Genomic DNA, 72,089 nt, shown 5'->3' with positions numbered 1-72,089 from the left:
TCAGGACTCACAAGTCTTGCACTAACATGAAGAGATTGATTTGAAAACCATGGGACTAAAGTCCTTTTTTCAGTTTTTCATTTTCCATTTCCATACCTTAACCATTTTACAGAAAAGCTGAGATTGCCAGCTTTGCTCTCACATGCAAATGAGCACTTCCCGATGCTACGCAGCCCTAGAATAATGCACTCGGATGTGGCAGTGACCGTCTCTGCCAGTATTTTCTGATCGGTTATATCTGAAAGGTCAAGAATTATTGTGGTGTCAGAAAATATACCAGAATAAAGCAGCCTCTGCAGCCTATTTAAAGCGAGATAAAAATAGGTATAAAAATGACCTCGGGCAAAGATGCAGAAGAATTTTTGACCTTTTCTAAACTGGGTCTCATTCAAACAAAGTATATTTTAATAAAATCAATAGAAGACTTACACCTAAGAATAAGGAACGTAGGCTGTCCTGTACAGTGGAGAAGGGACTGATAAGTCTGCTGATGAGATTGCTGTAGCAAAAAGGGTTCACACAAACCTTGACTTACAGGCAGAGTGTGGATGTTAATGGTGACAATTTTTTATCCATATATGCAAATTGCCGACGGTGATTAAGGCATGGCATGCCCACTTCTGATGCTCACATCGCAAGATGGATACTGAAAAAATGAAGTGAGTATAGAGAGGAGCTACAGAATGATCTGAAGTCAGAGAAAATGCCATGTAATTGAAGAACTAAAAATCTTGACCTATCCCCTGGACCAAAAAGATTGAAAGGCGAGTTGATAAGAGTGTATACATTTATGCACAGGAAAAAATATTGACTATAAAGGCCACTTGAACCTACCAAAGAGTGAAATAAGGAATAATGCACAGTAGCTGTAATCAAGTGAATTAAAATAGTGTAGAACCACTGACAGTAAATAATCCTGGGAACAAACAGTGAAGGGCAGTGGTTGATTCCTCGGCTCTTGATGCCTTCAGATTGAGACTCGATGCCTCCCTGGAAAATGCAGGCCAGCCAAACACAGGCTACGTTGTGTTTGAGTACAGCAGGATCGGTTCAGGGTTAAATACAGTTGCCTGTAATTTACAGGAGATCAGACTGTATCCTCCCATAGTCCCTCTTTTCTAGACTTCATAAATAAATTTCTATGCTTTACAAACTATCCAAAACCTCTATAAAGAATTCTTTTCCTCCTGCCACCCAAGGTTTAGCTTTCCTTTCTATGTATGCCTTTTCCCTGTTTGACTGTCCCGTCCCATTTGCACAGAACTGTGTGTGAGAAAAACCTCACTGACAGGGAATGGGGAGATGATGGCACCCACTTCTTCTCCCAGCTGAGAACTGCAGCAGCTGAGACTGCTCAGCATCACAGAGGAGCTTCTTAAGTAGTGTGCCTGCTCGTGCTGCTACTTGCCCCTTAGGAGAATGCACTTCACCCAGCTCAGTGCTCTCTACCCAAATCCACACCTTCCATGCTCTCCTGCTGCAGCGGAGAAGGGCTCATCTTCTCAGACGTGGCTCAGCAAATGGACACAAAGCAGGACAGCCTGCCTGAGGCTGTGCTTCAGAGACTTCTTCAGCCTTTGGACAAAATTAAAATAAACAACCCCAAAGCAACCTTTCCTCAGCAGCAACAATGTGTTTAAAGTCATTCAAAGGTTCTTATATTTTTGGATTGCTTAGAGCCCAACGGGAATACTGGGCCTGGCCAAGCTGGGACCCATGTAATGAAGGGGACAACTGGCACCTTACGGGTATTAGCTGAGTGCTTTCCCTGTGCCCGTGCCGGATATTGTCCTTACCTGCAGCGTCTCTTTGAATGTAGAGTTACATTTGCCTTTGTTGTTCTCTCTATTTTACCACCATACAAGGTTTTTCTCGTGGTTAAATAAGAGATTCTGTTCTCCTAATAGATATGTAGATAACGCTGTGCTTTTGCTCCACTACCTGACATAAGGCTGCATCTGGTAACCTCACTTACTGAATAATTGTGTTGTCTTTGGGAATACTCACACATGTAAAATGAGCAGGACTTGGCCCTTTGGTCATATTTTTGTAATAAAAGACAAAATGAGATTTTTAGGAAACTGCAACTTATGACCATAATATTTATGAGGCTGTCAGGACTGCACTGTAAAAATTCATATTATTTAATTCTTCACTCTGACACTAAAGCATCATTTCATTTATATGCAAATAAGCATATACTCTACTGCTGTTTCTTCACTGAAGAAGCTGTTTGAATTATTCACATTTTATTAATAAAGCTTCATAAATAAGTATTTTTTCTACCCAATTGGTAGTGGCCAGGGGAGAGAATCTATTTATCAGACTTTGTTATTATAAGCTTCATAACAAAATATGAAGATTTATGGAGTACATAATTAGACGTTATGTGATTGTAATGGAAACACTGGGTTATCCAGATGAAATACTCTTTTCTTTATGCATTTCTCCTTGGTAGAGGCACTTTCTGGAAAATGGGCTAAACCTGTCCCCATTGCTAAGTTCCAAGAACTGCCTGTGAGACGAACAGAGCAATTTAATACCCTTTTTTGATCATACACACCGAAATAATTTTGAATAATGAAAAGATGCCCAAGGAAGGCTATAAGGAATGCCAGGGAGATGCACACAAGGAAAATGCTGTGCCTCCTCTGGGCAGAGGAGCTGGTCTGCAGACCTGGGGTTGACTGTGCACATGGCAGTGCAACCACAGCCTGAAACAGCCGGGGCTGCAGCCTGCCGGTGGGTTTAGGTGGAGCAGGGATGCCCTGAAGCTCTGCCTAGCCAAAACATCAGCTTCTTCATGTGTGCAGCTGGGGGGCTTTAGGGACCCAGGTATTTTCTTCAGCAAAATCAGAACAAGCCATAGAGACTAAAGTGGCTAAAAGAAGTTTCCGTAAATTGCTTTGCCTGAGTTAGGTCCATACATTGCAGTTAAAATAGGCACTTTTTAAAATACTGGCTCTGAATTCTCCCCGTGGAGTTGAAGTATGAGACATATAGAGCAACAGGCATTAGAGGTCCAGTGCTACTGCACAATTGCACCTGAGTGCCTACAGATAACTTGAAAATATTAGAATGTTAATAAATGTTAAAAAAAAAAGAAAATGGAAGGGGAAAAGGCTGGATGTGAAATACCCGCTGAGTACTAGAGATCAGCCCCCAGGGTTTTACTACTGTATGCTGTAATCCAAGCAGAGTTTTAATCTCGCCCTCAGTACCTCTGAAATTCCCCATGGCAAAACTACTGTAAATAAGAAGTAGTTGAGTACATCTAGGCTGCCTGGGCTTGCTTAGGATGTTCTGTGGAAGAGTTTTCTGTGGGAAAAGTTGCTGGCTTGTATTTGACATTGCCAATTGGATGTGGACTGATTTTAGTGTTTCTCTGGAAGCACGACCATGGAGCACGCCTTGTGGAAGTTCTCAACATCTCAAAATAATCAAGGCTAAGAAATTAGCCTGTAATTTTATACATGTCTGTTCTTGAACCAATTTTTTGCACATGAAATGAGGAGCTGCGAGCCGCTACAGTGGACTCTTAAGTGTGTACATAACTTCAAACACATGTGCGTGTAACTCTCTTGAAGGCCCTGAGCTGGGCTGTGTGCTGCTGACAGCAGCGTGTGCTCAACAGACAGGCCAGGCCCACGGGTGTTCAGAAGAGCAGCAGGGAGCAGCCCTCAGTAACAGCTGGAGGCTGTTTTCCCCCCACCTTTTTTTTTGGAAGCAGTTAGGTACATTCAGACTTGCCAGGGCCCTGGGGGCACTCATGGTCCTGATCAGCCCTGATTGGCCCCACCTGGGACCTCTCCCCACCCTGCCCAGGGCCCTATTTCAGCCCAGACTGGGGCCATCCCTCTGTGCTGTGGTGATGTTCTAGTGGTGCTGGTCTTCATCTCGCCTACAGCCCTGCCTGGTCATGGGCTCAACCCATGGGCTGATGTCCTGGCCCAGCCTGTGGCTTTCCCTGTGCTCAAGGAGGTGCCAGGGGTTGCCCCTGGCTCCCCTCTACCCTGCCCAGCTCCCTGGCTGGGGTGGTGGGATAAGCCCTGCCTGGTGAGGTCCTGCTCACCTTGGGATCCCTCCCAGCACTAAGAGAGCTGCCAGCCTTTGTGTCCTGATGAGAACATTAATATAGATGGATTTTTATTGAGGAAGAAATCCAGCACTCATCATCTGGGCTCTCTGTTACTTCTCTCTTCCATTACAGAGATGTTCTCCATGAACACCTGCTAGATAGGTAAGTCTTGACCTGTGTGTTCTAAGCCTGGCAGCTCTTTTTGTGTGTAATTGCAAGTGCTCCTGGCTCAAACTCCTGGGTTCTTTAGCCAAAGGCAGCAAATACAGAAATTTAAATCAGGAACTGCAATGTCCTAGTCTAGGCAACTAAGTAACCCGATTTTTAGGCTCTCCCAGCCCAGCAGTAAATCAGAACAATTACTCAGTCTGGGTTGTGATATACTTGTAGCTTGCTTCTGTTGCCACTTCAGTTTTCCTTGGGGCAACAATACTAAATCTGAGAAAAGCAATTAATTTCTTGCAATCTGCTCATGCTGTAAGTAGTTATATCTCTGTCGGCTGTCTCTACTACTACTGCAGTGCCTACCAGCTACTGTAGGAATAATAGTTATTGAACTTGGATACATAACCTTTTATTTCTTTTCTCCTTTTTTTTTTTTCCCCTTTTTTTTTTTTCCCCTTTTTTTTTTTTCCCCTTTTTTTTTTTTCCCCTTTTTTTTTTTTCCCCTTTTTTTTTTTTCCCCTTTTTTTTTTTTCCCCTTTTTTTTTTTTCCCCTTTTTTTTTTTTCCCCTTTTTTTTTTTTCCCCTTTTTTTTTTTTCCCCTTTTTTTTTTTTCCCCTTTTTTTTTTTTCCCCTTTTTTTTTTTTCCCCTTTTTTTTTTTTCCCCTTTTTTTTTTTTCCCCTTTTTTTTTTTTCCCCTTTTTTTTTTTTCCCCTTTTTTTTTTTTCCCCTTTTTTTTTTTTCCCCTTTTTTTTTTTTCCCCTTTTTTTTTTTTCCCCTTTTTTTTTTTTCCCCTTTTTTTTTTTTCACTAAGAGGAGAGGATAACATGCCTTGAAAAGGCATTATTTAGAGTGTGTACTGGTGGACTGCAAAGCTTGTTCTGTATTAAATTCCAAGGATGAATTCTCTTGTGAGTTGTTTGCTGTGACTTGACTGATTCATTTATTTCTAAAGAAAATTGTCTGACTTCTTTTTCTTCTTCCTTTATTCTCAGCTACAGGTAATGAAATGAAAACTAGCTTCATTGTTATGATAGGAAAAAACACAATGAGCTGACTTTCCTAATTACATGAACAGGTGGTAACTTTTGTGAGCTGGTAGAGGAAAATGTTGATGTTTACTGTATCTTGTGAGAGATGTAGCTCAATGTTGGGATATGGCAGAAGGCCCTTCTTGGGCTCCCTTCTTGGGAGGACAGTGATGTGATGGTGTGGGAGGGCTGTTCACTCCTCCTGGTGTGGAAAAGCGTGCTGTGTTTCTACTCTGACCTCTGGCAAGTAAGTGGGAGTTGTGTTCTCCTTGTCAGTGAGTTACATGTTTGGGTGCATGAGGCAAGCCCTCTCCAGAGAGACAAGGAGCAGTACCGAGTAGCATGTGTCACTGTATCTAGAATAGGAAGGACAGTCATTTAAAATGAAAAATGAATTTTTTTTGAAACCTCAAATGCTATAATCCTCTAATGTTCCTCTAAGCATAGAAACTCATCTAGAAAACTTTATTATGTCACATTGCCTTGCCTCTATCCAATTACCTGCTTTCTGCTGTAGTATGTTTCTGCAGAATGGCATGTGGTACATTAGTTTTTCCAAAAGTCCTCCCGCACACCACCATTTTTAGAGTTTGTGGATGTCTTTCATATCCTCTGTGAGGAAATATTTTAATGTTGTAGTTTGGTGTGGGCATGCTCCAAGCAGAGAGTTTGGCTGTGCTTGAGCCTTCCAGGGCAGAATTTTGATCTGATTCTGATTTTTATTTTTGCTCTTCACTCAGCGGAATGCAAACCACAGGACCATATGGCACAGCTAGAGAAATGTGCGAGCTGATTATGCAACTGCTTCCTATTATAGCTACAAAAATATGGAAATGATGAGTTAAATGGATGAAAAATAAGGTCACTGTCCAAGAAAGTAGCAAGCCCCAAACACTTATCTGTGTAAACTGAAATATTGTTGTCCAACAGGCATTTCTAAAATATCTAATATTAAGAAGACACCTGAAAATTAATTTAATTCACAAGTAACACAGGGAGGTACTCCAGTTCTTTTTGCTGCCTGGAAATGGACTTGTTAGGAGCATCCCTGAAAGGGGAATGAGGGAGGCAATGGTGACTGTTCACACTTTGTCCATAGGAGGTGTCAGCTCCCCGCTGGCTAGCACGATTGCCACAAACATGAGGTGCTACTGGTTTTGGTACAAAAGTGGTAGCAAACTTGCATTTGGCAAGCCCACGGCACTCTTCAGATGTTGCTCACTGTCACAGCAATCTTTTATTTTCTCTCTTGTCATTCTGTTAACTGGAATTTGTAGCAAAATAAAAGGAGTCACTCAAATGGGTATTATCATAAGAAGTTTGAAAACAAATGGGAAAGCAGTAGGACTGCATGGAGGTGAGGTTTCTTTCAGATAGCAGAAGCAGCTTAGGAGCAATTTTTATAAACAATGTTGGCAAAACTGTAACAAAGGACAGAGTGAGGAATGGTGCTAATCAGTGGGGAAAAAAAACTCAGAGGAATGTTCTGGCTTTAATTTGGAGTTGCTGGGGAAAGCTGAGAAGTCTTCATGTTTTCCTAGTTACAAGGATCTTTAAGCTGTTGTGGAAGCATACAACTTAGCAGGGTGTCTTCCTTTGGAGATTTGAGTAAGGGAAAAGAAAGAAGGCAACTGTAATGCCCCCCTCCCCTACAAACAATGCCTTTCATGCCAGAAGAAAGGCTGAGAGGCTGCTCCATCACAATCCCCACTATATTCAATATTCTTGTAGCCCCAGGCTTTGTGTCCTAACCATTCCCTCTCAACTCTGAAAACCCAATTTTCTCGTTTTTATCCAAAATACACACTTTGGACACAGTTAGGGGTATTCTGTGCCGTAGATGGCCTGTTTATCCCAGGGCACTCCTGCATAGCATTGACCAATGGGACCTTATTCTCCACTGCCTTTATCTGCATTTGCATATTTATAATGCAAACAAAGCTGTGTGTAACACAGTCTTATTTGATAGCATTTGGTACCCACACAGCTCTGATGAAAGTTACTTCCTAGGGAGAGGTGGAATGGAAAGTCAAGCCTTTAGATGAAAAGGTAGACTGGAGAAAATCCACAGAGGAAAACAACGAAAGACATTTTGAACAGATCCTGAAATCAATGAAGAGCTGGTTGGGATAGCTGAAGATGAAAATAGTCATAGCTTTATATTAAAATTTGCCCTAAGTGGATTCATTTTAATGTTTCTGCTGGGTGCTTATATTGAGAATCATTAAGGTCAAAATATAAGCATTTCAAATTAGGAAAGCAAATAGCTTCAATGATAGCTTTAAATAATCAGATCCTTTCTAACAAGGTATTTCAGTGAAGATGAAATTATGGTAGAAAAATAGATGGCTAAAGCGATGAGAAGGGTAGCATGCAGCCACAGGAGGTACAGGGAGAGGAAGAAAGCCAGGGTCAAGGATGAAGTCAGCATCGTGGACCACAGAGACAATCATTAGGTCAGAACAGAGCAAAACAAAAGAAGAGCATGAGCAGTGCATGTATAATGTATGTGATAGGCAGGGCCAAACTCTGCCCCAGCTTACATCAGTACAACTTCATTGGCTGAATCCTCTTAACACAATGTCACTTTCAATATTATCTAACAACATACATGCAGGCTTTTATTTAAATCATTGCACAGGGCTAAATTTTCCTCTCTTATGCTGTTTCTAGGCAATTCTAACTTCACTGTTCCATTGTTTGCTACTATTATGGTCCTTTGGATACTGCTGAATTTCTTCTCTTGTGTATCTTCTATGAGCAAATACTTACCTGTTTCACATCTGCATTCTGCTTTAGCAAGATTAAATTCTTCAAATTAAAATATCCTTTTAAGAAAGGATGGTACTGTACACTATCACTTGGACAGTATACTATTCCATGTGCACTTTGAAACTATGACTTCTGTGTACATTCTATGCATTGATGCTCACTTTAAAATTTTACAGTTTTTTTATAGTGTTAGTATTCACATCTTGCATATTTTGGCACCAGTGGTGTAAAAAGGAGTGATGAAGAAAATGAGCTCCCAGAATCAATAAGCAGGAAAACTGACTTTGCTTGAAACAGTTTACTTATCATATTTTTTTTATACCTGTAGCATTTATATCTTCGAAGTTGTCACTGCTGTGAGAACAGGTTGGGGTTTTTTAATCTAACACCTCATTTTGCATACAAGTAAAACTGTGCCCACTTAACAGCTATTACAATTTATGCATGTGTATGTGCACACAAGGCTTTACTACTCTCAAACCGGAAGAAACTATAGACACTTGGTTTTAAACTCCAGCTCTTTTATTCTTGTTGTTTGGCAGAAAACCTCTACAGTGGATTTTACAAACAGCCAAACAAAGCCAGCAAGCCTTTCTGACCACCCCTCCCGCAGTGAAGTGACCAGTGTGGTTTCAGTCTATGCCCCCACCCATGACCCGCAGGAAACTTTGCCTCTAAAATAAAACATTTAAAAAATTGTAGATCTCCAAACACTGCCAGCTTCCTACCCCAAAACTCCAGGCTTTAGCTACTCCTATGTATATTTTACCTTAGTTTACCAATATAGACCAGACTGTATTTACTCCTTGTTTACATTGGTGTAACAGGGAGAATTAACCCCTCGGTTCACCAGTTAACGAAGAGCAGTGGTGGTACCGTCTGGTGTTTTCCATGTGCCTACCACACTGGCAGCTCTGAAGAGCCACCAACACAGGAAGCAAGATCTGCAGTTCACAAGAAAACTGTTCCATGCCCCCACACAGAAGAAGAAAGCAATGCACACAGAGCTGTGCCGCAGCATCCCTGGTGGAGGTGAGCCAGGCTCCCGGGGGGACGAGGGAAGGGGTTGGGAGCCCCCAGCAGACAGCAGCACTGGGGCCCCTGGACCAAAGCAGTCAAAGAGAGAAATATTTTACTGAAAGGAAAGTAATACATATATCACTTAAGGCATCTAGCTTGAAATATTAAAAAGGAGGACAGAACTACGGAAAGGCGGGGGTTTCTTTTAGAAAATTGCCTATGGACTGTATTTTAATGTTCTGAAGCTGTTCCCTCCAGCTATTTTATACAATACCCAGTTTTCTCGAGTTTCAGAAGTACTAATGATTCAATGGATGCAGAATCACAGAATGCTCCTGAACTCAGCTTATGCTCCCCTCTGCTGCCTTGAAGTCCTATTTCCAGCCAGTGTTTTTGAACTGTAGAGCATTGCAAAGGGGCAAAAATCCCTCTGCAGCGTTAACTGTTGCCTTCTTTGAAAGGAATTCATTTTAAAGCAGAGAAATTGGATGTATAGGATTAAAATATTTTGTCCTTTTTCCAAAAGAAATGGTAGATTATTAACCTGGTTTAATGCAACAATTACAGTAATAAAATACAGCATCTTTTGTGTTTAGTATCAGGGGTTTTTTGTCTCTTTTCCAATATACCTGTAGAAATTTCTTGTTGTTTTTGATGTTAAAATAGAGATTATCTGAAACTCATGAATATCCAATGGAAATTTGGTAAGTAGCAAAGTAGCAAGCCCCTCTCCCCAATTTAACATCAGGATAGTGCTTTTTTTAATCCTTTCCAAACATCTGGCAAGCAGTTCTTGATATAATGTTAAAATATAATTTAAAAAAAATCATGCAAATTTCAACTATATATGATTTCAGATATATGTTGCATACTGTCTAGCTACATAAATCATCATGATAAAAATGGCTTGTTTTTATGACAGCAGCAAATAACATTGCCAAGATTTTCACTATTAAAATAAAACTAGGAAAAATGTAGATAATGCAAAAATATAGCTAAAATTAAAAAAATTCTGCACCTGCAAAACCTAATTTTAATGCCTGTTTCTACAAGACTGTTCTGAATCAAGTAGTAATTATTGAAACAGTGTTGAAGCAAAGCCATGTTCTACTGAAATTTCATCATAATCGGAGTATTCCACTTGGGGATACTACCTTTGCCCAAGGTTTTGATGGAAAGTCTCAAACAACTCAATATTTTAAGAGAGAAGCAGTCTGAGGTATTAGAATTTTACCAGGATGAAAACTGTTTTTTAACTAGCTCTAGGTGGAAGTGCACCTCCTATTCCTTCACTCCACTATTTTAATTCCTGTATCACGTTGATGGGGATCATGGTATTTTGCTAGCTTTTACTTATCTGTCATCTGTCAGCAATGACAGCTGTCCTCTTGGTCTGGAGAATAGACCTGCTTCTGTCCTGTCCACCAGATCATCTAAAATGGTCTTCAACAGAAAGATGGCAGTTTTAACAAATTAAAGCACAGTGTTCTTGTGGTAAATTTCTCAAGCATCACCTTGAATCAGTACCAAACTGTGCAAGTGTAAAGGCAAAGCCAATCAAAGGCAATCCTGCTTCAGCAGGGGAGTTGGACTAGATGATCTCTATGGTCCCTTCCAACTCTAGAAATTCAGTGAAATTCAGTGAAACTGCCTAGTGATAGTATCTCATATCTTAGACTTCTCCTGTGATGGTAATGCCTGTGGGCTCTTTTCTAGAAATCAACAAAGTAATGGCTAGTTATAATAGCTCAAAATAAAGCTATGTGTTACTACCAGAGATGTGAGGGGGCAGTTACTGGGAAATTAGTCTGAGTCCTTGAAATTCCTTGTATTTCAGTGGTACATTGTAGAGCTGTTTAATTGGCAGGAAAGGAATAAACTTTAAGATGTTAAGTTTGGGTCAGACATGCAGCAGTGGTGGTCTCAAAGGGGGAGTTTTGCTGCTCTCTTGTTCCCCAAGATAATTGCTGTAGATCAGTTTTTGCTCTTGGAGCTATACACGCTAGTACAGGTGTGTGCTTATATTTCTAGGTTTCCAGTGTATGTTGGTGTGTGGAGGAATGTAGTTCCAGCATATGTAGTGCTGGAGGAATGTTTAATGCTCTTGGTGTCAGATAGAAAGGACCAGGTGACACCCAAGCTCTATTTTCAGCCCTTGAAATGTGCACAGCACACACCCCATGGGCTAATGACAAAGCAGAAAGTCTCTGTGAAAGACCATTGTGAATTCCCTCAGTCTTAGTGGAACAGGTGACAAGAAGCAGTACTAATGACCGGATCTTAAAAACTTGGAATGTATTTGGGGATATAAGGATTTAGTTTTGAAACACAAAACACTTGTGAGTAAATGGGACCAGATTTTTCTTTGGGAATTGACCAGTCTGGGTGCCATCAAACCCAGGGAGACAGGATCCAGATGCCCCTTCCAGGAGTCTCAGTGACTCTTGGGGCCCTTCCCTGCACTTCTCCCTTTTGCTGAGTAGATCTCCTCCACTGAGCTGATGTCCACTGTCGTTCTGCAATGGTTGTTGCTGTGGTGATACATCTCAGCTCCATCATGGTAACTGCCTTGTGTCTCTCTGCTCTCCTTTGGCATCTGGACAGCAGTGGTTAGACTGGCGAGGCCGAGCTCCCTGCTGCAGCCTCCTGACTGGCAACACAATAAATATGTGCTCTAGGATTGCATCAACACTGGGCTTGTGTCTTAACAGTTTTGTGCATTTCTCTTGCTCGCACCCCATATTTTTTTTTAATTACTATTATTTCTACTGAATACTGTGAGTTTATCTAAGTTGATTCTGAAGTTCTGTAGATCTATATTCTCTACCTCGTGTGCTGGTGATTAAGATTCTTCCCCATACGTATGTAGTAGCTGGGAGGAATAGCCTGGCACTGTGATTTTTTTTTTATTTTTTTTTTTTTTAGAGGAGATTTATCCTAATGCTTTGTTTTCCCTGGTACTCCTGCTGTTGCCACTTCTATTGCCCAAGGAAATGTTTCTGCCTTAAATCCCTCTGCTTCCAAAGTCTATGCACAGACCATGAATGTAGGCCAAAGGTCAGACTTTGGAGCCAACAAAAAAAAACAGTGGAGAGAAAAGGAAAAGTTTCAAGTCTTAAAAAGGGGGTGACTTGATGAAATTTAATGGCTTTTCACATGCAGGAGCTCACGTTGGAGATTCTTACAGACTCCTGGTCTTACAACTGTGGTTCAGCAGAGGCTGAAGCCAAGAGAAAAACAAGAGCTAAAACAAGGTGACAGGAGACAGATAACATTCTCTGATATTCCAGCAGTATTTTAATTAGCTAAAAATATATGCAAAAAGAAATCTACCAGCAATTTCTCAAGAAACAAAACAATGCTTCCTTGTCATAAAGAAATGATTTATTTTTTTCACACTGGGTATTTGATAGTCAGCTTATGAAGACCAAATGTTAAAGTCATTTGCATAGATGTTGCAATTCTAGCTTGCTTTATGGAAAACATTGTGCTTAAATGAGTAAGGAGCAACAAATGCCACTAAACACTTGAAACCCACACTTTCTAATATTTAGCAATGCTGTAGCAAAAGCTTAGGTTAAGGTGCAAATTTTTTGTAAGTTACTATGATTTGCAAAAGCATTCTGTTAAGGCACAAATTTTTAATCTTTAGTTTCTTTCATGCTAAATTAAACAGCTTTAAAAGTTACATAAACCCACTCCTGCAATTCAGTTTTATTAGAATGTGAATGACTTACATTTTCCACTTCTAAATATTGGTTGGACCTTTTGGGTCTCCTTGCAAATGTGATCCACACATCACTGATGTCACTAGAGTATTTCCTTGCTTATAGTGGGTATTTGGTTGGGTTCCTTTGCATGAATTAAATATTTGGACAAGAGCATACATGACTGTATTCTCTTGTAGCCTAGGGGAATGTAGGGATCTGGTTGGGGGGGGGAGGTGTCCCAGCTCTCATGTGATTTTTCCCGAGCCATACAATTGTGTTGGCACACGTGCATTCTTTCTACATAAGGTTTAACTAAGCCATATAATTTGAAATGGTTTTACCATGAAAGAATTGAGACAGGCCTGGCCCACAAAACCCAATTATTGACTACCTGGAGTTTTCACTCAGAAGGTGGGAGATGTGGATTGAAATCACTTCATAAAAAGGGAAGGGATTTTGAGTGAGTGCTGTAATTATAATGCTGTTTGGAAAAATAAGAAAGGAGAACCCTACCATACTTTGTACCGACTTGCTAGATTCTGTAAATTCCCAAGTCTTTCTCAGAATTACATAGGAAGCCAAGGCTTTCAATTTTCCACAGGACATTCCAGTAGAAAACACATGCACCACATTACAGAAGAACATACACAAAACTCTCCTGAGCATTATGGCACCCTGAGTTCTTCTGCAGATACAGCCCCAGTACGCTGACCATTCCATCTTTTTCTTTTATGTATGTAAATATACATGTCCTCTTCTGAATATCTTACAAAAAATTAACTAATAAGTTTATATGATCTGACTTTACACATGAAAGGGCTGATCAGTGAATAGCTGGACTAAATATGCAAATTACAAAGTTTTCTTCATGGCTTTATATGAGAAGATGTTTTGAAAACTTTATCAACGTCAAGGTGTCAGCCTGCATTTTTCTGTGAAATCTTGAAACTGCTCTTTCATCTATGTTGTAAACACATCAACAAGTATGTAGAATGTCTTGACTTTGAAATGCTGTCACCTACTTTCTGTATCGTTGTCAGTAGTCAGCTTGTTATAAAAGTGTTTCATATCTAACTCTGTTTCTTTTGGTAGTGTGTCAACTTACTGCATTTTTCAGCTGTGTTCCTTGCTGCCTCTTCCATTTTTATCAAAAATTCTGTGTGACAGAAGTTTTTCTCTTTCTTTGCAACATGTTGGTAACTCAGGTTCTCCACAGTCACCAAAGCAGTTGTAATACTTTGAGGATAAGCTGAGTCCGTGTAAACCATCTTCAGCATTTTGTGCCAAAGTGCAGTGGGATTTTGAACTCAAATATTTTTGTGATCATGAGAAGTCCCCAAGCTTCAGTCATTGCCTTTACTTCTGAGTTTGGAAGTTTCCCAGTACATGTTCAATCTGATACAATGCCTGCTCCTGACACAGTCTGTAATGTGGCGTCTACAGTTGGCTTGGAACAAACCTATCTGGTGATAGACAATTTCTTAAATATGAGGCTTTCTATTCAGCTGCTTCTCATGTAACTTTCTGTTTTGTTTTGGGTTTTGTTTTCACAAGGTAACATGTCAGGAACTGGTACAATTGCCTCAGGTGCCCTAACTGAAAGCTAAACACCTGTACAAGTTACTGTACTGCAGAATTTAAGACACTATATCAAGTTTTGAATTATACTTGTTTCACAAGGATTTTTAGTCCAAAAATGCAACACCACTGAAGTGGTGTCATACTTCCAGGAATGATGACTCCACCACTTCCCTGGGCAGCCTGTTCCAAAGCTCGACAACCATTCTTGCAAAGAAATTTTTCCTAATATCCAATCTAAACTTCCCCTGGCACAACTTGATGCCATTTCATTTTGTCCTGTTATTAGATACTTGTATCGCTTTTGTGTGTTCTAAAATGTCAAGATCTTGTTGCATCTACAGCAGTAGAGTTTTCCTCACACCTTTCAAAGGCCCAGGTCATGTTAAATTCCTAAATCAATACAGTCCAAGTGCTGTAAAACACAAACACTTTCCTGCTGTCTGATATGGAGTCAGGAGGGTCTGCTTGTGTTCCTTCCATCATCTGGAAGGATATGCAATACCTTTCCACTTGTTCTCCCTGTTGTGCAATAATATCCTAAAGCTCTCCTCAGGACTAGGCCAAACTTTGTTAGGTGTGTACGAGACACACAGTTTCCCATTTAACCTTTTTATTATGCAAATAGGAAGTACTATTATATTATTAAGCATAAAAGTATTAAATTTAAAAATATAGGGCTCAAGGCAATGTTCTTTATAATCATAAAAGTTAAAATAGACATCTATGAGAGAAAATACAGACTTTGAGGAACATATGCTTTCTACCTTAATGCAAGGAGAATAAACTTTGTTTCTGAAGAAAGGTCACTGCGTGAACCTTTTTCCCCATTCTATCAGTATAGATCACATTCCTGATAACTAACATATCATAAAGCAATACTTTCTAGTTATGCTATGTTTCAAAAACAGGTTGACATGAACCAGAGATCAAACAAAATCTGTATACACGGACCTACTTTGAAAAAGCTAAGGATCTGTAGGGTGTTCAGATCATATAGTCTGCAGAAATTTAATTGGCATATTGTTGCTGTTTAACTTAAAATGCACAGCATAGCTACAGTACAGAAGATTATTAGAAATAACTGAGTAAGCAGGCTGTCATCCTAGGAAAGACAGTTTAAAATTACCAGAATTATCTCTAGAATACATATGTGTCTTAGCCCTGACTACATCAAGCCATTGATCATATTGGCTGGACCCCATTCACTTTACATGTGCATCACACTGTTGCTTTAAACATGGCTTATGTGGCTGTGTCACTTCATTCTACCTTAATCAATGTAAGTTTATAGTAAGTACGATGGGACTAGGGAAGGAAGAAAGGAATTGGGGAAGATGAGCTTTTCTAGTAACCTTCATATGAGCATTTCAAAGAGGACAGTAGCTAGAATAATTGTTTCTTTTTTTTTTTCCTAAAGAAAATGGAATGGACACAGACCCAAGAAAACAAATTTCCTTGAGGAAAAATCATACATATAAATGTTAAATGGCCATAGCATCATGCAAAGAATCAAGGTCTGTCACCTCTCATCTGCTCCTTAAACCATTGTCTGCCAAAATGAAAGCATTTCAACAGATATAACCTCTCCTGATGAATAAAAATGCTACGTGTAAAACAAAATATATTCTAAAAATTCTTCAGATGCATATTTTCAAAATTTATACATTTTCTTCTGTCTCTTCAATGTGGACAAATACCTCAGTCATACTAAGACTTCTGTATAAGCAGCTTTTCCAAGGTGAGAACCACCTCTTTTCCTGAGAATTGAATTTCCTGACTTGTTCTATGGACCTTTTCTTTCCATAGCTGTATTTTCTTGTCGGTTTAATAAGCAGCAGCAAGTTAACAAGCACATGCAATTCTAACTCAGTGAAATGGTCTGCAAGTATTACTGAGGAATATTTGTAGAACTGAGGATTCAGAGGATTAGCACTTTGGACATGTATTTACTCAGTGGTTCAGAGTGATACATGAAGGCTACTATGAGTAAATTTTTTTTTTTAAATGCCAGAACTGCACACAAAATGGAGTTCATAAACTGTGCGTATTACTTCAAAACACGGACAGAAAAAGACTTTATTTTCTCCTGGGAACTAGTTTGATAAAATGATCAATAGGCTCACATTGCAACAGGAAAACATTATCACTGAAGTCTCCTGTTCCTGCACAAAGCTCACTGCAGAACTGGGACTATTCATTATACTCATTTTTTGTCAGAACTGTTTATATTTTTTCAAATGAGAAAATTATTCTGGGAAAAATCTATAGATTTTATAATACACATCTTATAAAAAGAAAAAAAACTACAAGTTATTACTTCTCAGAGGTTTCTGAATCATTTTTTGTAATTACAACATTATAGTTTCCAATCCAAAGCAAGAAATTATGCTGACAGGAAATCTTGTGAAAGTGCATGAACCAACACAGGATCTGGAATCCAGATGTTTGCCATTGTATAGTAGTAAATATAATTGAGTCAGAATTTAGAGCAAAAGGCTAATAAAATAAGTGCATTTTGTTGTAGCTTATAGTTCCGTTGAGATCTGACTTCAATAGAATATCTTTAGCTTAAAAAGCATCCATTTTCTTCCTGCCTTTAAAAAAGTACATTGTTAGAACTGACAAGATGAAGATAACCAAGTTATTTTCCAAAGCAGTAGTTAGAAATATAACTTTCAGGTTTATTTTTCATTTATACAAAAGCAGACTCCATGGATATTGTGTCAATGAGACATTCTTTATGTTTTGCTTTTAAGGGAAGGAGCAATGACTTGCCTCCTTGGAGGTACACTCCAAGGGAGCAAATATCACCACAGCATTAATCTCATTTTCTTTTCTTCTGTATGTGTCTCATTTTATCAACTGAGTCTACAATTTAAATGTATAAAACCTAAAAAGTATCAGCTATGTGAAGTGTAAAATCTATCTAAGCATATTATATTCTCTCCTTTGTCTATGTGCAAAATTGCTAATGTCTCTAAATAGTATAGGACATAAAATAATGTGTTTGCACATGATGAGATTTGTTCAGGGTGGAGTTGTGAATGTGGAATCTGCTCATTTTGTGAGTTTGAAGTAAGGTGCTATTACTATACGTAATGAAAATAGTCCTTGGTGGTTAGTCTATGCTTGAGAGGTTCAGCAGGAGGAGTTAATCTCTTAAAAGAAAAAAATGTATGGGTAAGAAATTGAAAAAGGAAACAAAAGTTAAAAAGTACAGAAAATAACACTTTCCCCACCTCACCATGGGGGGGAAGTGTTAAAAATATTTTACTTTAGCCACATAAAAATCAAAGTTGGAGAGCTAAACTTCCTGGGGAAGCACGTGTTGGGGGCACAGGGAGAGCAGGCTGCAGCCCCGGGGAGCAGAGCCCTGTCTCGGGTCTGGGAGGTCCCCTCCGGCGGACACGCAGAGCCAGGGCCCAGCGGGAGCCGCGTTTAGCTCTCCCAAGACCCAACCTTGCAAACGCTCATGCACATGAGTAACTTCAGCTGCCGCGAATCGAGTTGTTCTCCTGGTTTATGCTGTTGCAAGGGTGGTGCAGCATCGGGCCCACATTTGTAAATGCCAGCCAACAGGATAAAATGGAGGGAACTCCCCTTTTCTTTTCCTCATCTAAGCAACTTGGGGTTCACTGTATTTTTATTTCCCAATATTGACTGGAAAAGCTATAGCTGCAAATATATAGATATATTTTAAATTCTTGAATCTTACAGTTCCTTTAATAAATGAATTATTGCAACCATCTCAAGCATATGGTAGAAATCATGCAGTTCAGGGGTCGCCTGTGATTTTAAGACCTTCTAACACTTCACAGTGATTCCTGTTATGAAGCAGGGAACTTTTTAGAGTCCAATGGTTTTGCCATGTCTCTGAAATTGTGGATTAAGCCAAACAATAGAGAGAAGACACAGGCGACTGTCAGCCTGCTTGTGTCTTGATACTTTTCTGCATTTAATTTGTTTGTAGCTGATTTGTTCCATTTGTGAGTTCTGGAGAAAACTGAGTCTTCTAACAGCTTTGTATTTAGTGAGTATTATTCTGTTATCATATGGATCACTGACCAATGTCTGGTGTTTGTGATTTTCTAGTTGCGTTGCTCCAGAACATGCAGGTTTATGACTTAGTATGTGATCTCCACGAGCTGGAAAGACTCAAAACATATGGCAGATCAGATGTTAGGCTTGGGGAAAATCAAAAATTAAACTGTCTCAGAGCAGTTGAGAGACTGCTTTGCTATATATTTTATGTGATTTGTGTGTGTGTTGAGGGAGATGTCACCTAGGGAAGGGAATCGAAGGAAAAATAGCTTTAAAAAATGAACTGTTTGTATTATGGCTTTAAACTTTAAAGTCTGGTCAGCTAAAAGCAGATGTTGTGAAGTAAGATGGAAACTTGCCTGAGGCCAGAATCGAAGAAGACATTCTCTAATAGTAAGAAGTAAAAATGCTTTCTGGTTTCAGAATTTATTAAAAGCACAAAACGAATGCTTATTGTATACTTAAAAGCACAAACATTTCTCCACTTTTATTCAAATTACTGAATAATACTGGTGGCTTCAGAATTTAATTTCAGACAATGGGTTCATTAGCAATCCTGCTTGTATTCTAAGCTCTTTATCATAAAATCTTTTGTTATTCTGTGCCGGCCAAGATCCTGTCATGTTGGAAGCAGGAAGGGAGTGCTTCTTACCCTTGGCTGTCTGCCCAGTCATTAGATGGGGAGGTGGATTAAAGCATCTAAACATGTGGTATAAATTTTGGAATATTGTAATATGACACAGTTCTGATGTGACTGTTTTTAAGGTAAGAATAATAAAGGAAAGACCTCACATATACAGAACTGTAAAAATGAGCGTAACCTTTACTGCACGCTTTTAATTGACCTGGGCTTGCACAGCCTGAAAAAATGCACATTATGTAAACATACAATGTCTGAGAATTTGAAATGGAAAGTTAAAAATTCATCAATATTTTCAAGAAAGAAAAACAAAAAAGTTGATTAAATAAAAATTATTTATGTTAAAATCAATCAATATTTGAGAAAATCTTCTGTCTCCTTTTCATCTATTTATGTATGAGGAAATACATATTTACAGTAGCTGCCTCTATAGTATTTGTTGAATGGCATGAAGCTTAAAATCTAGTCTTTCTGAGACAGTTCTGCAATTTATTTTAAATTTACTAGTTCAAAAGCTATGCTCTAATGGCAAGTCCAGAATTATAAATTGCAGTATTTCCTGTAGAAAAAAGTCGCAAACTACTGCTGCGCTTTAGGAATACTTTACTTGATACTGTTTCAATTAATTATTAGATATTAGAGCTTTGTTCCTCTAGCTCCACAGCAAGGAAAAAACCCCGATTTTCAGAAATCCAGTGGAAAATATTTTAAGGATCAGTATTTTCAGTATGTTTATTTCTTCTTGTAGGAACCTTTTGATAACAGTGTCATATGGCACAGGAATTAAGACACCTTTTCTAATTTATAGCAGGGTAAAAGCGAGTAAGGTCTTTTCAACTGAGAGGGTAATTCCTGATAAATCCATGTTTGGACATGCTTTAAGTCTGGCACCAATGGGGTCCCTCCACATTCATTTTTTACTGTTTTAAAGATAATTTAGCCCATTCCTTTTCCGTTGTTCTCGGGATTCCTGAGTGCAGGCGGTTTGCCGGATGTTACGGCCGGGCCGGGCCAGGCCAGGCCGCCCCTCGCCTCAGAGGACAAGCGGCCGTCGCAGAGCGGGCCCGCCGCCCTCCATTTCGTGCCAGCGGGAGCCCGCGGACCCCGCCGCGGTGAAAGCCAGCCGGAGCCGTCCGGCTCCCGCAAACTCTGGAGGGCGGGCCTGCCCTGGGGTGGTGCTCGGAAAGGACTGGGTGGCAGTCGCCGGTCGGCCGAGCGGGCTGAAGGAAACTGACGGCGGGGCCGCCTCGGCCGCTCCGCGGCCGCCATTTTGGGCGGTGGTGGCAGGCGGCGCTGTCGGTGAGGTGGGAGCGACTCTTGTCAGGCTTCTCCTCCGCAGTCGAGGGAAAAGGGCGGGAGAGGGAGACAGACTGTGAAGGGGGGATGTGCCCTGTCACTTCACACAACCCGAACCGAGCGGTTGTAGTTTGTTTGGTTCGGCAGCCCTGAAGGTTGCGGCATTCACTTTGGTCCCCTGGAAAGAGCACTGAGGTGAAATACAGAGGTCTGAGGAAAGGGTTGGGTTTTAGGAGGGAGGTGAAGAGCGAAGGGGCTGTAAACCAGAGCAAAACCTCTTCAGGCATGCAACGTTTGTAGTAAGTCTGCAGTAAGCTGTTTTTCTTAAAAGATACAAGAGGTCTTTATTTACAGGGGTTAGCACACCCCTTTTTGTAAGCATGAATCGATCCACGCTGCTCCTGCGAACACCTTCTCATTTCTCTCATTCTGCTATCTTGAATATGCATTTTCCCTGTGCTATCAAACAGAATTGAGAGTACCGAAAGACCTTTCATTTCTTAAACTGGCGGCGGGGCCGCCTCGGCCGCTCCGCGGCCGCCATTTTGGGCGGTGGTGGCAGGCGGCGCTGTCGGTGAGGTGGGAGCGACTCTTGTCAGGCTTCTCCTCCGCAGTCGAGGGAAAAGGGCGGGAGAGGGAGACAGACTGTGAAGGGGGGATGTGCCCTGTCACTTCACACAACCCGAACCGAGCGGTTGTAGTTTGTTTGGTTCGGCAGCCCTGAAGGTTGCGGCATTCACTTTGGTCCCCTGGAAAGAGCACTGAGGTGAAATACAGAGGTCTGAGGAAAGGGTTGGGTTTTAGGAGGGAGGTGAAGAGCGAAGGGGCTGTAAACCAGAGCAAAACCTCTTCAGGCATGCAACGTTTGTAGTAAGTCTGCAGTAAGCTGTTTTTCTTAAAAGATACAAGAGGTCTTTATTTACAGGGGTTAGCACACCCCTTTTTGTAAGCATGAATCGATCCACGCTGCTCCTGCGAACACCTTCTCATTTCTCTCATTCTGCTATCTTGAATATGCATTTTCCCTGTGCTATCAAACAGAATTGAGAGTACCGAAAGACCTTTCATTTCTTTCAATCTTGGAGATGTGTTCTGCCTTTTTTTCCTTTTTTCCTTTATTTTTTTCCTCCCTTGGCTGGGGATTTTGAGGGGGACGGCCTAGCTGACAGCCAGCAAGCAGGTGGAAGAATGCAGAACTTCATGAAGGAGTGTTGTGCCCTGGCATCTCCCATCATTTTTATTTACATCATTAAGCAATTGGAATTAATAGAATAAATGATGTACAGAGAGTGGGGGCCTGAAGGGCTTGTGAGATTAAGTATTGTAACAAAAGACTGCTCAAGGGTAGGAATCACAAATCCAGATTATTTAAATGGCAGTTGCGTAATCAGAGATAGACGATTCCCCAAGTGAAGTATGAAAACCATTTTATACTGGTGTGCAGTGTTTGCAGTTCCTTGGAGGTGATGGAGTGGTGATTATTCAGTTGGATAAGCACTTAAGCCAGATAATTGCTACTTGAATGGCTTCAACTTGATAATACTCCTGACAGATGCTTTCTGCTGATACCTAAGCATGAGAACTTCTGCTTTAGATTACTGACATTAAAAGCATGTGAAAGTATGGTGGCAAAATTAACCACCTTTGTTAGATATATTAGTGTGACATCTAAATTCTAGGTTTCTTAGTGTGAAGAAAAAAGTGGCAAAACCTGCTGGTGGGGGAGTGGTAGGAATTGGCAGAAGTGGTGTTGCAGACTTACTCTGAAAAGAAATGTAAAAGGGGCATTGACAGATTTCTTGTTTGAAGTTCTAAAAGCTATCTTCTTCACTGTGTTCACAGACAGTTTTGATTACATGCTCTATATTCTGCTGTTATTGTGAGATGTTTTCTATTTTAAATTTGAAACATTTCTGTGGAATATTTGAAGTTTTACAGCTTCTGTGGAAGAAAAATATTTTTAAAATTTTTGATTCACAGCTGACAGTATACAGTAATTAAGTAAACTGAATCCTATTTGCAAAGAACTCTAAAGGATTTTTTTCAAGTGTTGCTAATGAGATGCTGGAGTACAAAAGAAGTGTCGCCTTTGGTTTATCTCTGTTGGTAAAGAAGATAGCTTTACTTTGTTAATTTATCACCGGATTTGGCCTTTATTGAGTTTAATAAACTCTGCTGGAGTTGATTTGGTATTTTACCATTTGTTTTGGGGAATCTAACATTTTTGAGTCATAAAATTTTTTCTGTGGTATTCTTTTAGTGAGGTCTTTTTAAAGTATTCCTTAAGCAAAATTAAGAGCTGTGAAACTTCTCAACACAAACAGATAAGAAAAACATGTTTAATGCCTAGAGTTGGTGCTAAGTGAAAAACATCTAAATTAACTGGATTATTTTTAAAACCAGTGTATATGATAAATAATTTAGAAATAATCTCTGGTGCTCATGTTTCACAACAAACCTGTTAATGTTAAGGAGTTGGGCCCATACTGCAATTATCCAGGTAAGCAATTTGCATATAGGTTAAAAAAAATCTTAATTTGTTTGTAAATTAAAATAGTTGTTGGGGTTTTTTAGATAATGGAATTTAAAAAAAAAATAGACAGAATCTGATCATAAAACAGATTGTATTTTTCCATTGGAACAGAAACTTATCTGATACACACATAGGCTGCAGTTGTATAAAAGAATCTTAGCACTATTCTTAGAAATTAAATAATTTATCAGAAACTTTATTTAGATCTTCGTTGTCACCCACTTTTTTGCTCCTGACGTGTCATAGTATTGTAAAGATTGTTTAAAGCACTGTCCTGCAGGATTTTTTGGTTGTAAGTAATAGGAACCATATTTTACCAGGAGAGAGAGATTCTCTTTTTGAAGAAGAATTAAGGATGCAGGCAAGAGCTCCAAAAGAGAAAATATCTCAAAATTAAGTATTGGCACTTATAACTAGTAAGTTTTCTATTGTTTATAGAGGTTCAATTCTAGTAATTTCAGTGTCAGTGTTCCTTGTGCTCCCTTCTGCAGATTAAGAGACTTCACATTTGATCTGAAAATGTTCGACTCTGCAGACGTAGTCTTTTCATTGGATAATTTTTTTTATGAAAGACCTGATACAAAACAAAGGTAAATTTTTATTGTTAAATGTATAAATGTTTTCCAAGTTTTTCCACACTCTGAATCATTTTACAGCAGAATTTTTTGGTTTTTTTTTTTGTAACTGCCTTTTCTGTCTATCAGTAGAAATGTGGAGCTAGAAATTTCCAGGTTCATAACCTATACTTTGAAATGTTTTTCCAAGGACACTGAGGTTTGAATGATGTGGGTGTATGTTAGGGCTATAAGAAATAGAGGTTATAAGTTTTGCCTCTTAAATTTTCTGTGATTAAAAGTCAAAAGAATTACAGAATAAGAATATTTTTTATCAGGAGAAACAATAGGCTATTTACTTGGTTATTTTGAGCTAGAAGTTGTGGATGGCGCTTAAAGAATCCTTTTACCTTACATTTGTGTGTTTAAAAATAGGTATCTAGAAAATGAAGACCCTAAGTTTTGGTGTATTGCACCTGCTCCTGCTATTGCTGAAATTCCAGCTGCAGAGGAGTTACAGAGGGAACTAGAGAAAAACACAGCCAACACTCATATGGGTAAAATATCATAGAATGGAATCAGAATAATTTAGGTTGGAAAAGACCCTTATGATCATCAAGTCCAACTATAAACCTAATGCTGCCAAGTCCCAATAAACCGTAATATTGGACATTCATTTTTAATGGCTTAACAAATACTGCTCTTTTAATGCTGTAAAATATGAAAAGCTCTAGGTATGCAAATATAGACAAAGAATGTATTTTAAATGAGAGTGATGGTCTTAAATATGTTTGGAGTATTATCAGCACTCTTTGGGCATGTACAGGCTACAAGTTTAGTGTGCAGAAGTGGGCAAGGTAAGAAGCGTGATCAAAGTTTAAGCTACTCCACATTGTCCTGTGAAGCAACATAACACAGTATAGCAGCTGTAAAAGCATAACGCAAAACACTTGGATTCAATAACTTGTTTCCAATCAAGCAACAGAGAGTTTGTATGAACCTAACTTTTATCTTCCCTTTTGGGGCTCTTTTCAAATTGCCATTTAGGAGGCCAGATTTGAATCTGGTCATTGCTTGCTACTAAATGGAGTATGCCTTCCATTTAGACGTTCAGGATCACATTAAGGACATCTGTTTTAAAGAATATGGTTGCTTTATCCTTCTCAACTAGATTTCTGCATTTTTTAGCTGCTGTGCTCATGTATGGTGTTCTCTCTTTATAAATTGTATTGTTAAGATAGAAGGGTTTTTTTCTACTTATGCAAGAGCAATTCCATTAAGAACTACTCATTCAGGTAAGATTTCTGGTGCTTGTAGAATTAGAACTGTTGGGGTTATGTCACAAATAAGCCATTGTGATTTTAAATTTCTAGATAGCTAACACTGAAATTAATAGGCTGGGGAATAGAGCTGTTCTGTAACCTTGTTGCATTCAATTGCTTATTTTTGCTTTTGCTTTCCTTTTGCTGACAGCAAGATCAGGCCACAGATCCTACTGAGAACTAACCCTGCAAAATGTGATAATTAACCAAGATGACTATGAAACCGGCCTGCTACTGACATCATTAAGAATTTTGGCTATTGAGATTGCAGGGTTTCTCTCACAGCTGTTTGTAGTAGTACCTTCAATCTTGGTCATTGTGTCATTTTTTTTAAAAGATGGTCTTTATTCTGGGAGTTTCTGTCTTACAGAAGAGTTTCTGTCTTACAAACTGCTCTGTAGTTCTGAGGAATGGTTTTGCTCTACTGCTTTGTATAGAAAGCATAGAAAGTGACCCTATTTTTATAGCTTTTTAATTGACAACAGATGCATTGCATTCATCAGCATGAGTCATAAAATACACACCAAAGTTCTTGCAATGAGGTAGAAATATCAGTTTGTATAATATATGTGAATTCGGCCTATTTTGTGTGGAAGATATTTAATTAAATGACTATGAATAGGAATATGAACATTAATAGAAATAGGTTTTGGAGGAGGGAGAAAGCACCAGAAGTTTATACAACGATGTAAGAGTAACACCGAGGAAGTAAATGATAGATCACCAGCACCTGTTCATTTTGGCACAGCCTCTGAAAAAGAAGTACTCCAGTTAAGTGTAGGAGAAAGAGAGAAAATTAGGTTTTGGCATGAAAATCTGAAAATGGTTTCATTTTTTCTCTGTTCTGACCAAGATAAATCTAAAACAGGAGCAGTGGTTTCTCAGCAACATGGTGCAAGTTTTTCACAAAATAAGCTATTAAGTACTTTTCCAGAAAACAGTGATGATGAGAGTGTCCATTCAACATTAAGAAAAAGGTATGTGGCTGATAATTTACCAACTGTCAGAATCGTATTATTATTTTAGATACATTTTTAGAACACAAAAGTTTTGGATCCTTCAATTTAAGGTACTTTAACAGGGCTCCAGACACTAATTCATCTAAGGAAAAAGTATGTTTCCTTTTCACAACATTTTAGTACTGTAATTAAATGTGTCCTGAGCTCAGCCTCTTTTATGAGAAAAGTAGGGATGAAGTTTGTTGCTTTAATTTTAAATAAATTGTTTGATAATAAAGCTTTTTCAAAATACCATTTTGATTTCTTTACTCACGTGGTAATGAGCAAGAGGGCTAAGATCACTTGCTTTTCAGAGCAGAAGTCGGCCAGCCAGGAATACCTTGAGTAGTTCTCAGCATGATTTTGGTGCTGCCTGGGTGGAGGGGCTTTACAGATAAACTCCTCTTGTATGCCCTGCTCTGCTCATTCATTCCTCAGAACCCTTATGTCTCTTATTGCTTTTAATTTTGCAGACATTGATGGTTAATCTGCTATTGGGAATCAGAGCCCACCTGGACAGGCAGTTTATTCTTTCAGATTCTTTCTCGAATGAAAGTAAAATTAAAATATATCTTGAAAGGAGTCAAATTCAGGTAGAAGAGTGTCAGATCAAATAAAGTTAGATGCAAATTTTTGTTATGATTGTGTCTTACTAGTTCTGCTTCTAATACAAACATACATGTTTTTCAAAAATTAGAGAAACTCTGGAATATTACAACAAACAAATGAAAATCCTGGATCTTTTGCAGCTTATTTAAAACATCTGGTTATATCTATAAAAATACAGAGTTTAAGGATAGTTCTGTGGATGTGAAAGAAATTGATACTTACTTAAACAGAAGTGAAAACATGGAAGAAGTGAGAAAAGAAGGCTTATGGAGAAATGATCACCATGCTCCAATAACTAAAGACTCAGATTTTACTCTGCATAGGGTAAATGATGGGGACATTGCATCTAAAACTGGAATTAAAATGAAACCATTTTCTCATGCTTCCGAGATTCTGGATATAACAGGTAATTATTATTACTCTATTTCAAGAAAAATAGTTCCCTGTCTCTCTTTGGAGTATAATAAGAATGGATATGCTTGATCTGAGGTAGAGTGAAGAACAGTTTCCCACTAGCTCAAGGTAAGATAATTGGCTAAATTTAATACAAGATACTGCAATTCTATAAAACTTAATTGTGGTGGTGTTTAATATGAGCCGGGTAAACAATTTATGAAGAAGATTCACATTTTCAAAAGTGCCAAGTCATGTAAACTTTTTTGAAAATGTCACTTCAAATCAATCACCTAAACAATTTGAGAAAGAGCAGCTTCATCCCTTCACGTGGTAAATAGTCTCATCTTCATTTGCAACCAGACAGAAACTGAAAATGCAATGTTTATTTGAAATGCTGTTCATACTTGTCTCTTTGTAGAAAGAGATTTTAAATAGGAGAAATCTGGAAAATGGAGGAAAGTGGTGAGGATTTTGATGAAATTATAAAATACTTGGTTTAGTTAATAGTTCTCAAATATGCATGGTTTATTTCTAGATTTTAAGCTTTTTGGGACAGGGACTCATTGCATCTGTGGAGTGTACCTTGTGTACAGAATAGAAAAATAGTTCTAGCAGAAAATTGTAGGGCAGAGCTGTGGCTTACGATGCAATTTGGAGAGTGGTTGGTAATGGAAAATGTGATTCCTGTCTGTCTTCTGAACAATGGTGACTAGATTTGTGGATGAGGGGAGAGCAGTAGATGTCATTTGCTTTGACTTCAGCAAGGCTTTTCATAGAGTTGTAGAATGGTTGAGAAACACTGTCTTCCACAACATTCTTGTATCCAAGTTAGGACATTAGGAATGGATGAACAATTGCGATGGTAAAAATACGGTTGGCTGGTCAAGCTCAGAAGATGATAGTTAATGGGTCACACTGCCCACGTGCCTGCTGCAGGCATCTGTACTGGAGGAGGGGACTGCCAGGGACCTCATGAAATTCAGAAGGCACAAATGAGCTTCAACAAGAACAAGTGCCAGGTCCTGCACTTGGGCCACAACAACCCCATGCATCGGTACAGGCTTGGGGAAATGTGGCTGGAAAGCTGCCTGGTGGAAAAGGACTTGGGGGTTCTATTTGACAAGCAGCTGAATGTGAGCCAGCAGTGTGCCCAGGAGGCCAAGACAGCCAATGGCATCCTGGCTTATATTAGAAATATTGTGGCCAGCAGTAGTAGGGAGGTGATTGTCCCCCTGTACTCAGCACTGGTGAGGCCACACCTGGAGTATTGTGTCCAGTTCTGGGCACCTCAATACAAGAGAGATACCGAGGTGCTGGAGCGGGTGCAGAGGAGGGCAACGAAGCTGGTGAAAGGCCTGGAGAATAAGTCATACGAAGAACGATTGAGTGAGCTCGGACTCCTTAAAGCCTTAAGGGGCAAGACTTCCTTAAACTAGAGTGCAGCCAAGGGCCACCAAGATGGTCCTTTCAAATGAGCTCATGACCTCCGTGTCTGATGCTGTCAGTTCCTTCTTTATTTCCTAGACCTTGTTATGGCCTTGTAGCTCCTCACAGAACACATAGCTTGGGGTCAGGAAGATATTTTTCGTGGTTATTGGTTGAAAACAAATCCAGTTTTATAATTTTACTACTTTTATTTCTTCAGGAACTACAGGAAGAAAATTGGAAATTTTGAGGGCTGTCACAGAAATACGTATCCTTGTATTTGCTGTATCTGATTTACGGATTTTATTACAATGCTTTTATATTAACAAAATTATAGTGTTTAATTTGTAGCCATAGGAACTCCTGTGTTACACTGAAATAGTTTTGATTTGTAATGTAATGCTGGGAATCAAATGATGAATAGTTTTTTACCTTCTGGATTTCCAAAACTAGAATGAAAATAGGACAACTTATAGATCGTTCATTGCTAAGCAAATTTATTTCAAACATTCAAATTTTATTCTTAAAGCTGTTCATTTTTAACATGTAAAATGTAAAATGTTTAGTTTGCACAATGTGTATTTCAGGCTAGATTTTATATGTGGAGACACGTATACACATATATCGCCATACGTTTTAAATAAAGGAAAAGTTAATAAATATTTAGGCTTACTAGGAAAACTGAATCTTACTTTTTGTCCCATTTTATCAGGAGAAAATAAACTTCACATATTCTGTATGTGTTTATGTTCTAGTGTCCATACAGTGTATTTCCATTCTTTAAGCAGATTTTACAATAATTTTCCTTCTTCTTGCCCTGCTTTGAACCCATAACATAATTTACCATCTCATCTCTATCTGTCAAATTTCTTTTTTGCTTTTTTCACATTGTTTTCAATATTTTGTTTCTAGTAACCTGTCAAATGGTAGGTTAAATATCAGGAAGAAAAAGTGTCTGAATTCAGGCAACTTAAGTTCACATGACTTGCTTTAAGACATGTCATAATTTCCAAAATGAGTGAGGACTGAGTTTTTCTGATGTTGCCAATTATACATAGTCAATGTTCTGCATTTTGAAAATAAATCACATATTCAGAGAGGTTAAATTTTAGAGAAGTATTTTTTAAAAAAATCCTTATTTTCTTTAGTATGGCTTGCTTATCTTTACCCATTTTTCAAATGTTTATATTTAAATACTTTTATTTCTTGTTTCACTCCTTTTTCTTTTCCTCTTTATTTAGTCTTTTGATGTAACATCAATCTGAGGCCCCAGCAGTTCGTTGTTCTTGTTGCTGCTGGTGTTACGTCTGACTGTGCACCTCCTCAGCCTGGTGGGATGGTTACAGTTAGTATGCTTGTGTGGCTCCAATGCAAGTCCAGACAAGGATCAGCTTACTCATTTGGATTTGAAATGTAACAATACTCTCTTTCCTCTTACTCATATTTTAGATAAGAATAATATCTGAAGAATACGCAATACTAGCAATAGAAAATCTCTTTAAAACCTCTGCGAGTACTAAGAGATTGTAGGTGAATTTCTTTGATACTGTTATGACAAGACATACAATAGTATGCTAATTTATTTGTGTTATATTACAAATATAATGTGACCGTTGACACTTTAGATATGCTAACAGAAGTGTTTTGCTTGCTCTTGTGTCTGGTTTGCAGTGTAGAATAAAGCTTTTGTCCCTTGCAGTTTCACATTCCGTACTGTATGCCATTCCATGAAGTCTGTGCCAGGAAGGAGGTTCTTGATTATTGGTGTAATCCTGAGACCTCTCAAACAGGTAGTGGTTTGTAGGTGAAGTGCAATATATGGCACACCAAGAGTCTGAATAAAGCTACTAAATAATTTAATAAATTTTTGATAATTTTTGCAAGCCCGTATCAGTGAAAGATTGTTGTATATGCATTAAGTTTACATTTAAATTACAAGAAAGAGATGCATTTAGAGTTCTAAAATGAATTTTATAATTTTCACTCAATGGTTTTCAATTCCTTAACGCTTGTCAAGCGACCCAATTTAGAAGTATTTTTAAGGAGTTCCCATATTTTAACTATGCACAGTCTAAAGCTTTGGATGATGTAAGTATGAAACATTAGCTGCAACTGCAAGTTGTACTTTGTAGATAAATGTAAATGTTACTTTGATATTCAGAACTCAAAAGCGGTTAAAAAACTATAAGATATCTAGAACCTCTTCCTGGAATAGTTGGGCAGGGTTGTGCTTACCTGGGAGAAGAGACCAGAAGAACTTTTAAAAATGTTCACAAATATGTTTGTATGAAGATGTGAATTAAATGTGTATTTATGCATACAGATTAGTAATATTTTAAAAATTATTTTAATAGGAAGATTAAGAAAAGCAGAACTTCAAAGAAGGTTGTCTTTTTGGAGAAGTGACATTTATCCATGCCCTTTTTACCAGCTATGCTTTCTTTGAAACCCAAAATTTATTTTGAAAGCAACCAATTTGAGAAAGATCGTGTTATTGGTATCGCAGGGGTGAGATGCAGGTTCCATCAGAGTCTTCAACAGAACGTTTGAAATTTTTATTCAGCTCTAGGGGAAATGCCAGTGTCATTCACAAACATTTTTAAGCGTGTTTTTTTAAGCTACATTTGATGTTGTAAATGTTTTTGCTTGAATTTCTTACCTAGTAAGTATTGTTTTATAAAGTTAAGATTTTAATAATGGTGCTTATATGAGCAGAATAATATTTTATTTATATTATATGGGGAGCTGTATTTTTTCTTTTTTCTCTTGCATTTTTAGTTTTATGCATAGATTTGAAGTATTTTTCCTTACTTCCGTAATTCTCAGCAGAAAATAAATACAAATTTGTATCATATTGGCCTGTAAAATAACCTTATGTGACTTTTTGTTCCTTGAATAATGGAAAACCACAGCTATAAGCAAGATTTACTTTCGTGAAAGTTGCAAAAACAAGAGTTCTCAGGGCAATAGCTTTTTAAAAGAAAAGCTTTTTTTTTTTTTTTAATGGCTCATGTATTGGTATTCCAAAATATGAACTTGTTTGTAAGGTTTGCTTATTCATATATAGAACATGACGTGTTGTTCAAACATTAAGAGAAATTGACATATTAGAAAGATAATTGTCTTGTGGGGTGGTTCTTTATTGGTTAAGTTTTCGAAATTCAACTTGGTAGCAGCTCCCTGGTTACAAGAAATCAGTTTTAAGCATTCAACTTGGTAGAATTTCTCTGGTTGATTCACAGTGAATGTTACAAAGGATTATTTAACAAAAATCAGAGAAAATTTTATATTCATACATCATTCATACTTTATTGATTTTTGTGAGCATTGGAAAACTGGAAATGGTAGATAAAGAACACAGCTGATTCCTGACTGTTCAGCGTTACTGTCAGTGTCAGTCATTGACACAGTTATTTATAAATTAAGTATTAGGTGATTCCCATTCATCCTTGTGAGCCCCCAGCAGTCATAGACTAGTTTTAGAGAATTAACAGACAGAAGGAAGGAAAAAATGGAAGAGAATAGTAGAATCCATGAGAAGTTGGGAGGGAAGGAAGGAAATGAAGCTGTGCAGAGCGTGCTGCTTGGAGGTAGGTAGGGTGAGGGACACTGCAGAGGAAGGACGGTAGAGTCAACCTGGTCAGAGAATAATGAGGAAACCTGACATGGACATGCCTGGCTTCTAAGATGGTGAAGGGTAGATTCTGGGGAAAGGAAGGAAGCACAGTCATACCAAATATGCTCTCCTCATTACTGAAAACTTAACATTCTGATAAAATTATATATATACAGCAATGATGTTGGAGTTTTGAATGCAGATTAAATTACAGAAGGAAAACAAATTGCACTTTGAGCACAAAATTCTGCTTTCTGTTGAGCCTCTATTTGGTTGCAGTTGGACATTGGCAGTGATTCTGTATTAATGTCATCTAAGACTAGATGCTGGGTTTTTTGTTTGTTGCAGAATGGTAGACTTCGTTACATAACAAACTTACACGAACAGTGTCCATTTACGTTTCTGTGGGAGACGTGTAGCAGGAGATATTCTTTTGCTGTAACTTAAAGTTCACAGCTAATGCAAAATTTTTTAGAGGACTACATGTATCAATGTAATAATAATTTCCTTGTGTAATTTTTCCCTAGACAATGCTTTTGGAATGTATGAATAGGTACAATGGATAGCTGTGCTGTACTTACTACTTTGTAATTCTTTCCTAGCTTCTTTATACAGATAGGAATTTTGTGATTTGTGCTCCAACTGGCTCTGGAAAAACTGTAATGTTCGAGCTAGCTATTACCAAATTACTCATGGAAGCCCCACTGCCTTGGTTAAATATTAAAGTTGTTTACAGTAAGTATTATGCAGCTTACACATTTTGGTGACAGGAGTAGAAAATGACATTCTGTAAATGTGAAGATCTGGAGTGAGTGCTTTAATGATATTGAAATTAAATATGTTAAGAGACTGTGACCTACCTCATTTTTAAAAAAGTTGTTCCTTTTAGGGTTTGTTTATTTGTGATACCATTGTAACTATTATTAGTATTTAACCATAATGTGTAATTGTAGTGTTCATGATACAAATAAAAAGTAAAAAATCTTGTAAAGAGTTTGTCCTCTGAGAAGTCAAAATAAAAGTTCCTGTTGATTTTGAGTTTACTGTGTATTGTAAACAGATCTTTTATAAACAGGCATGTTTATAAAAAACCTGGTTCTTTAAATCTCTTCATCTTAGGGATCAGTTGTCAAGTGATACGCAGAATTGGTGCATATTCCAGCGGCTCTAACTAGCCTAGAATGTATTTGCTGCAAGGTCTATTTTATTACTGCTGGATTCGGATCATGTGTAGATGACTACTTCTTTCACTTGAGTCTGCATTTTCCATATTGGCCATCCACTATAGACTTACATGTGTTGCTAGTATCAGTCCTTGTAGATAATTACTTCTGTTTTCTAGAAATCAACCTCCATCTGCAAAAGTTAAATTTTGTATCCTCAGGAAAGACAAAAATATGCAGAAATAGATTGGTTTAGGAGTCTGATTCATGAAGACCAGCATCAGAACTGTTACCTGCTGCGTCAGGTGCTACCTACTGTCTTAGCTGCTCAGTATGACCCTGACTACACTTAGTACATTTAGTTTAAATAGATTTTGATTTCTTCTGGTATTCTGTCTCTTGATCTTGATGATTTCTCATTTATAACCCCCTTTCTCTCTGAATATAGAGTGTTCAAATCATTCTGAACTGGAAAAAAGGTTGGTATTTGTTTGATCTTCCATTGGAAAAGATGTATTTCCTGTGGTTTCTTCCTTCTGAATGATTGTTTCAATGTGGGATTGAGGAAAAAAAATCAGGATTAAGAGAGGGCATAAACAACCTTAATTAAAGAGTTCTAATAGCAGATAGGAGGAGCTGGGGCCCAAAGCTCAACATTGATCTGTGCTCGTGGAATAGGATAATAATATCAGTTAGAAATATTATGGTTCTGGGAGCAAAGATGAAAATTAGGGAAACTAAATTCAAGAAGACATCTTAAAATGTATGCATTTAGCGTCTTCAGCAATACAGTTGAAAAGTTGTTTTTCCTGATACAAGTCTGGTTATTTTGTATTCTTTTTAGTGGCTCCAATAAAAGCTCTATGCAGTCAGCGTTTTGATGATTGGAAAGAAAAGTTTGGACCTATAGGACTCAGCTGCAAGGAACTGACAGGAGATACAGTGATGGATGATTTATTTGAAATACATCACGCTGATGTTATTATCACTACTCCTGTAGGTCGCAATCCCAATTCTTACAAAAACCTAGAACAGGCAGACACTAGTAGTCTGCTAGTTGTGTGCTGCTGGGACTGCTGTTTTTTTTTTTTTGTAACAAGTAGTAACTTTACGATCCTTATCCTTGCCTGCACGTTATTGTGCATACTATTAGTTCATATAAACAAGAATTAATAATAATGTGCCAGGTGAAACATACGTGACGCTAGCACAAGTTAATTTAATGATTTTATTTAAAGATTTATTAAAGTTTAGGCATGTCTGCCTTTGGCATGTGTTGGCCTTTAAAACATCTTCCACCTTCTGTTGCTGTTTTATTTTGTTGGTTTTTTTCTCCTAGGAAAAATGGGATAGCATGACTAGAAGGTGGAGAGACAACTCTATAGTCCAGCTTGTACGACTTTTTCTCATTGATGAGGTAAGATAATTAATGGTTTATATGCAGTTATTGTTCTTAAAGGTAAAAGGAAACTTAGAAAATACAACACTTATTTAACACATGTATAGCTTGTAACCGGAGAAATATTTAGCAGATCTTTTTAAATTTCCTAATAGGTGCATGTTATAAAGGATGAAAGCCGTGGTGCAACACTGGAAGTTGTAGTCAGTCGAATGAAGACCGTTCAGTCTTCTCTTTGGCGACTTTCAGAGAATCACGACACTCTTCCTCCCTTGAGATTTGTAGCTGTTTCTGCAACAATCCCAAATGCTGAAGATGTAAGAGTTACATTTTAACTGTATTTTAACTAATGTAGTTGTATTTTATAAAATTTATGTGAAGTCATAAATTCAGATTGATAGCAAAGTTGTCATGTTGCTGTCAGCTGAAGACAGCTGTGAGGTTGATGTTAATGTAATAAATGACCTACAACTGTATGGAACTATGAGCCAACTATGGACATGCTTCATTTAGATTTCTGTTTGTGATTTTAGTCTCATAAGGACAAACCACAACAGACCTGAGATTTCAGTCTGAATTATATTTGTCCTGTAGAAAGCAGAACTTCACCTGTGATTTTAATGAGAAAAGCAATGTCAAATGTGTTAATAGTTTATATGTGACAAAGGCTAATTATTATATGATGCAGTTAGAGCAGACAGTTATTAAAATCAGAAATTTACAATTTCCATTCTATCTCTTCTTTTTTAAAGATTGCGGAATGGCTTTCAGATAGTAAGATGCCAGCTGTATGTCTAAAAATAGAGGAGGATCAACGACCAGTGAAGCTGCGCAAAATTGTTCTCGGTTTTCCTTGCAGTGACAATCAGACAGAATTCAAATTTGATTTAACTCTTAACTACAAAATAGCTGGTGTTATACAAACATACTCAGAACAAAAACCAGCACTTGTGGTACAACAGCTTTTTTTTTAATCACATTTGAAACTGTTTCTTTCTTAAAAGTGTTGATTAAAAGAAATCTTTTCTTATTTACAGTTTTGTGCCACAAGAAAAGGAGTACAGCAGGCTGCTTCTGTTCTTGCAAAAGATGCTAAATTTCTACTGAGTATTGAACAGAAACAAAGGTATTTTTATATTCGAGTTGTTAATATCGGTTTTAGTAAACCTGTGACATCTGTGAAGAAAGCTGTTGAGATAATACAGTTCTAGCAGAGCAGTGTCTGAAACAAAGTCATCATCGCAGTTGATGTTCTTTTGGTAAACTGGCACTCTTCCTGAGAAGTTTTATTTGCTTCTCAGATTTTTAGGGTACTTCTCATAAATTTTTTCTAAAAACTGGTTTCTAAACATATAAATGTTAATTCCTGTGGACCTATAATGCCTTGAAGTGCAAAGATTAAGCATGGATTAAGATTAAATTGAATTGGATGTGACCTTACTGGTGTTTTAAGTTAAGTCTTAAGTCTTTGCATTATCAGATATGTTTAATAAACATAGCTGTGACCCATACTAATTATTATTTACTTCAGAGTTGTCTAGTCATGGCAGCTGCAGAAGCTACTTCCTGATTTTGTACCTCAAACATGTTCTTCTTTGCCTTATTTGAACAGCACATCCATACTGTAGGTCGTGACTTGGAAAGATGATTGGGCTGGAAAGGCTGCAACAGCTGCCCCAGAGTGTCAGTTTGTTCCCTTTGCAAAGATGGGAAAGGTGGTGGTTGAAAATATCCAAAGAATGTATATTTAAAAAGTTATTTTAGGACCATGTCCTTTTTGTAGTCTAACATGTATTTGAAAACTAAGGCCATCCATAAAAAGCACAAATACAGTAGAACTATGGGAAAGTATGTAAAAAATGTATGTCTCAAGGAATCTAACAATCTTTAGGAGTATAATAAGCTTTGTTTTTGCATTTTAAAAACATACTTTCATCTTTGTATATTCCACTTGCATTAGTGAATCTGTTTTGTGATTTTGAAGTATTCATTTTTATCTTTTTGTGTGTTGCATAGATTACAGATGTCTGCAAATTCATTGAAAGATTCCAAACTGAGAGGTAAATACAACTTACTACTTCTCTGCTCTGTGAGTGAATACTTGCTTGAGTAAACTCAGTCAAGTGATGGATATAATTATTTCATTATCAGATCTTTTAATGTATGGTGTGGCTTATCACCATGCGGGTATGGAGGTATCTGACAGAAAAATAATTGAAGGAGCTTTTGCTGTAGGAGACTTACCAGTACTTTGTAAGTAAATTTAACTTCAAAAGTCAAAATGCTGTTAATGTATCCTGAGAAGACTGCAGTTTGGAAGTGGCAATATTTTATGATTCTATAGCTTGTTTAACCTTTGGAATTACTTTGTGAACTCCAGATAAAGATGTGCCTGTATTTCACGTGCACTTTTACCTCGTTGGGTATACATATGCAGGTTACTGAAGACCATAGAACTTTTCTTAGCATACATGGAAGTCATCCTATACACTTCCGTCTGTATAGGTGTGGCCATGTCCATGTCCATTTGGTCTTCGTACCTCTGAGCCATCCTGTTGAGGTGGAACTGTCTGCTAGCGTGTCTTTTCTCAGAGTTCACATGGTGTTTTCTTTGTTTGTGTCCTTTGCAGCAGTGGCTTCCCTGAGGGTGATCTTTTACATTTATGTTTCTTAGATGGACAGGATGCTATTTTCAAAGTCCCATGCAAGATGTTTTGATTGATGGTGAGGTTCCTAAGAAATATTCCATCTGCTGTTAGCTGAAATGAGAAGGTATCTCTTTGAGACATGATGGTCTCATCTCGTCCAGGCTTTTTTTTTTAAAAAAAAAAAAAAAAAAGATTCAGACCCTATAGGGAATTGTCTGTCTGGTTCATGTACAACACTGAAAGATTCATGGATTTTTTTCTTTCCTGTACAATGGTCATGACTCACTTGTCTTTTCTCAGAGTTCACATGGTGTTTTCTTTGTTTGTGTCCTTTGCAGCAGTGGCTTCCCTGAGGGTGATCTTTTACATTTATGTTTCTTAGATGGACAGGATGCTATTTTCAAAGTCCCATGCAAGATGTTTTGATTGATGGTGAGGTTCCTAAGAAATATTCCATCTGCTGTTAGCTGAAATGAGAAGGTATCTCTTTGAGACATGATGGTCTCATCTCGTCCAGGCTTTTTTTTTTAAAAAAAAAAAAAAAAAAGATTCAGACCCTATAGGGAATTGTCTGTCTGGTTCATGTACAACACTGAAAGATTCATGGATTTTTTTCTTTCCTGTACAATGGTCATGACTCACTATGAAAATTTAAGGTAGATGCCTTGACTGTGATCTGGCAAGCTGGCTAGAGTTGCAATGTTCACAGTATTAAAAAGTCTCTGCATCCCTGCAATCTACTGTACTTTGCTTGGTGCATTTTGTGTGGCTTTGCCAATTACAGTGCCGTTTCTGTAATCTCAGGAGACTGTGGTTCTCTTTGCAAAAATAACTTTAAAACCCTGTGCCACAGCTGAGCACAATGTGAATGCACGTTTCAGTGGACTATCACTGAAAGAATGCAAAGTTGCTTATTGATACATAAGTTGTTTGGAATTCATAGTTTGTATCAGTATTTCAGAATTGCCTGAGATGCTAGAAATATATTTCTACAACTGAGGGGAAGCTGAAAGAGTATGGGGTGTATTCCACTTTATATGTCTGTGAGCATGATGCCAGGTAGGGTTTTAGCACGCCTTTTGCAGATACTGTGAAGTGGAAAAACTCTTTGGTCCTGAAAGAGTGTACATATACTCAGAGTGTGTGTATACTTGTATATATGTAAACATACATGGACTGAAGTTCTGATTGCACTAGTAAGTAACCTTTCTTGGCAACTTCTTTATGGCTAGGTCATTTTGCTTTGACAAACTTCCCATTTTGCATACAATATGAAATATGAAAAATAACAATATTCTCACAAGATGGTGTGGTTATGCCTTTAGTTTAGATTGGATTCTTCTTTCCTGATGCACCTATAATTTCTAATTTTAGTTCTCCTTTCATTTAAAAAATGAATTGGAAAATTAATACTTTGTTTTCCTAGTGGGTGAGTTATACCAGTTAGCCTGTATAGCTGGCTTTCCATGTGCATTTCTGGCCACGCCATCTGTTCATTAGAGAGAGTATTAGAAAACATGAGTGTGGGAGAAACTTGACCGGTGTTTTCTGTGTGAGAGTGTGGTAAAGTATTGTGACAGTATTGGTGGTGATTCTGGTTTGCCACCATGGATATAAACAATGCTAATGACTGATGACTTAAAATTAGATCTTAAAGATACTGATCACTACAAAGCGAGATGAAGTCATAGCTGTATTCAAATATCTATCCATGAAGAAATATGAATAATGCTTCTTCTGTCTGTGTGTGTGTTACATTGAAGAGGGATTGGATTCTGGATTATGTCCAAACATTAAGGAATGTTTAAATAAAAATAACTGGGATGTAATTTGTTAAAGAGTACTTGATAATAAATGAATGCTGATGATCAGATAAACAGAAATTGTTATGCAAATACGTGTCTGTAATCTATGTGTAATTCTTTGTGGTGCAGAGCACCCACTGACTTCACTAGAAAATACAAGCTCTTAGAAATCAAGAGTCACTTATTTGCTTCTTGTTGAGTGTCTGCCAGACATTTCGATGGTGTTCATCTTGCAATCAATATACTTTAATCTGATGTAGTTACTACTAGCACCTTAGCTATGGGAGTCAATCTACCTGCACATCTGGTGGTTATAAAATCCACGATGCATTACGTTGGAGGAGTGTTCCAAGAGTACAGTGAAACTGATATCCTGCAAATGATTGGGAGAGCAGGAAGGCCTCAAGTAAGTTAATACTGTATTATATTGATTTTATCTATAGGTAGATCAGTAGAAACAGTTCTTGGCAAAGAAACTACAATGCCAACAATTTTTCGGCAGCATTCAGTTTTTAAAGGGTTCTTATCAATAGTTAAATTACTCCTGGGTAACTTCTTAATTGAGAAACAAAACCTAACAGATTTCTGTTGTCCTCTAAAAAATACTGCTTCACCTTGCTGTGGAAAAAGATCTAAAGATTACATTTGGGTTACATAATGAATGGGGCCTAGAGAAAAAGTAGGAAGCTGACACATGGCTTATAAATTGCATGATAAAAATTCTGGAATATTGAATAGTATAGACAACAATGTGCTTTTGTTCTCCTAACATCAGAACAAGGAAGCATCTAATTAAGTTAGAAGTGGAGTAGAGGGGGAGGGTCAGAAACACTGCCTTCAAAAAGCTATAATTCATTTTGCTTCCACAAGAGGTTGCTGATGCCAAGAATGCTATATTTTAGAAAGGTTTTAGACATTGCTTTGGTTGTAAAAAGGAAGGGGAGAGGGGAATTTAAAAATCGCTGTTTTAATTATACCTCTTCAAAGTCTCAGAATCATTTATGTTAAGTCTTTCACTTTTAAGTTTTTTAGTTTTTAGAAATGCAGATAAAGCCTAATACAGGAGATAGCTTACCCCACATGCGTCTGCAGAGGCTGTTTACATTAGCCACTGTGGTATGTTGTGTACATGAGAGTATTTTATCTGGACCTAAGATCTAAACTTGTACGAAATTTCTGATATTCCTAACTTTCTTAACTGATTGGGTTTGTTTTTTTTTGCTAGAGACTGTAATTTAGTAAGATTTTTAAAGTTGTGACTCAGAATCCCAAGCCACTGTAACGTACTGAGTCAAGACCTGAAATATTTACCAAGATCTGCCTTTCTGTATTACATACACTAATCTGAACTAAAAATTGCAAAAGTCAGGAGACTTCTTGTAGAAAAACTAACAAATTAGTCTAACAGTATTTTTTCGATTAAAAAACAATCTAATTGAGGTGGCTTGACAGTAGATGATAAAGATTACTAAAAAAATTACTATAAAAGACTTGACTTTTCATTTAAGCCTTTCTAATGTTTGGAGATTACTAATGAGAATTCGTGTCAGTAAATTATTTTCTGTGGTTGTGAATATTTCTGTGGTTAGAAATCCTTTCCTTAACTGTGGACCTTGTAAGGGGGTCATTAACAGTTCACATTCGTGATGTTTCTGACATGTCTCTTAAATGTACATTAGCGCATACATGCTGATGTGCTGACCTGCTTGCCAGCAACGGCTGGAATCCCAAGTCCTGATGGCTACCCAAATGAGTTAGAACTTGCCTTTAAGTTATTTAAGTTAGAGAGACCTTGGCGTTCAACAGGTATTTCAACAAGGATTTTAAGCAAAAGGTTTTAATCATTTCAGCAGATATGTGATGCATATTCAATTGGAATTTTTTTTTTGCTAAGAGCTATAGAGCAGGTTTTGGGTTTATTTTTCAGTTTGACACTACAGCTACAGCAGTTATTATGACTCGTTGGAGTACAAGGGAGAAGTATATACAGATGTTAAATGGTGCTGATATAATAGAGAGCAGGTAACAAGTATTTTTTATAAGACTATATGGATGGTAGCAATATTTCATAGTTTATACAGAATGTGTTTTTTCAGGTGGGTTTGGGGGTTTTATTTTGGTCTGTTTAGAAGAAATTTAAGAAAATTTTAAGGAAAATCAAATCAAGCTATTCTGACATTGACAGCCTCTGTTTTATCATCTAAAAGCATCTTTAGAACATCTTAAACTAAAAAAAAACCCAACAAAATAGTTGTAGATTCCCGCTGGAAAACTGAAGAAACTGAAATAATACATATTGTAAAGACAAGCAAGAATTCAACCCAGGTTGTGTCTCTGAATATTTAGATGATAGAGTCTGGAAAATACCAGACTACAGAATGCACTTGATATGAACAGGATATCAAGAGAATTATGTAGAAAAGTTAAGACACTAAAGGGTAAGACAGGAAATTTTGCTTGTGTAATTTTGTTAAGGTTTAATTTTTCAAATATGAGCACTGTGCTGTAACTTCTAAATATGTATAGATTCGTTTTCTAAATAATGGTGAAACTTCACAGTTGACAGGAGTTTTTTATTTTTGCTTACTGGACTTTAAGCCATAATAGACAAAGTACATTGTTGAGTATTTACGTATTCTTTACTCTTTTCTATTAATGTCGCTCATTAAAGTGAACAGTTGAAAATTAAAAAAAAAAAACCAAACCCAGAAAATTGTTGTGGTTTGGGGGGAGGGGTTTGTTTTGTTGTTTTTTTTTTCCCCCAAAAGCATAGTTTTAGCCCTTCTTATACAACTAATTGGTAAACGTACTTAATTTTTCCTTTTTTTTTTCTTTGCTAGCTTACACAAGCATCTTGTTGAGCACTTAAATGCAGAAATAGTGCTACACACTGTCACAGATGTCTCTGTAGCTTTGGAATGGATACGATCAACATTCTTGTACATTAGAGCCTTAAAAAATCCAACTCATTATGGTTTGTTGGTGTTTTTTTTAATTGATTTAAATTATGACACTAGGATGTCGTAGATGCATATGATTTGTTTCTTTTTCTTACAGACTTATTATGTCATAAGGGATTGAAAACAAGATGTGTGTTATGGCCTGTAATATTTTTAGGAACAACAGTTTCAGTTCCTTTAATATCAGTAAATAGGAGTTTCAGCATGGTATAACATCTAAAAACTATGAAGAAGGCATTTATATCCTCATAATGATCTATTTCTTCTCATCTTAATACACTGGACCATGTATTAGTATAGTATAAAGCCATAATGTACTTTTCAGTGCTAAATATGTGATTTGCTACTAAGAAAAAGAAAATTGTCTAATACTGCATAGGTTCTCTAAAACAACATTTCAATAATCCTAATACTGGTGTCTTCAATTTTTCTTGTCCAGAACAGCCTCTGGGTCCCCAGCCCTGACCATATTTTTTTTTTTATTGTTGTTGTTTTTTTTTCCTGGTCACTTGCTCTACACCTGATGAGGAAGTCTTGGGGCATTTGCTACAGAGAATTTTTATTTAAGGATTATAGGTGGGACTGGAAGCTAGCACATCTAGTAGATGAATGGATGTTGCAAATTGGGTGGCTTCTTGTATTCTGAAATAGGAAAACTACATGGAAAGTTGCTCAGTGGCATTTCTTCAACATTTAGGACTCTGATATGTCCAGCTTTTACCTTTGCACATCTGTTCTAATAGCCACGTATTGATACTTAGATACTTAAACTATGTAAGGCTTTTGACTTGTTCCCACTATAATAAATATTTACAGTTTTTTCACTTTGGGTTACTTATCTGGCTCCCAAAAATCAGTAAAGCAGTTTTGATGGGTAATGATACTGAGGAGGAAGTACATCATTGTATTAGGTTAAAAAGCCTTATGTCTTTTCATGAAGGTTTTTCACCTGGATTGGATAAAATTGGAATTGAAGCAAAATTACAAGGTAAGTGGCTTTTAAGCTTTTTTCAGTAAAATGTTACGTTTTAGGGCAGGTTCATTCATATGTATTATATATCTCAATTTCAATATATCCATTCACAGAACAAATGCAATTTATGATATTATGCTATTGATTTTATTTAATTATTAATACTTTTGAAACACTATCACTGCATTTTGACTGGTGGAAAAGCTTTTCTTGTATAGAGGAAAAAAATTGAATGTACCTTCCTCATCTCCATACTCAGAAGTATGGAGCAGAGCATTTTAATTTTGATTGCTTGTCATTCTTCCTATTTTTCCTTTGATTGATTTCATTTGCTTTCATTAATTTCTGTTACTATATGTTCAAAAAGCCCTTTTCAGAAATTGTCATCTTCCCTTCATCATAAATTTAGCCTTGAAAACAAAGGATGTAAAATGTAAACATCTTCACCTTGTTCAGAAACAGTTTGAAATTGCATGATTATAGCGTGTTAGGAAGCAGTAATATAGAGCAGGTGAAGAGAGAGAAAACACTATTTTTTTATGATGGATATTTTTACACTGGTCATTCAAAAATGCATAAATAATGTGAAAAAGGAATTTTAGAGAACTCCAGAGTGTGGCAGATCTGTTCTAGTGGTGGACTCAGTTTATTGGAACGGTAGGAGCAAATCTTAAATTCCATACTTTTGTACAGGTAAGTCACAGTATTTGTATAGGTTTGCTCTTCAGACGTCTGAGACTGGTACCATCTGACCATGACATTTTGCACTGAAGGTGTACATTCTAGTGTGTTATTTGCTTGATACCTGAAACTTGGACCTTATGGATTGAATTACTCATTTTCCTTAGTGGCATCAAGGGAAGGCTTGCAGTCTTTCAAAGATTTCTGTGCATTAAGCATTCCGTGCAGTATCCATCATATCTCAGCTGTATGGATTTAGTAGATCCTCTTAAGAATTATTTTGCTATTTTAATTCCAAATTTAGTTTTAAAATTTTTATATGAATAGCAAATGCATAATAGCAAAGAACTAAGGCAATGCAAATACATAATGAAGAAACTGCACTTTCTCTCCAAGTGAACAGTAACGTGAGATTGAGGCATCCATCTTTACAGATAAAAAAAATAAAAACGGGCAGCACCATATTTTTCCTGTAATACTGTAAAAATTACTGAAACTATGCTGAGGCTATTTCTTGTGTAAGGATTTCCAGGACACATCTCCAGAATACACTTGGTGTATATGCTGCTGCTTGAAGTCTCCAAAAATGAGAGACATTGACTGTGACTTGCAGATAGGGAAAAAAAAAAAAAAAAAAAACCAGCCAGTGCAAAAGATCCAGCAAAATGGTGTGGTGCTAGCTAAAAAGAGTTTTCTGTCTGTAGGTGACAATTACTGTGACTTTCAGAAAGGAAAAAAAAAAAAAAAAAAAGGAGTACTTATCAGTAAGAAAAGTTACCTAGTTCATAGGCTTTTTTAGTTGTTTTCTACCTCTTCCTGTCTGTTATATCCAGGACACCTCTATTTTTGGAATGTAGGTTGAAAGGAATGGAGGGAATGAAGCATGTTACTACCTAAATAAGACTTTATGGGAAAAGGCATGGTTTGAAATCACTTCTTTGAAATTGGATAGTGTTAGGGTAGAAGGCTTCACTTACAAAGGCTTTATAGATGTGGATTATATTTCCTTGAAGCTCTCTGATCTTAAAACCAAACTTTTCCTAAAGTTCTTATAGAAACTAGCTCCTTTTCCCTGCACGCATGAAATATTTTGTAGTAATGTATATAGCTGTTGATATTTTAATACATTTCATGTGCAATGTAAATTATTTCTGGTTGATGGGAGCTGTAACTTTGGGTGCCTTCCCAACTTATTTTTATATTCTGAATATTGTATTAATATTTGCCTTTTATTTACCTTGGTTTTGAAAAAAAGAGAACCAAAACACTTTGGCCATCCTCATGCAGATACCTGACTAAATAGGTTTAGTGAAGTAAATACAAATGCACCTGATACAGTATGAAAATTTCTGATGAAAGATTCATAAATACCTGTGGATATTTAAAACTTCAGCCATTTAAGTGTTAACACTGTAGTGGAAATCTTTTGTATAAATACTGTGGGCTCTCTGGTCTGTCATTCAGAATTGAATATGACAGCCTACATTCCATGCATCTAGTTTCTTTTACTTTGCTATTTTTGCTTTACTGAAGAAGAGCTGGGTTGGCTGTATCAAGTATCTTTGAATGAGATTTCCACAGGCAGAAGTCAGCCACCGGCTTTAGTAGAAGCAGGCTCATATTCTAAAACCTTTACTTGAGTTCAGTGGAATTGCTTTGGTATACATTCAGTGCAATTTTATGATGATGATTCTGGTTTATACATAAATATTTTTTTCTGCATGTTCTAAAAATACATATATTTTCAAATTGTCGACAGAACTGTGTTTGAAGAACTTAAATGATTTATCATCGTTTGATTTGATCAGGATGGATGAAGCAAATAATTTCAAGCCAAGAGGTAACACTTTTTAAAAATAAACCTATTTTCAGGAGGGATGTTGAGATATTAGTGAACTAGAAAGGGTCGCAACTATTTTTGTGACCCATTAATAGCAGTACACAAATGTAGTAGAGAGTGGAATCTGAGAGATTGTTTGCCTAGAATATATAAGCAAGTTTCTTTAACAAATCATGGAAGTTCATTCTGTTAATGTTGATTCATGAATAGATCTTATCTTATTGTTGCTGGAAATTTTGTATACAGATTAGGAAAAAAATTCAGAATATTATCACAGGATAATTTTTTGTGACAGTGCAATGGTCAGGTTTTATCAGTATGTGCTCTTCTCTACAGTCCTCTGCTAGAGGTGGCTGGCTTCTCAGCAGCCACTGTTCACAGTCTGATATATTAGTGTAAATTCGTCTCCATTGGAGAAAACTGTAACCGGTGTGTGTTTCTTTCTGCCACTCCATGGTGGGATCAGTAATATCCATCAGACAGCATGTGGCAATAACGTACTGAATCAGTGATGGTAAATTTTGTAGAGTCCTGTAATAAGAAAAGTAATCAATTTTGTGACTTAAAAAAATACACCAAAAATACTTGGCATATTTATTTTTTAAGGTATATTCTTCTTTTACAGAGACTGGAAGATTAATGGCATGGTATTATATTGCATTTGATACAGTGAAACAATTTTTCACAATTAAGGGAACAGAGACTATAAAAGAATTGGTAATTTAACTTTTTAAAGATAATTTACATATGTTCAATTGATTTTTAAACAGAACCAAAGATAAAAAGCAGAAGTTTTTCTTTCTTTTAATGAGCTCAGACTTTGTTTATATAAAGTTTTAGAGAATGTATCTAAATAAATCCAAATGGAGTATTTTTGACACTTTGTACTGAGATCTTTCAATTCCCAACTCAATCTCCCTTCATTAACCTTATTCATGAAGATGCAAAGTGGCTGAAGCTGTTCTGTTTATGTATTGAACGCTGTTTTGTGGTTTAGTAGTTATTTTTTATTGCAAAAACTAGCTGCATGCTGAGCAGGTTTTACTTTCAAATGAATGTTACTGTCTTTCTGTTTTAAGTAATTTTCCCATCAGATAACAGGTTGTTACGGCTACTGTTAAGTCACAAAAGACATTTTGTTTTCAAGCAAATACTATGGTAGAACAGATTGGGTATGAAAAAATGGAATGCCTGTTCTCCTATGGCTGCCTTTGTTACCAAAGTGTGAAGAAAGTAAGGTGAAATACATAACAGATCTGTATTGCCTTGTATGTCATAAAGTGTTAGCAGTGTGGTTGATTTTTGGATAATTTCAAGTGGAATAGTAATTTAAAATCTTAAAGAAAAATCTTTCCCTTTTGTAATATATAATAGCCTTTATGGGAAGATAAAAGTTGGTCAGTATCAGAAAGAACTGATTGAATGTCTTTTCATGGTCATAGTATTGAGACAATAAAATTTTTTAGTAGTTTTTATTAAACAAAAAGTTGGAAGAAGTGATTGAAAAAATGACAAGAATAATAAAAAAGGAAAATTGTTACAGATTACAATGATCTCCAGCTGTTCAGAATTTCTGGATGTCAAGTTAAGAACAAATGAAAAGAAAATACTGAACACTTTGAATAAAGACAAGGACAAAATAACTATCAGGTATGAAAAATAAATACATTGGAAAAGGAAAGTATCTTTTTAGCAATAAATAAAATGAATAGCATAACAGATGTGTATTTTTGTGCTTAGGTTTCCAATGGAGGGGAAGATAAAAACAAGAGAAATGAAAATAAACTGGTAAATATTATATTGTGGTGTTACTTTGTATTGAAAAGTTTTCTCTTTATGGCTGCTGAAGTCCCTGCTTGAATTTGTGTCATTTTACGGAGGCCCAGGTCTTGCATTTCATTGTTTCTATTCTGAATTTTCTTTTGTTTTCCAGTAGAAACTTTCATGTTGTTATACTTTGCTTGCAATATGGCTGCTATGTATATACCATAAAATATTTTTCTTTCCAGTCTTATTCAGGCTCAGCTAGGATGCATTCCTATTCAAGACTTTACTTTGACACAAGATACTGGCAGAATATTTAGAAATGGCTTAAGAGTTACTAGATGTATGGTAAAATTTAATCCTTTTCTGATACATACAATAATCAGCTACATTTTATTTGATTAATACAACTCAGTCTTATTTTTGCAGGGTTATCTGACTTTCTGGCATCATGTAAGAACAACTTTTCTGCTTTATTAAACTCTTTGATTTTAGCAAAGTGTTTCAGGTGCAAACTTTGGGAAAATTCACTTCATGTGTCTAAGCAATTGGAAAAAATTGGTAGGTACTAGTCAGAAATGATAAATTAATCTGATACAGAATCAAACCTCATAATTAGCCTGCTAATTTCTGGGATGTCTGCTTACATAATTAAATGAGTCTCCTAATTACCCATTTGCCACAATTGAGTACCACAGTTGTCATAATAGTCTGTTGTGATAAAAGTAATCCATGTAGTAATTGTCTTCAGGTTTTCAAAGTATTTGTAGTTGTTCTTTTGTTGTTCATCTCAGTATCTTGTTCATATTCCACATTTGTGTGATTGCGTATATCTGACTAGGCTGTGCCTTCCTTTCCAAACAGCTGTAATCCTACAGGTCTGATTACTCACATGCATGAAAACCATTTAATTTGCATTGATGTGCATAGGAATCATGAAACAGAAATAAATTTACTGTGCATGAGGTTCTCACACACATGAAGCTCTCAAGTTTCTAATAATCTTCATCCTGTCACTGTGTCCTGTTACTGGATGAACTAGCTGGAAGTACAGACTTGTCATAATTTTTTGAAAAAGAGTTCCAAGATTTTGGAGTCCTCTGTGTTACAAAAATGTAGTTATACTTGTTTGAGGTAATAGTATAGCTTCCTGCTTTGTTGTCTGGTCTTATCGTACCTTTACGCTTTCAGAATTCACTGTAGTGTTGTCTGTGTTTCTTCTTTAAAGATACACCTGTGCTGCACAGAAAACTCTGGTACAGAGATCTGCAAATTAGAGAATAGCTAAGCCAGAAAGATCCCTGCGGTGCAGTACATTGCAGCTTTGCCAGCTCCGGCGCAGAAGCTGTATTGCTCCACTGGTGTGGAATCAAAGCAAGGGACAGGGCTCGTTAGCTTGCAGGTGGCACAGTGCACTGTGGTGGGACCCCGTTTCCCCTACTTGGGGATCTGTGCCAATGTGCACGTGGTCATCTGAGGAGACTGCCTCATATTCAGCGTTTCTAGGGGTTAGGATAAGTGGAATAAACATGGCACTTGCAATGTAGACAAACGCTTTCCTCTACACTATATTGAATAGAATAAAGTCAGTTCTGTTTTTTTAATAATAGAAGCGCTATATATGCATGTCTGTCCTGTTTTCCTTTTTTTTTAAAAATCTTTTCCTATGCTGTCATTGTTCTTGCAGCATGTTAGAAAGAATTGTTAACTTTCAAAGTGTTCCATTTTTTCTGCTCACAGGCTTCTTTTGAACTGTCTGATGACAATTTGCTTTCTCTTCCTGAATCAAATATTGAATTGATGCCTATATTATGATGTCTGATTCTTGACCTCTGTCATGATATGGCAGCTAAGCCTATTCTGTGTCTTTGTGATTTGTTTGAGCTCACAGAAATTTACTGATACCATGTAACATATTCATAAATCCCTAATTTTTAAACTCTAATGTCGGAATGTATGAAGTGATCTAAAATCTGTTTTACTCTTTAAAATGTAACTAAAAATTGTCAGTATTGAAATAGTGAATGTTTTCATCTTTGATTTATATTTTCTTTTTCTCTTTAATGGATAAGTGAAATTAAATAATACTAAGATATTTATTAACTGAAAAGAAATTTAGTGATTTGCTGGGCAAAAAGCTGGGATAAACATACTATAAAATTATTTCTGCTTTGGTTTTACCTTCTATAATGCAGATGGTGAGAATAATTTGAGATTAGTGATTGTAATTTAACAGCATAAAACTTAATTTTTTCACAGGTGTATCACTGTCAAATGCTATGGTAAATGCTGGGCTGACATCGTTCAAAAAAATAGAAGACATAAACGCAAGGGAACTTGAATTGGTAATGTTTTGTACGCAGATAAATATGATAAGGAAAATATCGAGTATTAATACTGTTAACAGTAGAAGTGGTATGGTTAATATATATCTGCTATTTGATTGTCAGCAAAATTGAGTGTTTTAAGTGGTTTATTCATTTATACTATTGAATTTAAAAAAAAATGTGGCTACTGCTATTTTGCCTTGAACTGGGTATGATGTTTTCTTCTACCAAATTTAATGTGGATGATTTAACATGATTCAGCAGGTTTTGGAAAACAGTTGCCTAAATATGGAGAATAGTATCATAAACACGGCTTGAAACAAAGGACAATATGCATTTCCCGTTAAAGACTGTTACAAAAAATATAAAAGGGAGTATTTGTTTACATTTTCTCTTAATATATGTTAATGATGAAAATTCTGACTTTCCATTATAGCTAGTTTTAGTTAAAGGTAGTTAGAGAATAAAATTCTTCTGAATCATCCATAAAGCACTTCTTATTTTAGAGAAGTTAGATTTTACCCCAGGAGAAGTTCTTTGGCTCTTGACTTCTTTTTTTGAGGAAACTGTTTTTCCAGTATCCTGGAAGATAGAACAGATTTCTAAAGGAAATCGATCTTATTTGGCTTTTTCTGGTTTTCTGGTTTAGCTTTAGGAATTGGATTTCTCTTTTCTGCTCTCTCTTCCAGTTTTCCTGTTACTTGTTTTGTTTTGACTCAGGCAGCATAGAAGAATCGTCTCCTATGAAACCTGAGTAGTTAGGTTTTGAGGTCATTGACTAGTTCATTGGCTGTTACCTGAACTGAAGTAGTAGCAACATGAAACAGTATTGAAATTTTCTTTTGTTTATGTTGCTGTTCTGGGCATCACTGACAGTAGAGAACCAGGAGTGATAAGGGCTTTTGTTGATAGCGTAATTACTGTGGTGACTTTGATTCCTTGGATTTACATTTCTGTTGGTATCTCTGATGAGCTGAATGTATCAGAAACGAAATTAAATCTTTGCAGATTTTAAACAGACATCCTCCTTTTGGAAACCAGATAAAAGAATCTGTTTTGCATCTTCCGAAGTATGAACTTGACATTGAACAGGTAAATTCTTTTCTATTTATTTTAGGTTTTTATGCTGGTATTATTAAATGAAAGAGCAACTACTGACTTAAAGAAATTTTGAACCTTCACTGATAGGAGATTACACAATGTTGTGGCCTCCTTCCACCTTAGCATGTATAATCAAACTCTTAAACATCAAAGGAAAACGTTGGAATAGACATTCCTGATAATACATTGCCACACCACCCCCCTCGTTAATAGCATTTTATGTTACAGATGCAAACCAGTGTATTCCACATTCTAGTCTGAGAGGTCTTGTCTATCTTGAATATAAACAAACCCTAGAGGCAGAAAAACATCCATATAAAACTTAGGGAAGAAGCATTAACTCATGTTTATTTCTGCAACGCACTTAAGAATGTAGAGAAAATAGGAAATTGTTCCTTTAACCTAGCTGGTGCCCTTTCAAAGGAGGGGTGCAGTTCCATGTGCAATCAAGAGCTTTGAGGTTATGATATGCATTTATCTTTAAACAGGTCACATAGCCTACTCTACCTTTCTGAAATGCAAAATTTGGGAAAAAAAGCCTTAAAGTTTCTTGTGAAGTTGATACAAATGAAGACACCTTAAAAAAAAAAATTACATGTGTGAAATACTATTGTTACAACGATCAGTTATATTTTAATTTTTCATTTGACGTAATACCAGATGAAGTTGTTCTCAAAAGAAAGATTTAACAATTAAAAATATCTTATAGAGGAATGTTGGGATGGCAAAATATACCTAGTTTTCTTTTTGCATCTTTCTCTTTGCATTGAACAGAGAGAAGGATTTTTCAGAGGCTCAATGTAGCCTCAATACTTAATCAAACTTAGGATATTAATCTGTGGGCGAGTTAGTGCTGTATAATAGTGTCTCAGAACAACAAATAAAAATTGTATTACAAATTGAAATTGCTTGAATTGAGCTTTTGTGCTTGTATCAACAGTTAAAAAATTATGGAAGGGCATATATTTTAGTTTGCATATTTTAGCAGTTACGTCTTCTTCTGTATCATTTCTTCCTAGCTTCCAAAATACAGTGATACATTGGCTGAAATCTTAGTAACCATCAAATTAACAAACTATGAGCAACTACAGACAAAGAGAACAGCGACAGAATTTCACTATGTTACATTGGTCATAGGAGATGCTGACAACCAAGTCATTTTTAATCAGAAAATTATGTATGTATGATCAGGTTTTTTTGCCTTGCATCTTTTTAAGGGTATTGGCTTTTACTCCTTTCTGTGACTTGCAGTTTTTGAAATACTTTCTACTGATGCCAAAAGGTACAAAATTATTCTTTATCCGACAGCATTTTATAGTCACTGCTGTCATTTTAAATGCTGCACAAGATTCAAAACTCCTAATAATGTGCCAGTGTGTTTGTCAGTACAGAGCGTATGTGTAAATATGTGTGCAACGCTGATGTCGTATTATGGAAGTCATAATTTCCTCATAAATATAAAACCAGTAAAATACCTATTAAAAAGATACATTCTCAAGTTGTTACTTACTCTTACTAGCTGTATTTCTGTAATTATATCATATTATCAAAATTGTTTTGCACTCAGAGATGTCATTAAATTTTCCAGTTGGCTAAGATGTGCTTGGAGCAAATGAGAAAAGAGAAACAAAATCTTTTCCAACTGCATGACCTCCACGTGAGTTCTGGCACTTTTGCAGAACTGAAACAGATCTGCAGGATTTTGGCTCTCTTATGGCTATAAATCATATATCATTGGAACGTTATTCTTAGGCCACTTATCAAGCAAAATCCAAGAACTAAAACCAAATAAAGGCTTGTTCACTTGGTTACAGAGGTCACAGTATACGGTCGTGTTTTCATTGTCCACATGTAACAAAACTTTACTGATACATTGCAGGGATTCTATGCTGCTGAAAACTGGAAATTGGATGAAGAAAATTGAAGTGAAGAGAGCTCGTAAATCAGAAGACATTAGTATAAATTTAATCAGTTCTGATTTTGGTAGGTTGATTGGTGTGCTTTTAATATATAAACAACTGCGTAAGAATTTTGAATAAATCATTAAAAAACTTATACCAAGCCAAAAATAAAATTAACTGATCTGGAAACAAAATTCTATCACATGTTTTCTACTAGGTTGAGTATTACCTAACAGTCCTAATTATATATCTGTTTGTCTCATTTACTAGCATATTAATGAACTGGGAAACGTTGAAACTGTTACTAGAATGTAGTATTTTTGTCTGTTGACAGAGATTAGGATTGTCTTTTGCCCTTTGCCTTCAAGTTGAATTAACTTTCAGTAGGGATAACATATCAGCTTGGTAGGTTATTTATGTTGGGAAGAGCTGCTTTGTGAATAGTTAGGTTTTGCATTGTGATAAAAAAAAGTATTAGGTACTCATCCATTTCCACTTCAGAAATTTCTACGGTGGAAAATTTTGAGCTTTAACTTGCGTAGATTTAAACATTGGTCCCCTCGGTGTCAATTTCCATAGAATTGGAAATACAGCAACAGATGAGGAGAGACATTGATGACCTTGAAACATAGAACTTTGAAAAACAATTTTAAAATAGACTGGCTGTATTAAATTTTGACATCATGCCTGCCTGTAAAGATTGCTGTGTATTAGATTAACTGAATTATATTAGGTGCTTCCATGATAAACACTGAATATTGAGACTATTACAGTAATCAGGCCTGGAATAATCTGTATTCGTACGGCTAAACCTGTGGCTCAGGAAAAAGGAGGGTTTTCTAACCAAACAGAGATAAGAAAAAAACTGTAGTTTTATTACTACTTGGCTATCACAACTATTACCACATAGTACTGAGTTCAGTAAAACTCAACACCACAGTTAATTTCTCTCAAATTGGTAACAGTGAAGTTAGACTATAAAAGCAGATCTTCCTACTCTCTACGTATTTTCAAGTCTGCATCTGTTCCAGACTTGAAGGAAATCTCTCATTTTTTAAAAGCCTGTCTGACTTTCCAGCAATATTTACCTAATAAAAGACAGAAACACTCTTTTTACAAATGGTGTCTCTCATAGTCTCATATGAATCTTGATTTAATTAGAAGTGGAACTATTATTAGCGTTCGACTTCAAAAGTATTATCAACATACTTGTTTTGCACCTTTGCCAGTACAGCGCTGCTGATAATCATGTAACAGACTGTAGTTCTAAATTTTAAAGTTGAAATTATATCAGTAGTGCAAAACCATAGATAAATGTAGTTTTAACACAATACAGAAAAATTCTGTTAAAGGGACTAATTTTATTTCTCATCTAGTAACTGTGTCTTTAACACCGGAAATGTTTGGGTTTTTTAATCTTAGTCAAAAAGAATCCGTTCAAATAATTGTATGCTTTTACTGATACATTGGTTTGACAAATTTCCATGATCTTTTAATAACATTTATAGTGTCTTAAGCTCTTTAGAAAGGTGAAGGTAATCAGTAGTTTAGAAACAGTTTTCAGCAATTTGTCTTTTTTTCAAAGTTGGCCTTGATATTCAGCAAGCATATACAGCCTTCTACTTAACACGGAGAACAGCGGGAAGTAAAGTGTTTACAAATCAAAACCTGAACACTCAGTCTTCTCTTGATGTGTGTTGTGACTCACCACAAAGTCTGCCAGCAGCAAAAGTAGATACAGGTAAATGGTCAGATCACAACATCTGGCTAATACTAAAGTCAACAGAAAATTGAATTTTGCTTTCAGTAGAGGGCTAGATCTTTATTTATCCGTATTGTCTTTTTCTCAAGTATAATAAAATACAATGCTGCTGCTACCCCTTCTCAAGTACTACAGTGCAGTTCTTTGATGAATTCGGAAGTAAGAAAAATCATGGATGTTTAGTATCTAATTTTACTGCTTGAATTTGGGAATGTGGTAGTGCCTCTGTTTTTCAGTAGCATTGATGAATTTCTCTTTCTAATTATGTTGTTTGAGCAGCCCAAAGCTTTGTTGAAGGCAACAAAGTTCTAGTGACATAGATTACTTCTGGCTCATCTTTTACTGCACAAAGTGCTCTCTCAACAATACATATGAAATAAAAAAATAGCATTTCTGTATTATATTTATCTAGCAGGCAGATCTAAACAAGAAATTACCTACAAGAAATATGGAAACAGAGAATGCAGCCATCGCTGTAAAAACAAAGATGTGTGTGGGCATGACTGCTGTGAGTTTCATTAAAACTACTATTGCTGTTACTTTCAGACAAATATAATTTATAATAGCTTCATTTATACCAATAGCTAAGTTAACAGAAGCCATATAAGCAAGTCAGGCCTGAGTTGCTGCTATGATGTAGTCATAAAAGCAGTAATAAAAAGCTTTGTCAATGACATTACAATGATTGATAATATTTTTTAGAACATCTAGCATATGATTTAAAAGCAGTGTCAAGCTTGTTACACTTTTATATAAGTATTGGTGTGTTAAATCTTTTAATTAGTATGTAAAATCTCTTAGGATCTTTTAATACGAGATATTAAGATCAGTGGCAGTTTCCATTAATCTGGAAAGAATTAGGATTTATCCCTTCTCAGCTAATCTGAAGGTTATTTTAATTCCTTTTTTCAGGTAAAACTGGAGTACCTCAAAAGTCTGAGATGAATGGAGATTCAAAGTTTTCTTTGTACCTAGCTGATTTAAAGAGCAGGAACTCAATTTCATCTGTACCCCCAGTAAAACGGTTAAAGGTTAAGTTGAATACAGTCAGCCATTGAATAGATTTATTTTACTCTGTTAGGTATTTGTATATGTTGTTTGCAGAGATAATTTCATAAATGAATATGAACATTCCAGTTTGACTTTTCTGTGTGGAATGCAAACAGCAAAGAAGTACAAAGGTACCAAGGGTCCAGGAATCTTTGAGAGGTTGTACTGCTGTTTCAGCGCTTCCAGTGATCCAGTTCTGTGCATGTACTCTTTGATTTTACTTTCATAGCGTTTGATAGATTGTGGTGGGTGAGGCATCGTTGGAAGGTACTGTACTGTGACATGGTTTTGGCAAAATATGATCTGGGTGAAAATAAATAGTGGTATTTATCAGAGTAATGCTACCAAAAGTTCTTTTTGCATTGACAGGTAGATCCACTTGTTTATAAGAAAACCAGACATGTTAATTTTTAATCTCTGAAAGATTTAATGATTTACACTTTATTCCCTTGAAAGTAGTGCTAAACTGGTTCTTTCTGCATCAAGAATGGCATTTGGGATAGTGGAGTGTTTTATTTCCCCCTCAGGGTTTTGTTTGTTTGCAATAGAGAATGATTTAGCCTATAGCTAATAGAGATAAGAATTAGTGATAACCAGTCTGACCGTGCCAGGGTACTTGGATAACTCCACTGGAAGCATGTAGTTCAAACCTTTTTAACTGATTACATTAGATAAGCAGACATTAGAAAGATTTTATATATGATATTTAAAAAGTATGCTAACTTGATACAGTATTAATGATGTCATTAAGATTGAAACTTGTTTTTTTAACAATGTTTGTATCTTATCAGTTACAATAATCTGCTTTCTTCAGATGCAGATGTTAAATCAAGCTCAAAATGTGGATCTTGAACAATTTGCTTTTAGACCTAAATCTTTGTTGCCAGCATTGTCAAGGTACTGATTAATATAAGTATCAGAAATTTGTCTTATTTTAGATAGTATGTTAAGTGATTAAAAACTAAAACCAATTTTCTGAGTAAAATGATTTTGCAGCTCTTTGCAGCTGTTCTGCTGATGTGTCACTGGCGTTTTTTATTATTTTTCTTTTAATAGGTCTAGCAATAAACAATCATCTTCACTATCTTCTGTGGCTCAGGTAGATAATGTTAATAGCTTAGGAGTATCTCAGGAACAACTGCAATCCTGGAATTATGGAAAGAGTCGTAAGTTATTGCTATGTTTGAAATTATGATTTTCACTATTTTGATTCGAATATACTCGTAAACTCAAACTTGCTGAATCAGTACAGCAACGAATATAGTATTATAGAACAATGAATGTATGGGACCCGTAATTCACTTTCTTTCTGGTGTCAATAAGAATTTCTGGTGGCAATGTAAGCATCTAAATATACCTTTCAATAAAATAGTAATGACTAAATCAAATATATGAGGGTCCAAATCTATAGATACTTGCTGAAAGGTATAATCGTAACGTATTTCCACTGAAGCTGCTTGTAATACAAGAGGTATTTTATCCCTGTATCTATACATTTTCTTCTTTTCCCTTTCTGCTGGAAGATGTTAGTAAAATACGAGCTTTTGTTTGGTAGTTGAAAAAATACAACCATTCCATAACTGAGTTCATAACTAATAAAACATCTCTAGCTGGAAAATAGTACTCCTTTTTCTGTTTCTCTTCCACTGGAAAGGCCACAAATGTTTTTACATTTGGTGTTAAATGATCAGTCTTAATTGTCAGTATATAATTATGACATTCTCCTCACTGCATGCCTTTTGCCATTGTATTTAGTGACAGTAGATTGATGTGAATTAGGTTTCGATTAATTTGCTAGTAAGTAGCAGCTACAATGTTTAGATTGTACTCTGACATATAAGAAGCACTGTGCTTAAATGAATTGAAACATTTTTTTAGTTCATACTGCCTTAAGAGTTGGCAGCTATAGTGCATGATTTCATTTTTACTAAATATTTTGATGATGGGATTGTAATCCTGTTCCTTTAAATGCTTTGTATTTTTCCTGCCATATTAATTTACCTGCTAGAGTTGTTATCTAGTCTTAAGATGGAAGACTGTTTCATAGCCATATCATCAGTTGCTGGGAGGTGGCAGTCAGTGCATGATATGATTGTGTTAAAAGAATAAGGTCATGGGAAGACAGATGGATATTCCAGTACTGTTATAATCTATGCCCAAGAACATCTTGAGGCAAATCATACAGGATCAAGGGAATGTAGTAGAAAAGCCATCTCCATTGAATAGTAGCAGAAAAGATAACCTTGGCCATATTGATTTGGGCTGGCTCCATTTAAAAAAAAAAAAAAGCATCAAAAATAGTTCTAATGATGTAAGGCATCAGTTCATATGATTTTTATAGGATTAACTACATCCGTAATATGGTATCTTTCAATTCAGTAAAAAAAACAAAAACAAAACCAAAAACCCTACGTAATTAAGAATATACTGTGAAATTGTAGTAACCTAAACCTGTAATTTATTTAAAGTTTCTGTGTCTGTACAAGAGATTGAACAACTGGTTGTAAAACATATCACAGTTTTTGTTCTACTTATCCATTACAAATGTACTACAGCTTTCTCTTGGAAATACTCTGTGAGTGGGAAGAGCCGAACCACATTGGCATAAAAAAAAATTGTTCAAAAATCTTTAATGCATAACTTGACTGATCCAGATAAAAGCAGATCTTGTTTTTCAGATGCTTTGGATGTGGACTTTGAACTGAGAGATGATGTTTGGGATGATATTGATGATGAGAAATTAGTACTTGCTAGCAACTTTGCCAGTAGAGAATTAGGTAAGGTTATTTTAACAAAATTTTTTGTTACCTACATATGAATTACTTTACAGACTGTTATTTCAGAATAATTTATTATAGTATACAAAGAATGGAACTACCTTAGGAACTACCTAAAATTGATTAATCGGCTTGATCACCACGTTTATTACTCCACCTTGAATGTCACCTATATTGAGACCTCTGATATGAAAGGGAGAGTTGAAAAAGCTATAATTAAAAAAATTTCGGATGGCCTACAACTGCATATTTGTTAACATATCTTACTACTTATATTTGCTTATCTTTACAGTAGCCCAAAACCCACAGAAGAAATATTTCCAGTGTTAAGATATTTGAGTAATATTCAAACTACTACTTATCCTTTTATATAAAATATTTACAAGGGGTTTTGGCTGGTTTGTGACTCAGTTTTAAAAACTTTCGTTCTTTTCGTTCTGGAACATGGAAATATCTGCCTTCAATTCCAGATGAGGGTGAACCACTTTGCCAGTACACAAGAAGCAAAGCCACAAATGACATTTCAAAACAGTAAGCATTATTACAATTTTACTTAGTTAAAAATACTGTCTATATTTCACATGTATCTGTATAATTAAATATATAGAAGGTTGTTCTCTAATAAAAGTGAGTGAAATTTCAACTTCTAAATGGTATGAATTGTTGAATGATTTTAAATTTGTGTGTGTGTAGGGAAATAAATAGAAAATCCTGAATTGAAAACTAAATAATTTTGCACTTCTGTAAAAATACTTAAATTATTCAACTTGATATTTTCAGTTCATGCACATTACAAGATGAGACCAATATTCAGAACTCATTTGTTTCTGTGGGTAATAGCACATCAAAAATGAACTTACCAGTACAGAGTGGAAATATAAATATGGTGAGTAAAAATATTTCAATAACAGAATTTCCTATAATTACAGTATTTCATGTGTAAATATATTTACCATATTTGACTTTTGAATCAGTTTGGACATAATGAATTTTTGAACTTTTCTGTGTTGTCCAAACATGCCTGCATCCTGTGTTCAGTGTGATATTCATGAATTTACTTTATATAGCATGACTTCCAAACTATTTACTCAATTTGATTGTGATTCTGCAAGTCATCCAAATATATAATTATATTTATCATGTGCTTGATCCTTGTCAAATGCCATAATATCAATATAAATATCCATACTACATACTACAACAATCTAACAGCTTCTCTTTTGGTTAGATATTTTAACCATGTACTTTTTCACATTTACATTGCAGTTCAGTTTTCAAGAAAAAAAACATTCAAGTCCTTCACAAGAGCTGAAAAACATACAGTGTTCTTCAATCTCAAAAATAATGCCAGACTCTTCAAAATTCACTAGGAAGGAGGATTTCTTTATTTTCACAAAAGAACAGGAAAAACAAGTGGATCCCAGGTAATAAAAAGTTGTGCATGTTTTTCTGTTGCCTCAGTGTTCCAGTTCTTTGTGGAAGAACTGTTGCTTAGTTCTCTGTGGAACACAGACCTTTAGGTGATGTGATAATTTATAACATTCATTTTAAAAAGGTGAATTTTCACAATAATAGTAGTAATTAACTTTTCTTAGAAAGGAAAAGACTTGCAAATTATTTTGCTTCTCTTGGTGTCTCTTGACTATACTTTATATAGTGTTCCTGATTTCATAGGTTTTGATGTTCTATACCTAATTAAATTTTTTTGTTTGCTTAATCTTCATTAGATATCTTCTTGATGATGAAATCAATGATGTCAAGCCCTTTCTTGGAATATTTGATGGCATTTTGTAAAACATATAAGCAAAATACATAGTAAGTGCTGGGAGAAGAAATGTAGTAATTTTTACAGAGTGAAGCCTTTAAATCTAGTTAAGAGAATTTTATTTCTGTTATATACCTATTCATTAATAGCTGGATTGCTGCATAGAGTAGATAATAACAAAATTGATGTCTAATTGACAGAATTCTGGGTATATTATCTTATTTGGAAAAGTGCTTAAATATTTGTTTGTTGACCTTGCTGTTTTCAGGATTACAAAGAAAAATACTGGAATGTGTTAAAGGAGAATAGTTCTGAAACTGAGGGTGCTCTTATGGACAAAGTAAAAATCACATAAGGGAAAGTAAACTGTTTATTACATGTCCTGCTCACAAGTACTCTTTAAATGAATGAAGGACTCTTTCCTAAGAAATTTCTTAATGCGTTTTGGTTTTGTCTTTCAGTTTCTCTAATGCTGAATTTTTTGTAGCACTGATTCTGTAAAATAATTGGATTTACAAGTAGAAGTAATAGAATGGTAAATTATTCTAGACTATGGCAGTGCTGTCAAAAGGAATTGTTAATAAAAAAAGTGCAGCTTCCTTCAAATGTGTTCCCAAACTCTCAACAAAGCCGTTGTAAATGGCTATAAACAATATTCTAAAGTTCTGTTTGGCTGCTCACTTTCAGTGAACTTCACTTATCACGAGGTCATAAAACAGACAGTTATGTGTCCCAGCACAGGTTTAGGCAACGAAGCATTGGATTTGGGTATCTTCTTCAAGCTGTTGTGTTTGAACAGTAGACCTCGCAAGTTTAATAGTTGTGAAAATACTTGATATTGCCTAAAATCCAGGAGAATGTTCATTTTCACTCTTAATTATTCAGAATCTGTGGAATTAAAATCTTAAAATCACACATGGAACCTTAGCTGTCTGTTCTTGCAACATTGTTTGTGGCGCAACCCGATGTTTTGCTGCACTACCTGATTGTATTTTTCTCAGCTAATAACGTTTTACTTCACTGCAGTGTTTCCTTACAGTTTTGACTTACTTTCTGGCATACCTCTTTCTGCATATGAAAGAATGGCCTAGCACAAGCAGCCTCAACACTCATCACTTTGTTTTTGACTGTGCAAATTCCAGCAGGCCAAAGCTTATAACTCACTTTGCTATACCTCAAATATTTAATTCCATCTGGAAGTTAGTATTGTGTCAGATCTCTTTTTTTTTGTTTGGTTGTTGTTTTTTTTTTCTTTTAATTAAACTTCTATACTGGGGTTACTCAGAATTACTATACTACTGCTATGTTTGGCCCAGCAGTCCTAGTCCTGTACATCCTAGTCACCTCCCCGTTCCTTGTCAGGGTGAGATTTAAGAATGCAGAGTGCCAAGTATCATTTTAGGTCCCCCAGAGAATCTTCCCTTGGCTCTATCTACTATGCCAGAAGAGCACAGGTCTCCCACATGGAGATGTTCCAGGTCCTCTAGGGCATTTAAGATGGTGCTTGATGCCAATGTTTGTTTAAGCATACACATACAATCCACTTTTTTTTCCCCAATTTGTAGTCCAGATTTCCACAGCGTTCTTTAATTGCCTTTGTGTTCTGCCTTTCCCTGGGGTTTGAGCTTGCAACAGCTAATTGAGCTGTTCCTCAGTTTCTTCAAATTTGACAAAAGCTTTTAAACAGCAACACAAAGCTGAGCTTCAAACATGGAAAAATAGATAAGGAAACAATTAATATAAGCTTGTGATTATGTCATGTATATAATTTATATAATCTTGTGATTGTACACCTTGCAACTTTCCAAAATCTCCCTCATCTGCTGGTTGCTCAGGCCTTGCCTGCACACCGGGCATGTTTCTAATGGCTGGGGCTTTGCTTTTTCCTGCTAGTCTGTGTGAAGCTGCTTCTAAAGGTTCTGAACTGTGAGTAGTAACTGTGATGAAAGTTGATTGTGAAAGTTGTCTTCATAAAACTACATAAGGTAAGCTTCTATTTATTTCTTTGTATGAAGGAAGTATCCTTTTGCGATTTTTTGGCCCCATTTCTACACCGAAGATGTATTACCATTTTTCTGCGAAATACTTCGGTAGTTTATATAAATACCTAGAAAGAATTGACATTATTGCCATTTTTGCTTCATTTTTTGTAAGTCTAAATATAACCCCTTGGTTTTAGTTTGTTAATAGGAGTAGATTTATATTTAGACTATTACTTCAAGGAAAATTATCCTTGCAGGCAGGTGTTTTATTTTCCTCTTAGTTTTCCCCAGGGCAGGAGTTCAGTAGTTATTATTGGGTTCCTGCAAGATTCAAGGCTGATTAATTTTCTGATACTGTATTAATTATTTTTTTCCTTTTGATTTTTTAGAAGGCTTTAATTTCCAGTTTGATCCGTAGTCAGAACTCGTGATAACAAATATGTTTGGTACTTTCAAGACTATTCTGAGTACTTTGCAAGTGGTTTATAAGATCGTTTCCTGTCCCGGTTTTTCACAAGAGATCAGCACCCAATATCATCTCTGGAAAATTACAAAATTATGCTATTGCTGCTGATAGCATTTCAAAGATTTCAGAATATAAATCTTTCAATACTGATGTGTCTTTACAGTAATATTGAACCTCTGGTGCAAAAACTTTTTTCTAGAAATAAGTGCTTTATTAGGCATTGTTGTTTTGCTTCATTATTCATATTAGCTCTGACTCTTTAAATTCTAAATCACTTTCAGAAAACCAATTTGGAAGTACTTATATGCTGAAGTGTTCTCTATCTCAGGAGGAGGAATGACTTTTCATGTGGTAGCATTTGTTACTGTTCCATTTTTCAAATCATAATAATTGAAAGATCAAAAGTGATAACCGTAGTAGGTCTCTATGGCAATAATTAATTGCAGATACACAGTGAGTATACTTCAAAACAAATACAGGCAGAAAGAGCAAATTGACTGGAGAATTAGAAAAACCTAGTCAAAATCTGAATTATTATTTTTTTAAAATTAAATTTCCAAACTGAGGTAACTCAGAATTAGTATACTACTGCTATGTTTACACCAGCAGTGCTAGTCCTGTACATCCTAGTCATATCCCAGTTCCCTGTCATGGTAAGATTTAAGAATGCAGAGCTTGCCTCCTGCCTATTTCCGTCTTCCGATTTCCCTGGAAATTGGGTGGTTCCCAGGCAGGAACAGTGGTGTTTCTCCCCAAATCCTTTATATGAATGACTAGGGTACCAAAATCCCAGGCCATGCCCCAAAAAGTAAGTATAGACATAGATATGAAGAGCTATCCAGTTTTAGTCATTTAACTGAATAACTTGGAAGTGATAATCCTAGTTTACCTGGAGTCCCTGTGTAGTCACTAGGAAGAGGCAGATACTGTCAGAAGATGATTCAGATTGTAAGTGGGCTGGCTTTCTGGTGTAACTCGCCAAATTACCTGTGATGAAAGCAACCACATACAGTTAGCATGGAGAAGCTGCTGTGCTGTAAATTCACAGCCAGCCTCACTGAATATTGCTTTTCTTGTGTACATGAGATGCATGGGTTCTTTTATCCACATAAAGATGGCAGCTTTTCTGAGTTGAATACTTTTAGTTCTATACAGCAAAAGATGGCTGTGCTCTACTAATGTGGCTGTGTGCTGCTTCCTTCAGGGTGCTGCCAAGGTGAAAAAACAGACTAATTAAATTCAACGGGATAACATCAGACAATTTCATTAAGCTGCTACCAATAGATAAAATGCAGACTAAAATATATAAAAACATTCTTAAAGTCTGAAAGGATCCTTGTTTTTAATTCTGCGTAGAGCTGTAACATTAAATAAGTGTCTTGAGTTTGAATCAGTGGGACTGTGTAAGTAATTCTTTGGGGATACAGCAGAATGCCACAGACTTTAGTCTGGGGATGATTCTATAAAATTTACATTATAAAAATACTGTTTCCCATAATGGAGTAGTGAAAGAAAATTCAATGTGACAAGAAGTCAGATTTTACTATCTTACTTGTCTGATTCTCCATAATAAAATACATGCTCATACCTGCTTTTAATTTAACTTCAACTTCCTTATATGCTTCCTTGTCCTATCACATATATTGGTTTCAGAATATACACTGAGGTCAACCATATCTGTGCCTGAAGAAAGTGCAATATGCACTCAAAAAACATGATATTCAAAAATTGGTAGCAGAAAAATAAGTATAATGTTTAAACATGTTGCCAGACATGTTTGTGTATAAGGTACATTCATAGCATATAGAATGCTGTAAATGTATTGTGATGTCATTTTAATTGTAAGCAGCGTGTCTCATGATCATTTTAATTACATAGACTTTATTCGTGTATTTGAAGACTTCAATGGGTTAAACATTACAGTGATTGTTGAAATAAGGCAGTCTCTTGAGTGTATTTTTACTTGGATATCTTCACAGAAATATACATGACACGAGGTATAAAAGTTGGTGATTTTCAAGGCAGTCAACATAATGGTATAGAGTGAACAGAAGTCACTGTATGGAACCAATATGCACCTGAAAAATAGCTAAAATCAGTCATTTTGTAGAGCACTAACGGTACCTCTCTAAGTCATCGTATAACAGAATTAATGGTATCCCTTCTAAAAGAAAGAGTATCTTGGGTACCCATTTGTCACCCCTTCTGCTTTTTATGTAGAAGCCAAAGAGCAGTATCGTGTCAATAGTTCTGCTGGCAGAATCTTAAATGAGATGCATAAAATGAGATCCATGAATGCCTGGGTTTGCTTGGGGGTTTTTTGTGGGGTTTTTTGTTTGATTGGTTGTTGTTTGTGTTTGGGGTTTTTTCCCTAGCTCCTTTGCTTAAGGAGGAAATGGAAAAGGAGGAGGTACTAATCAGGGTAAAATTCACTTCCTGCACACTGAATTTACTGAAGGCTTACATGAGAACAAACTGTGGCACAGGCAGTGCTGGCAGTTTGCAGTGATGAAGTTCAGGTTGACTGAAAAAAATCGGATAGAAAAAGGACAGTGGTTTATCGGCTGCCACTGTTCAGCTGAGATAAGGGCCACCCTGGTTGAACCATGTTGCTTTATTTGTTCTTAAAACCTCTGTGACATAACATCCTATTTGTCCAAGCCCTCACTTTTGTCCCAGTGTTGTAACTCTTCGTCTCCATGTGCTCCTGAAGGGTGTTTCAGATGGCATGGGTGAGGGTAAGGATTGCATCCTGCTAAGTGATAGGGCCCTTTTGGGGCCCTGTCTTTCTCTAGGCGGTGTCTGTCCCCTTAGCTCTTCCTGTGCTTGTGAAGTGACTGGGAAAGTTGTGCTCCTGTTAACCTGCAGCCCTGCGCTGCATGTCCTGCTCTGAACAAGAGGTCCCGATCCAGACAGTTTATACCAGATAGGGAGAGTTGTTTCCCAGTTAGCTTTAGTATGCTGCCTGCCACACTAAAACACTACACTTCAATTCTGGCTTTGTGGGGTGTGCTTTGAGTGTTCCTGAGTTCCCATGTGCCAGGACTTGTGGGGCACATCGGGATTGGTTGTGAGTGAAAATGGTACGTTTTGCAGAAATGCGGTAGATTATACGGGGTGGGCATATTTTTTATAAAGAAGGTATATGTTCTTTCAAATATAATAAAACTGTCTAGATACAATAGCAAGGAATTTCTTCCTGAATTTAACATATACTACGTGGAGCTGGCAGGTAATGATGATACAGACTGTCCTTTTGATTGATTCTACATGGCAATTTCTACACTTTAGATAGTTGAGTATAGGGAGAAATGCAGAATACTTTGTTTTGAAGGCTGTAAGGGTATTTTGTTTATATAAATGAAACAATGTTTCTTTTGTAACTGTGAAGCTTCCTATTAAAGGACGCATATAACTTTCAAAATAAAAAGATGCTTGTAACTGTAAATGGCTATGATATATTTGCTGCTCCCCCACCCACTTAGAGGCAAAACCTATTTATGAGGCTTTATTAAGTGCAAATAATTCCCATGGCTTCAGTGCAGAAGAAACAGCTGCAGAATATAGTCCGATTTGCATATAAATGACATGATTTCTGCTCAGAAAAGGATATTGAAAAATATATATTTCTACAGTGAAAACCTGATAGTCACACATATTAAGGTCAGCTTGTGTAACTTTTTTTTAAGCTGCTGCATGTTGATACCTGACCACACTTCCAGCTGGATTTGGGCTCTGTCAGTTGTGCCTACTATGAAATTGTGAATTTCTTCTTCTGAGCCAATAAAGCTATCACTTGTAGAAATAGATTCCAAAACATATATCTTAACAGTTTAAGCCCTTAAAAGTGCTCAAAATATTTATGAATATGAGTGGACAACTCCAAACACTTTTCATTATCTTCAGTACTGTGAATTTGTGATGCAAGGGAATTTCTATTGTTTGGGTAAGACAGAAGTCCTGCTAACTTGTTCTAGTCACTTTCGTAAGTGGTAGGATGTAATTAAAGCAGACACAGGAATATTACTGTACAAAATAGTTTTCTCAGGTTATCTTTTCTATTTAAAATCATCCTTCTAAAATTTCTGCCTGACAGACCACCACTGACCAACTGAGATGCTTGGCTGAAAAAAATAATCAAGAGTTTCAAAGCTAAAGCTATATATGCCATTTTATATCAGTTGTCCCAGCTCACTGCACAAATTCTCTAAAATACAATATTTATTTCAGTAGAAGTATAATTCTAGAGGATTTTAATAATGAACCGTCTTCAATGTAGTAGTCATCTAATTGCTGAACACGGATATTACACTGCTCAGCATGGCTTTGGCACCAATACTTATACCGAGCTTAGACACCAGCAAAGCCAAGCTCTGCAGAGCAGACCCCTGCCACACTCAGGCAAACTGGCAGAGCTCCCTCAGGTCCTTGAGGAATAGTCTTGGGAAGTCAGGGAGTATGAGAGAAAGTGAACACAAGAGTCCAGTCGACAACTAGCCACTTCCCCCCGAAAGGCTGTAACTGTGACTTTGCAAGGGAGTCTTCATTTACTGACAGGCTCCTGCTGCTTCTTAGATATATCCTAACATAAAGGAAAGATGTTGGACAGGCAGGCAGTAAAGGGTTTGGAAGAGACCTGCCAAACCTTGTTTTTTCAAATCCTTGCTTGGCAAAGGCTCTAGTGAGCTGAATGCCATTGCCAGAAGCCGTAAGTTGTCTACTCAGAGAGATTGATTGGCCTCAGTGAATCGTCATTAGTCTGAATGGCTTGGAGAGGCTTGATACTGTTTAGTAAAGAAAAAGTGACTAGTGCTGTCTAGAAAAGTTGGGGTGAGGTCAGAACTTCCTTTTTAGCAATTTCTTTTGGTTTATAAAGGCTATTAATTTATCTGAATAAAAACGAGGCAGTAGAATTTATTACTAGGATTCTGACTTTTTTTTTTTTTTCTGTTTGTGGTATAATATTTTAGCTGTTGTAGTCCAGGCTTGTTAGGTTACTGGGTGCAGGAAATAAACTTTTATTCCAGGGCTTCATTCTTGTATCTTGCATATCATGCCCGGAGGACGTTTGTCTGCCTAACTGGGAATTTCTGCTCAACGAATAGTCACTCAGCAGCTGGATTATTGACATTTTTAGTATCTCTTCAATAATGAAGATTTTAGGCTCTAAGGCCGGTTGGGTGGTTTCTAAAAATTGTACTAACAGATGTAAAAGGAGCATTCATCAAAGCATCAACACATTATCAAATAATGTTATTTCAAATGTATGGCAGTAGAAGTGATAAAGGGTGAGCCATGAAATAGATCTGCTTATCTTGTGATAGATCACAGAGATACATTTCAGAGACTGGAAGCTTGCTTAGCAAGGAGAATAACCTGTATTAGGAAGATAAGAGGTACAAGTGGATGTCTCTCTCCCCTTCCCTCTCTCGGGTGTGATGGTCTCAGGCAAGCATATTAGCAGAAGCTTAGACATATTCTTAGGTTCTGGAACAGATTTACTGAAGTGACAGTACAGACTGAGGGTGATAGTAATAAAATGGGCATTGTGTTCTGGAAGAAAATAAAGTTGGCAGCTTGGAATGGTGGAAAACGGCTTTGGATAAGCATGTGGTTCAGTAGAAATTAGTCTCTGTCCACAGACTTTATAGCAGCCAATCAGAACTGCTCTTTCAGTTCAAGCAGTTAATAATATCTCAGCGCTGTAGCTTAAGGGATACAATTTTCAAAATTATTGTAGTGTGGGACCGATAAATTTCAGCACAAAGAAGGCAGTAGTCCATATAATTTATTTTAGATTTCCATCTAGGGTATGTTCTGACACTCCATATGAAAGTCAAATTGTCCATGTAAAATGGTTTTCAGGTGATAAGTTGACCCCTGGGGTTTTAGTAAAATAATAGATTCAGAATTCTATCTGACTCTCCAATCTATAAAAGCTAGTTATCAGCTGTTTGAAGGATTTGATAAGAAGGAGGAAAAAAAAAAAGGAGCTTTTGTATAGTGACATTTTTCTCGTTAATGGGGACAATGTTAGAATCACAAACTCCTTCTGGATTTGGTAGTAAATACTCCGCTGACATGTGTTTTGGGAGGTGGTTGGTCTGTGTGAGGAGTGTATGTGTCTAATCCTCTGTGATATGCATATGGAACAAGGAATATTTCTAATAGACATGTACAGCCCTTCAAAAGAAAGACGTTTACTGTGCCACCATCTGGCCATGGTTTTTAAATGCATTCTATCACCAGAGCCTACCTCTGCAGGAGTTCTGCTGGAGAATGATTGTCTTATCGTGCCTAGAGAAACACGGGAAGAAATACAGCATAAACATTTTTCCTGGTAAGGTTCTTCAGTATTTATATGTAATGCAAAAAATGGTAACCTGAAAAGTAACGAGCTATTACTTCAAGTTCTTGTCTGAACACTCTTACAGGACCTCTGTATTTTTTTTTCTGGTTTTGTTGTTTTATTTAATTGTTTATTCTTGGGAATGCTTACAGGTAGTTCCTAGTGTACCGTGTGGCTGCACTCTCATTTTAAGTAGATCCAAAGTTGGGTAGAGGCTTTGTTGCATTGTGGTTTAGTAGATGGGTGTATCCCCGCGTACATGCGGGTGAAATGCAGCACGAGTAACGGGAATGGCGACAGTAAGGAAGGACTAGTCATAGTGACAGTAGAAGAAGCTTGCCTAATAAAATGCTAAAAGCATGTTTATATTTACAGCAGTTGAGTATCCCTTTGAATTTTGAGCAAAGAAACTATCTCCTGCTTTAAAAAAAAAAAAACTGTGCTCAAGGAAACTTGACGTTTCTACAGGCTGTGTAAACAAAAAGGATTGTCTCAAAAACCCAAGTCCCTCCTCAGTTGTTCCTCATGTAAACAGCTCTCCTGTGCTTTCCCTGCTTGTGTCCATACTGAACGTGTGCTCACTGCCGCTGTACCTGTTAGGCTCCCTTGCTGTGACCTGGGCAGGGAATGGAGAGGAAGGCTGAAGGAGGGTGCCAGTTTGCCTCCTGCGTTCTGGGTTGCTGGGGGAAGAGGCAGGGGTCTTCCCCTCTGAGAGAAGCTAAGCAGTGCTTAGGGGAGGAGGCATCTGTCACTCCCAAGTTGGGTACAGAAGGGAAATGCAGTGAGCAGTGTCGTGGAGGAGCTGGGATTTTGCTTGCAGGACAGAGCCAAGTTTTAGAAATGACAGGAGGGAGCTCCGTAGAGCAGGCTGGGGGGTTTCTGTGGTGCTCTGCGAACCGTTTGGGAATTTTCAGATTGGAAATGAGTCTGGAAAGAAAGATTTACCCCACAGTGACACAATGGGGAGATGAATTTTCAAGCTTTTCTGTTTAATCTAGCTCTCCAACAGATCAGACTTCTCATGATTTAAAGAATAATTGTGTCTTGCCATTCTAGTAACACGTACTCTTAGAAGTCTGGATGCTGTGGGTGTGATTATCAGAAGGAAAAGGTTTCTACCTACAGATGATTGCTAATTCAGAGTTCTTGCAGATAGATGACAAAGAGCTAACTACTCTTAAACCTTGCCTTTTTCTGGTTTTGGTTGGTTGGTTTTAGCTTTACAGAGGTGACTGGGTACTGGTCCTGCAAGTGGGTAAGTTGTAATAGACGTGGGACAGGCCTGTTGACTAGAATGAACTCCTGCTCACTCAGGTCTGTATGAGCTCCACTGAGATCTGCTGGAGAGGGCTCAAAAGCAAAGTGTCTGTCACGTTCTTAAAGTGCTTTTCTCCTGGAAGAGTAGATCTGGGGACTAGAAGAGTCTGCTGTTGATTTGATTTGATCTGCACTAGCGCTTTCCAAAGTAGCTGTATATTCTCTTTTGGGTTGTTTTGTCACTCTCAGGCTGATTTTAAAACGTGTCATCGAATTTTAAGGTTTCGGATGTTAACACTGAAACATCTATGAGGTAATTATCAAAACATTTGTATTTGTGGCCTCAGTTAATTGTAGGCCACACCTTTTGCATACTGGAAGCCCTATGAGACATTGTTTCCTTTCCTGGGGTGGGATGATGCACAGAAGGAAGTACTTTATCTGTGTTCCTCCATACCCTTTGTGTGCTCTGGAGGTGCTAGGCTGGTACAGTGTTGGGTGCTGTGGCTGCATGAGGGTTCACTGAGGAACCTGTGACTGCAGCCACAGGTAGAGGTGGTGTCAGACATGGAGACGTCGTGATGCAGGCCTGCGAGGAGGGTCCCAGGGCTCTGGATGAGGGAAGGCACACAGAGCAGCCTGTGTCCACCATCAGCCTCCTCAGAGCAGGGACAGCAGTTCCTCCGGGACAAGGACAACAATCCATTCCCCCAAGGGAGTAAGATTACTAAGGAACCTTCTCACAGATGTGTTTTCATGAAAGTTCACCACCGTTATTTTGCCCCATCTCTCCTAAGGATAAACTGTATGCAGATGCCAGACATTTTTAGGAGTTTGTATGACTGCAACGTGCCTGTGAAGACATGGGAACCTGGACAGTAATGGAAGAAAAGCTGGTTGATGCTGCTGAGCTCCACTCCTGCCCTGTGCCACCCAGCTGCTGGGCCCATCCAGTGGTTCTGAAGGGCTGGTGGGTGAAATTAGTTAAAATAAATGTGTGAATAACCGCCCCACACAGGCTTTGAGAAGCTTCTCTCTTACCTCTTGGCAGTGCTGTTATTGCCAGGAAAAAAGTGCAGGCGTGCAATGGGCGAAGCAGACCAAAATGTTACCTTTCATGATTATATTTCACCCATCTTTAAATTGGAAAATACCCTTTGTTTCATATATGTGACAAGAGAACTATATAACATTAATATAAAAGAGATCCTAAATCCTGCTTGGAATTGCCATTGGCTGGCTATTAATGTATTTTCAATGGTGTTTTTCATTTGTAGCTGAGTAATAACTTGCCAGGATGTTCTGCTTGGGAGCGTTCAATGAGGTTGAAAGTGCTTGGGATGCTCCAGGACTTCACCCCGGCTTCGCAGCCTTCCACCTTGCCTCGAAACTGCTGGGGTTTGTATCTCTGCTGAAAGAGCTGGAAAAAGAGCAGCATTAAATTTACATTTCCCGTTGCTATGTGGCTGGAATGGGAAATGAGCTCTTTGCCACCATGTGGAATTGGTAATATGATTTCAAGTGGTGGCGAACATCTGTAAACATCTGTGTCCTCCCGTGGATGCCGACAGGAGATTGCAGAACATATTTCTTTAAAAAGGTCATTCAGGAATACAAGCCCCAGGATGCACCGCACGCTAAGTGTTTTAATATGGCTTTCACAGAGGCCTCATACCGACATTTTCCCTTCCCCAAGCAGGCTCCCAGCCGCCGGCCCGAGGCACGTTGAGGAATCGCCCAGCTGCCTTGCAACAACTGCAGGGGAAACCAGCCCCAGCCTGGGTCAGGGTGATGCCGCCCCGTTCCCCCTGTCCCCTGCCGGGCTCCCCGCGCTCCGGTACAGCGGGGCCGGGCCCGGCGGAACATTTCGGGCCTTGGCGGGGCGGTTCTCCCTGTTCCCGGCCGGGCCGGGCCGGGCCTGGTTGGCGCCGCCCGCCATTTCGTTGACAGACGCCCCCCCGGCTTTCCCGCGGCCGTCGCCATGGAGACGGGCGGGCCTGGCCTGGCGCTGGGCGGGCGGGGCCCTGGGCGGCAGCCATCTTCCCCCGCCGCCGGCCAGCGGGTCGCGCTGTGCCCTTCAGCCCCGCTGCTGGGTTGAATTAGCCGGTGGCACTCGCGTGTTACCGGCGCCTTCCACATCGGCGTTGGTAGCACCGGGTGCAAGGTGAGTTTGAGGTATTGCAAAGCGTCTGTTGTAAGCGAACCATGGTGGATTTCACTGTTTTATCCAGAGACCCTTGAAGTGACTGTAGCAGAGCTCTCAGGGAAGGGGCGCCCCAGAGACTTGCCAGCAGGGACCCTGGGCCACCACTGCTGCTTCCAGACCTCTGAGGGA

General features: G+C 37.1%; 1 protein-coding gene across 1 annotated transcript; it reads left to right on the top strand.

Moving 5' to 3' along the window:
• Positions 1 to 23,383: 23,383 nt before the first annotated feature.
• HFM1 (HFM1, ATP-dependent DNA helicase homolog) lies at positions 23,384 to 59,729 on the top strand. The gene is made up of 38 exons (XM_014938958.1): positions 23,384 to 23,454; positions 23,854 to 23,975; positions 25,396 to 25,717; positions 26,488 to 26,753; positions 28,389 to 28,436; positions 30,186 to 30,256; positions 32,387 to 32,519; positions 33,792 to 33,943; positions 34,287 to 34,364; positions 34,502 to 34,663; positions 35,099 to 35,299; positions 35,384 to 35,472; positions 36,363 to 36,406; positions 36,498 to 36,599; positions 39,060 to 39,205; positions 40,727 to 40,821; positions 41,640 to 41,773; positions 42,700 to 42,747; positions 45,173 to 45,253; positions 45,879 to 45,970; positions 46,797 to 46,903; positions 46,994 to 47,041; positions 47,263 to 47,360; positions 47,447 to 47,578; positions 49,277 to 49,362; positions 50,353 to 50,436; positions 51,465 to 51,622; positions 52,325 to 52,428; positions 53,932 to 54,087; positions 54,521 to 54,616; positions 55,021 to 55,139; positions 55,973 to 56,055; positions 56,215 to 56,324; positions 57,837 to 57,935; positions 58,406 to 58,466; positions 58,716 to 58,821; positions 59,202 to 59,359; positions 59,663 to 59,729. The coding sequence occupies exons 1-38, from the start codon at positions 23,384 to 23,386 to the stop codon at positions 59,727 to 59,729; spliced, it is 4,329 nt and encodes a 1,442-aa protein (XP_014794444.1).
• The last annotated feature ends 12,360 nt before the right edge of the window (positions 59,730 to 72,089 follow it).

This window comes from Calidris pugnax, unplaced genomic scaffold, assembly GCF_001431845.1.
Source record: "Calidris pugnax isolate Ruff unplaced genomic scaffold, ASM143184v1 scaffold18, whole genome shotgun sequence".
Lineage (NCBI taxonomy): Eukaryota > Metazoa > Chordata > Aves > Charadriiformes > Scolopacidae > Calidris > Calidris pugnax.
The sequence above is the reverse complement of the archived record's forward strand: the minus strand, read 5'-3'. Positions and strand labels throughout refer to the sequence as shown.

Coding starts and splice junctions, on each gene's coding strand:
- HFM1 (XM_014938958.1), top strand. CDS start 23,384: ATGTTCGACTCTGCAGACGTAGTCTTTTCATTGGATAATTTTTTTTAT. Junction 35,300..35,383: donor AACAAAAACCAGCACTTGTG/GTACAACAGCTT, acceptor TCTTATTTACAG/TTTTGTGCCACAAGAAAAGG. Junction 40,822..41,639: donor GCTGATATAATAGAGAGCAG/GTAACAAGTATT, acceptor TTTCTTTGCTAG/CTTACACAAGCATCTTGTTG.